General features: G+C 33.0%; 2 pseudogenes; both read left to right on the forward strand.

Annotated features, from left to right (window-relative positions):
* The first annotated feature begins 18972 nt into the window (after positions 1-18972).
* On the forward strand, positions 18973-28501 carry LOC121391684 (annotated as a pseudogene).
* Positions 28502-60087: 31586 nt separating this feature from the next.
* On the forward strand, positions 60088-69074 carry LOC121391685 (annotated as a pseudogene).
* The last annotated feature ends 3015 nt before the right edge of the window (positions 69075-72089 follow it).

Consider the following 72089-nt stretch of genomic DNA (forward strand, 5'->3'; position numbering starts at 1 on the left):
TTTACTCTATTGCTTTTGTTTTCATATATATGATACTGTTATTACTTGTGATCTGAATGTGGTCTTTTACAATATAATAGATTGTACGTATGATGAAATATAGTATAAATTCTAAGTGTATTTAAATCCAATGTGTTCTTTTATTTAATCTATTGCGTTTCTTTTCATGTATATGATACTGTTATTATTTGTGATCTGAATGTGTCATTTACAATATAATAGTCGGTAAGTGTGATGACATAAAAATAGTATAAGATCTAAGTGTATTTAAATCCAACGTGTTCCTTTTTGTTTCCTCTATTGCTTTTCTTTTCGTATCTTTGATGCTGTTATTACTTTGTACATGTGATCTGAACATGTCCTTTACAAATATAATAGTCGGTAATTGTCATGAAATATAGTATAAATTCTAAGTGTATTTAAATCCAATATGTTCCTTTTTGTTTACTCTATTGCCTTTCTTATAATATATATGATAATGTCATTTCTTGTAATCTGAATGTGTACTTTACAATATAATAGTTTGTAAGTATGATGAAATATAGTATAAATTGTAAGCCTATTTAAATCTGATTTAGTTTACTCTAATGCTTTTTTTTTTCATATATATGATACTATTATTACTTGTGATCTGAACGTGTCTTTACAATATAATATTCGGTAAGTGTGATGAAATATAGTATAAATTCTAAGTGTATTTAAATCCAATGTGTTCCTTTTTACTTACACTATTGCTTTTTTTTCCATATATATGATACTGTTATTACTTGTGATCTGAATGTGTCCTTTACAATATAATAGACGGTAAGTGTGATGAAATATAATATAAATTCTAAGTGTACTTCAATCCAATATCTTTCATTTTATTTACTCTATTGTTTTTCTTTTTTTCTGGTGTTATGATGCTGTTATAACTTGCGATCTGAATATGTCCTTTACAATAATTTATAATAGTGTGGTAAGTGTGATCTAACATTTCTACACAAGTTTGTCATTATGGTAAGAAAGTATTTGTTGTATTTGGTCTGTTTGAATTATGAATAAATATTAAATTTTGTTGGAAGCTTTGTCTTAGCTCATTCTCTATACTACTAAGAATATATTATTAGTAACATTTGTTATTACTACACATTACTGTTAATTGTTAAAATTCTATTATAATAGTTTGTCTATAAAAGTGTCTATTATGACGCAATGATTATGTTTTGTATTGCAAAGAGTTATTTGTATTAGTAACATTATTTCTAAGAATTGTTGAGAGTTGCTTTTTATCTTAGTTTTGCAAAGTTACTAGCATAGTGATGCAATACATTATAACATTGATAACATATATATCATATACAACTGTTTTGATATGTTGTGTTGGTTCAGATTAATGGTTTATTATAATATATTTAGGTGGGATCTACTCCAGTCATGTTAGCACCAAACAAAAATATATAACAAGTGTCCTTTTTAAGTTATTGTCATATCTGTATTTCAATATGACTCACTCAGTTTGTTACTCACAAGTAAATAAGAGATGGTACTTTTTTAAAAGACTATCCTTTAAATTATGGAAATAGCAATAAGTATGCCAAGTATAGAGCTGACCAATATACCAGTACTGTTATCATATCAACACTTAATTATTCAATATCATGCAATGTATTGTAATTTTTAAATACTGCCTCATTTAAGTTTTAATACAAATGGGCCTCTATAAATGACAGGAAGGATATTTAGTTATTGTATTGTTTGATAATAGTTCAGCTGGAGTAGAAGATTTTTTAGATTTGTATTAAATCAAACATGAAAACCATTAAACATTCTTAAAAGTATTACAATTTAAAAAGGAAAGGCACTTTGTTACACCTGATATATTTTTAAAATAAAGATTTAATACCAAGACAGATAATTATAGTTATGACTCAGCTTTTAATACCAATGAAATAACAAACAAAAGAAGAAGTTTGAACAATATAATAACAACACTTAAGAAACTAACACTAACACAACAGAAATGTATCACTTCAATGAAAGGGATGAAAGAATCAATTAATAATTACTATTAACAACGACCAACCTTCTACTATCTACAACATCATAAAGAAACCTAGAAGGAACCTGTTCCTATGAGGCACAGATCTTTTCACTAAATTTAGAGGTTCTATAATCAGTTCAAGTCACTCTGTACCATTGCTCCTTCATTATTGTACCAACAATGTACAAAATTATGAAGTTATTTGACAGTGAAAATGAATACCTCACTTTTTTCATTTATTCTACAGAGGTACTTTACTTACGTTTCATTAGCTACTGCATGGAAAAAAACAATGAAGAATGAAATATGGTAGTCCATAAATGAAATCTTCGAGACTTAACCTGTACTTATATTATAGTCTCTTCTGATATAAATGTAGCTTCATTTTTATATATGAATTCCAATTCAAATCAGTTCTTTTCACTCTTGATACATTTCACATATTTGCATATCAACTCACATTCAGCAAAACCGCCTCTTAGGGTGTTTAATACACAACGTTTGTAATGTACATTTGAGAGCATGTGAGATAATGTGAGACAATTTAAATAGATGAATCATATTAATTTTAATGTATATTGAGTTTTCAGTAATATAATGCATCTTGCAATTCCATAACGAATATTTTTTGCCTCATATCATCAACTATGAATATACTCATGCTCTATCCAAAGTAAAAAAAAATCATTAGTGTGCTTCAAATTTTTGGGTAATTTATTAAATGAAATGCTCAATAGTTTTATTCTATTATAAGTTTATGCAGTTAATTCAAAGAGTATGAAACATCAATGGGTAGCTTAAAAACTGTCTAGTTACACATCTTCCTTGTTTGGTAAAGTCATGATAGCCAAACTGCCTCAGTTACTTGGTTTTATTACATTATAAATACTGAAAAAAGTGACAATAATGATTTAAGGTGACAGGATACTGAATTATGTTATTGTTGTATTATCAAAGTACATACTAAGGCTAATTTTCAAACACCAAGAAGCTAATGATGTATATCAAAGTATAATGCTTATTAAGATTCACTAGCTGTTGAAACTACAAGAATGTGCTTTGTACAGTTAGCAAGATTCATTTTCACCAAAAAGTTTAATGGTTGAGTTTTTTTTCACACAAAGATTTCCATGATGAAATAGATTGAAATCAGAAAACATCAAAAGAAATTAATGGAAGCTTTTTGCAAGTTCGTCTATACTGTGCAGGGATTTCGCCTTCCCGGTAATTATTAATAATCGCTATTAATAAAAAATTATTAATTATTATGATGCATGTAGTCTCTTTGGTTTGTGTACGTCATCTTTTTGGTAACGATGTGTCTTTAGCGAGATTATTTGTACTTTGACTCGATAACACTCGATCCCAGAACTCTGGATCATCTGAGAGAGAGAGAGAGAACATTAATAGTGTCATAGTGATTGAAGTACATGACCAGGACTCTCCTTTTTGGAAGGGACTAACTACTGCTAACTTTGCTCACAAATGAAATATTTATAGAGCAAGAAACAATGATGAAGTGATGTATATAACAAATCTTGTACTAAGTTCAACACACAAAGGACAAACATTGTCACATTGTTCACACATTGTAGTTATGATGTAAGTATCAATTCTACAAACCCATAGAAACTCCTTACCATCAGTGATAAGGTCAAGATATCGGCAACAGGTTTCTTCATCTTCAGCTACTCCCTCTTGGTTAACACGACAAGTTTCACTTTCTGTTTTTGTTGATGCTTTTGCTGCCATTCTAGTTTTTTTAGCTTTTGCTTAGCTAAACGTAACTTTCTATTATCCTCTGCAGAGTTATTCCATCCATCTTTACTCATTGGAGTAGCTACATACACATTTGGACTTGTTTCCTTTCCAGTTGGAGTTCCTTTATCAGCACTGGTTAATGAGGTAGCCCCTTCACTAGACGACCTTATTGAATTAGGTGTTTTGTGATATACAGGAGTTTGCGGTTTTCTTGTTTCAAAGATTGAATAACTTTAGTGTTACTTGATGTGCTATTAAGAGATGTAGAACGGTTGGCAATGAAGTCTTAGCATCCACATCTGAACTGCTCTGCCCACTATCCAAACAATTGTTTGCTTTCTTTTAATAAACTGTTCATTACTCTCTTTCTTTTTTGCTGGCAATATCCTTCAGCTTTTAAAGCATCGATTAAAGGGGTACAACCCACACATGAGTCTGGGTGGTGTCTCCATTTGCTGGGACTCTGATGTAGTGGCATGCATGAAGTTGGAAGGATGAGATGGAGAAGATTATGAAGACGATTGTAACGATATTCAAGTAAAGAAGGATGAAGTTCTCCCATGCACGTTTTAAGTTTTGTTGTTGTTGTATTTCCTTAGATTGCTGTTCCAAAAATGAAACCATCAATAACTGATGCTAATTTGTTGATTATGTTATTACCTGTCTAGGTTGTTTTTGAACTACTTTCAGGAAGTTTTTATCAGCAAGACAATTCCCTAGCAAGTTACCAAAGCTCCTGATAATAAAAAAAACAATATACAACAATATATAGCATCTGTGGTATAACTGAACATAAGCTCAACATATGTGTTTGCTGTTAACCTGACTAACCGTCAATAACAATTTGTATAGTAATAAATATCATTAATACACAATACACTGCTAATTGTAACATTCATGTATCATAGATTACCTTAGAGCTCTCTTCATACCATCAGTCACTGCCTCTTTCCTAGCTTTCTCAAGTGACAAACCTTTTGATTTCATTCCTTCACTAATACCATATCCAACTGTCTTCATGGAAGGCACCATTTTTAAGTTGGACTTTGACAAATGCACTGACTCCAACATAGTACTTATCACCAACTTGATCAACAAAGTCTGAGGAGGCAAATGTGTCATTAATGTAAAACATTATCTGTCTGGGAGAAACCTCCCAGCTTCTAAATATCAATGATAAGCACATCATGTAAATATGAACAACTTATAACTGTAGAATACATCCCCATATCTATTCTATGGGCAATATGGTGGACACATAATATAATGTAACATTGCTGTGACTAATGCCAGACATACTCACCGATATTTTGTTGAGTAACTGAATGAGACCAACCATTAAATCCGAATGTTTCGTTAGCTAAACTAATTAATTGGTGTCCCTCAATATATGCCAACTGTAATGGAACTAGTCACCATTACACAAGAAAATATTCATACTTTTTTGTCCTCCGGTCCAGGTCTCTGACTAATATACTCTGGTCCCAGACTTTGATCTAATGCATATCGAATTGCCTCTTCTTCTTCTACTGAATAGGAGCTCTAAGTGTAATGGTGACATGAAAAGATATGTAGAGGAATCATTAGAGATATCAGAGCAAATTATGTAAAGACTGTGTGTAGAACTGGATTTGGTTTTTACTGTCACGTACTTGTCCGAAGGCAACTCCAACTGAGGGGGCTGCATATCGCTTCTGTTTTAGATTTCCCGCAATTTTCTAGTAGGAGGGATTTTATGTTTGAAACGAGTTCCAGTGATTTCCTGAGAACCCGTTGATCAGATTGCACCGTATTACCACTTATTGGTTGTGTTTAAATAGATGGTACAGAGCAAACAGCTGTATAAAATCATCGAACAGGTATTTCACATTTTAGTAAAATATTGTAATCAATGTCTGTTTGATAGGCCGTACTCAACTTCGTGAGTCTTAGATGATCTAGTCTCACAGAGGAAAGATAGGTGAGTTTATTAAGTTCACACAATATTGTCAAATCAGTCATTTAAAATGTTACAATTAGAGAACTGTCAAATGTAGAAATAGATGAAGATGTAGAGGAGGCAGCAAGAGATCTGTGAGTTTACTTTGATATATTGTTATTGCATGAAATGGACAGAGAACTGATATAATAAGGGAACACCATACCTTCAATGTAAAATCAATATCAATATTTTGGTTCCAAGGTTTAGTATTAATTTCCCAATGAAGTCCGAACCCATGACTGGTTCTTGTCTAGTGTAACAAAGTTGTTATTTCATTTGGTTTAAGTATATCAAGGATTTGGGGGTTTAATCAGTATTGATTTGTCAATACACAAAATTATTTCATTTAGTTCAATTTTAACAGACTGTTTATAATGTAGGATAAGAGTATTCATCTCCAAGGAAACGGACTTATAAACAACGTAGGAAAAGAAAAACGAGCACAACGAGACAGCATATCAGACAGTAAGGAATTAAATATATCATCAAACTAGTAATTGTCTTCCGGTAGCTTTTAGTTGATGAAGAAAAAGAGTCAAGGTGAAAACAAAAGCTATAACAATTATTATCATGACATGTTTAGTTCTAGTGAGAGTCATTACTATATATGGTCGTCATTTAAAATTTGTCTCGTCTGGGTAACACTCCATCACTTTACTCAGTATGCCGTGAATGGGTTGTAAACGATCCACTTGGACAGGGTCACTGTTCATTCTTTGTCCTTCAATACCCATCCTATGGTATGTTGTTATGAACAACAATAAGGATTTATTATTATCACATAGGTGACTGTACCAGACTTAAATGTATACAGGTATACATGATCATTATAGCACGATATTGTACGCTTGTTCTTTCTCTTACTAGTCTACCATTTCCTGAGGTATCAGACACATATCATACACAGATGATAGGCCATTAGTGGATACTGATAATATGGACCATTGTTTAGTAAGTGGAGTATTTTATGATGTTTTGTCATTATTGTGCTAGGATGTTGGTTTGACTAATGATGAAATGGACCCACTTAAAAGAGACTATCTTCAGAAATGGAAAGATGTTCGAATAAAGTATGACTTACTACCTGTTAGATTACTATTTGTCAATTTGATTCAGGTGGAAGAGATTGTCTAAAAAATCTCAACAACGTCACTCAGAAAGTTATAAATATTACAAGAATTGTGTCAAAGATAAAAATAATCTCATCAGCAGATTTTGAGCATAAAAAACAATTGAATTCTATTTAATTAGTAATTATTAACGTAACATTGGGTAGAGAACAGCAGTAGAATGAGGTGCAATACCAACTATGTACATGTAGTCATTTCCAACAAGTATAGGTGGCTGAATAATGGAAACATCTTTCCTACCAGTATAACTCTTAATAAGTGAACCATCTTGACTGGAGAGAGCTAGGATACTTGTCTGATTAATAGTTACATAGTAAACAGTGCCATCTGGATGAATAGACACAGGAAGATGTGAAGGTAAGTCTGATAACCATATACAGCTGAACGCCACCGTAGTTTGCCATCAGGTGTCACTGAGAACACCTGATTACCACAACTACAAAGAATACAAATAAAAACAACATCAATTTTATAATAATATGTTACCTATAGTATCCATTTCCAGAAGAATCTGCTGAGGGTTGTCATCACTTGAGAGGCATTAGTACAGTAGCCTTCTCCATTGTAGAGTATTTTCCCAGTCTCTGCTTCCAGTATTATGATTTGTTTTGCCATGAGCAATATCAGGAAACAAACCAGTGCAACCATAAATGATGCCTGTGGGAGATATTGCAAAGCTTCCATCCTCATTAAATCCCAATGTCTGTTGCCATAACTCCATTCCAGTGACTGGATCAAGAGCAATTAAGATTCCATTATTCACTCCTGGGACAGGAGGGAAAAGAAGGACTTCTTTGTTTTGTCCACATTGAACTAGATAGAGTAGCAGTTTAAGAGGAATAGGCCAATCTAAATCAGAGGGCTAGAGATTTGGACCAAATTGTGAACCTCTTTGAGACTTAATGCAACAAGTGCTTTGCCAGTAGCAAATGAAAAGTGACTCATGAGTCTCAGAAAGCACGAGTGGGATGAGAAAAAGCATGCATGCTATCAGTTTGCCAGATGACATGATCTGCAGTGGGATCCAAGCTGAAAGACGCGAGAGCAATTTCGACCCTCTTGCTGTTGTGTAGAACCATCTGCAAACACTATCACCATTTTGAGTTTCTCAGAGTACAAAGTGTTACTCGTTCTCTAGGTAGTATTCTGCATCTGTCTGTTGCACATCATATTCCCTTAAGACAAACACCTTCAGGAGGGAGAGACAGCTATCACTCGTGATTCCAGTGGGTAGAAAACAAATCCCCTCCTCAGTTGTACAAGGATTTCGTGGGTGACCTATATCTTGTGAGGCTCTTTGTGCAATGTACCACCATCCTTGATTGATAAACGCCTTTAAAAGGAACAAAACTGGTAGAACCATCGTCTCCATATTGTTTGTTCCAAGAGGCTTGTGTAAAATGAATAGAAGACAATGTAAGAAGAGCAACACCAGGACTGTAGCCATCTCTAACAAACAAAGATGGAGGATCTCATTTACACGAGGGTGGAGCTCGTTTTCGCTTCTTATTATGAATAAATGACATACAAATAATACTAGAATGTACATAGAGTTCAGTTACTATATAGGTCACACAACTGTTATAACTTATTTCTAGGATCATTGTGAACAAAACGAGGCCATAGAACGACACTGCCACGGAATAGGTTCCAGTAGGCTCGTAAATACTTCCAGCAGTCTTTCAAGAAGAGAACTGTGGGTTTAGGGAAGCAGCTTGTAGTGGTGTCCCATTATCGCCATCAGATTTTTGATAAGTTGGAAAGAGTATGTGTAAGATCGTGTCATATAGGAAGCTAGTGGGCCTTTCAAAATTGCTACATCACCACTTACAATAGCAACAGGTAACGTTTTTGCAGTCTCTTCAACCGACAACAACAACACAACTTCATAGGCCAGACTACTCACTACATGATATATAAGACTAGGTATTATTCCTGCATAAAATCCTCGTATGCCATCACTATTGTAGATCTCCTTAATTGCAGTAATCAAAATCCATTGTACATAGTTTCTTGTCCTAACATGTTGCGCCATTGTTCGAACGGTGACCACATGAAATGGATGTATTAAAACTTCTACAAGACAATTGGTGACAGACAATGTTATAAACCCTTTTGTAGCTCGGACCAATGTAGCTCGTGTTGTGGTCAAGTTGTCAACATTATCAGGAGTTTCATCTCCTGGTACCTCTTTTAAGCGGAAGAAGAGAGTTGACAACGAACTGACTAATGGTCTGACTAAATCATTTGCACTTCTCCTGCAACATCTTCTATAATAGCTGGTCCAACTCCACGATACAAGCTCCTCCAGCCTCTCTCATTAGCAATACACTACGACAATAGCCTAAAAACCCTGGATAATAATAAAAATACTGACGAACCAAAAAGCTGTATTTTCTAGTAGGTGGAGCTGGCCTCATAGCCAAACTGTATGAGAGTTGTGACAAGTTTGAGCGGGTGTACTACTGGAGCACGTATTACAGCAAACAGCATATGGTCGAGAAAAGATCTCTCTTTAGTATGCCTAGAACTTAAGGACAAATTATAACACAATATTGACATTATAGAATATTACAAACTTACTCAAAAGAATTTCCTAAGGCTGCATTGATCATATTTGACGCATTTCCCAATTGTCTTTCCAACTGTTCTTCATTCCCTTCATTGGCTGCCATTTGTAACAGTGAGTTTTATAAAAGCAAACACGTGTTTGAGACCACAAAACGTCCCACCGCCCAGTAAGCATTTTCCATAATTATTCTGTATTGATATTGACAGTGTTTGTACAAGCTTCCCTCTCTTGCATGTGCAAAACATCTGCTTCTGGACTTGACTCCTGCAAATGATGAGCTAAGTCTAGGCATGTACTGAGATTGGGGGCATTTAGTAAAAATCATTTTGCTCATTTTAGGATATAGATTATTGTCCACACCCAGTTCCATAAGACCATATAGAGATTTTTAGAATAATGACTACAATAGTCATTTTGGCCAGCCTTAAACCCAAAAACAACACCACAGAAAGTGTATAAACGTCGCAGTTGATAAGAACAAGTTTATATTGCTCCTGATGTAAAGATGTCAGTGATATTGTTAATGTCTTTTGTCTGTTTGTCTACTCTTACTATGGCTCAGTTTCCAGTTACTGATGGAGTTTAATGATTATTTTGCAGTTTCTCACACAATGGCCCATTTCTCCTCGTACCCATCAAAAAAGTATGACACTAATCATGAAATACCGGTCCATTTGATGTCTCTGTTACAGTCAATATTTTTGTTATCGCACTAAACATGAGAATGATATCAGGCTTCACACTCTGTGATCCAGTTTTTGTACGTCGAAGAAATCTCAGCATCTTAGATCGCTCTGACACACATATCCTGTACTTTCTCAACACTCCTGGTCGCCTACGTGGAGCTAATCATGTCAAACAGGTATGAAATAGTTATAACTGAATTGTCTTGAAGCTCTTTGTCACAGGTTGATGTGTAGATGGCACATTCGATGTCCAGCTGGACAACTCATGTACTATGATATTCCTGAACATAAATTACAAGATCCAGTAATAAGTCCGTTCTTTCCGTGATCCCATTTGTCTGGATTATCTAGTATATCAAGAGATTTTGGTGATCAGATCACATGTGGCACCTTAAATCCTCAAGGCGACTTGGAACCTTCTCGTCTACTGTTGAATTCCGAAGCAACAAGTCCATTAGAAGACCAGGTTTCCGGATGCATGCAGTTTGTTTTGATCCCAAGAGTCAAGATGTTGATGGATGTACAACTACTAACTCAAAGAGAGATGCCACGGAAAATGATATATTTGTCCAAAGGTATATAAAACTTAGACATTAATTTCCTGTATATGTATAGTTTGGGTAGGCAGTGTGGATAATATTTGTATAAATGATTTCACTGTTTGTAGGTTGAGTGTACTCAACACTGCCTTATATTGATGGTATATTTGTTGTAGGTATCTCATCAAAGAATTGAAGAAGTTTATAGCTACTATGCCATAGGGATATAAACGCAGTCAACCTAAAAGTCGCTTTGAACAGAGAACATTGGACGTGAAGCTGTTGGTGGTTTACAGTCGCAAGACAGTCATTGTCTTCAAATATGACTATGTTTTTTTTCACTTTCAACGACATTACATCATTTCATACATACAATGAGTTTGAGGGTGTCACTAGTTTTTATGATATTGGTAACAATACTAAACAATTTCGTGGTTTTGGTTAGTACATAGTATAATAACATTTTACGAATTTTGTTTACAATGTAGGAGTATTAACTATAGTGGATGAGACAGGATACTATGTCATATTTGGTGTTGATCCTAGGTAAGTTAACCCAACCCCTTGATAATCTGTATCTATTCTTTATTCAGTTTCTTCCTAATACTCAAGAGCGTAAGATGATTAGTACTTTGTTAAATGCTCAAGAGGCAGTAATAGCCATTGATGATGATCCAATACCAGAGGAACAAAGAAAACAAGGTACAATAGTGACATAATAACAACAATTGTCAGTTGATTATAATAACTAGACCCAACTCGTAATCATGGAAAAAAAAGATGTAATGAACGCATTGTATAATATTATATCATTAATTAAATTAATATAGCTACTGATCAAAATAACATTGGAAAAAGACCAGGTGAGATGTTATGTGTTGAGTGAGGTCATTTTATATTTTTTTTTTCCTATAGTATGCTGGACAGACTAACAATATATCTCCTGGTGGCAATAGCCACCAGCTCAGTCTGTCAATAATTCATGTAATGCTATATTGAAGGCAGTTATCACAAGCTCTTTTAAAAATGCTGGAGTGTAAAGTGATTACTGTTATTATGATACTTGTATATTTTAGTGATATTATTGAAAACAACAAAAATTATTTACCAGGGTCACTTATCACTCTTGCTATTTTTTCTTGCTTAAATGGAAATGGTTTCAATAAAAATATTCCTTAACCATTACTAAATATAGAGTGTATTTGTTTGTTCTAACGTGTTGAGAGTAATCTCTTCTTCTTCTCTATGTCATTCCTCGGCTCTTTGTGCTTTGGGGAGCAGCTGTTCCAGGAGGTGTCGTTAAAACTGTGACAGTTTTGCGACTTCACGTTGGTGGAGCTATATATAATAATAGATATATAATTATTATACAATGAGTACTTACTCCCTTTATAGCTCTTTGTCGAAGTTCTTCTTGCGTCAAAGTTGTCCTTCCATCTTCATTGCTATCAATGCTGTATTCAGAGCTAATGAAAACAAAACATTAAAAGTAGTGGAAATTTAATGAGTTTACGTTGTAGAAGGTAAAACTAGAGAGGGTGATTAAGACCAGGTAGAGAACTACGTGTCATCAATAATTGTGCAATGGCATCAGGATCATCAGATTCCTAAAGAGACAGTACAAACTTAATGATATATTGCTCTAATCTATTGTTACTTTAGCTTGTAGGAAGGTTTGAAGTTGTAGTAATTCATTAGTTCTCTGTTCAATGAGACCAAGATATTGTAGTAAGGTTGACTCAGTGACACCCGCATGACCACCCAATAGCTCAGTGATAGCAGTACTATCACAAACCAATCTTTGAGAAAACAGATTCAATACCTAGCATATATGAAGGATATAATATGTATATTGTCATATGATCACATGACAATCACCTGATTTCAATTGTTCCAATACACGAGAAGACAAACTGTATGTGCTTCAGATTATTTTGTATCCTTTTGCGCGTCATTCAACTCCATTTCCAGACCACGAAATGGATTGTCTTTGCTGTTCAAGTGATACACCTTCCCGTTGAAACTGGTTTATCTCCTCATTTAAACCAGTAATAGTTTCTTGTATTAACTCCATACTACCACTGAGCTCATTGACGTAGTTGAAGAGGGCAAAGTTCTCATCTTCCACTGGGGAAACAGGAATTATTAAAAACACAAAAGTGTCAACATAATATTTTTCATGTCATTTCAATAGAATGTCATTTTTCAGACACTACTGAGTGACTATTGAGTCTGACACATGTCAATAGACAAACACTTACCTTCAATGAACCGACTGACAAGATGATCAATATCTGTAATACCAGTAGCTTCCTTGATGCTCTGGAAAGCTTCTTCATAAGACTGCCAGAGGAGGTGACAAAACACTCACTACACACCCAAAACATACTTAACTCACCATAACAGTACGTTCTCTTTCTTCTGTTTTCTCAGCAACTACAATGGAAAAGATTTAAAGCATGTTTTTTAGAATGCCATACTTTTGCGTCTCCTTGTAGCTTCTATTTCACGATGAGCTTCAGCTCTCTCTTGGTCTTTGCATGACATGAAATTTTCTCAATCTTTGATCATGATCAATAACTCGAATCAGTTCCTAAAACAATAGTAATAGAGTTAAACATAACATAAACACTGATCAAAAACAAGTTAATAATATCAAACTGTACCTTTAATTCCATTTGATATTGAGAGAATTCTTTATCTGCTTTGTCTTTAAGAGCTAACAATTTTACTTGAGCATCTTCTCTACATATTGAGAGAATAATACAGAATGATAGTATGTTATATTATACCTCGAGGAATAGGCAGCAGTAGATTTCTCAATTACTTCACTATCTCCCTTTTAAAACCAATAAGCTCCTGTATTTTTGATTGTTAATTAAACAATAATATCATAATGACATAATTACTCTTTGTAATTTTTTTCTGTAATCCTTCAAAAACCCTTTTCTCCTGTCTGAGATGATCAATTAGATTGCGTAGCTGGGTATTGGTTGCTAAGCAGTGTTGAACCTCACAAGAGCCTATAGACATATCAAACTGTTCGTTAATTTCATTTCTAGCTAGACTGCTACAACAACTACTACTAAACCTTGTCCAATCTGTTTTCCATGACTCGAAGTTTTTTGAACAGCAATATGTTGTGCCTGGCTCATATGAACACTAGAATAGAAACATAAATTATTGTCATATTATCATGTAACCATGGAGACTGGACTCTTATTTTGGTGCTTACCCTCCCATATTTTGTCTTTGTTTATTTATGGATTCTTCTAATGATTTAGTTTTACCATCCAATTCTCTTATGAGCTTTTGTTCTTCTGTGATCTGTTCATAGTAGCAAGCTGTGAAGAGAGAGAGAGAGAGAGAGGAGAGAGAGAGAGAGAGAGAGAGAGAGAGAGAGAGAGAGAGAGAGAGAGAGAGAGAGAGAGAGAGAGAGAGAGAGAGAGAGAGAGGGGAAAGAGTTGACAAGCAGAGAACTGCAAAAGTATCTCTTACTGTACTTATCAAGGAGTTCTTTAAAATGAGTGGAGACATACATATCCTATTAAGACAGTACTAGTAGTTTGAAATTTATTTGTTTGTGTTACCTTTAGCTCATTTTGAGTGCTAGAAGCTAAGGACAAATTTTTCTTTAAATCTTCATTCTCTTGATTCAAGGCTTGTATCATAGCACTAGGAAATAAAAATTGACTCCAATACAAATTATTTACAATTATAGTAATTGTCATAATTTGTCAAGTTTGTTTCCAGCTGTGACTACAACACTGTTAAAATGAGCTATGACTTGTTGAGTATTGGTGAATTCAAAGTATATATATATATATATATATATTATATATAGATAGATAGATAGATAGATATAGATATAGATATAGATATATATAGATATATAGATAGATATATATATATATAGATATATATACATTAACTTTAGTCTCATTCCTGAGTTTAATAGCAAGGTCCAGGAACGAGACCAAATAATGTTCTATTCTCATTCAAAATACTTACACTTGTTTCCTCAAGACATTGTGTGCCTGATCAGCATAAGACTTCTTGTTTCCTTCACTAACTCTTAGCTTTCTTTGTAACACTGCTAAGTCTTCTCGAGCTAAGTCATAATAAATAGAGTTCCTTGTTTCATGGCTTACTGACTTACCCATTGCATCGAGTTCGGCCTCACTACCTCCAGATGAAGGTCTTTGTTGCTGTATTCGTAGCATTTTTAAAGACTTTTTTCTAGTTCTTCCACTAACAGTTGTCAATTGGTAGTTAGGTTGCTAGGTAACGGATCACGTGATTTACGTGCCACCACCCGGCCGGGTTGTCCGCAAATTCAGATACAGATTTTATTATAAAAGCATTACAATATAATTGTTAGTGATATAATGGTTGACCAATTTATGAACAGACTATGGCACCCACAGCACCAAGTGTCTCCTTTTCATAAGGAGAAAGATGATGAAGAAGAGATGGGAAACAAGGTTGTTGAGATAGCTCAGTTAAATAGTGCACAAGATGAGACTATAACAGAAAATAAATTGTAAATCATTAATACCAGGGACATCCTCTCACATGTAAGTCAACTTTAAGGAGAGCTTCATCCTTCAAATCAGGATCATCTGTTTCATCATCCTCAAAATTTACTTGGTTTCCTAGTAACATTTCTAAAGTATTAACTGTATCATCAGAATCAGATAACCAAGGTTCATCCACCTGGGAGAAGACATTATAATGTTATACTACAACCTTAATTAACCTCATCATCTTCTACATTATCTTCCATAATATTCTCAATTTGAGTACGTAATTCTTCTATTAATACCTTCAACAATTTCACTGTAATGGAGTCTGTGTCCATCTCTGTCCTGAGGAAGCTTTCTTACTTCGTGTTACAATACCTGACACATCAAAAACAGAATAGTTACTTATAAAATTGGAAACCTCAATTACCATCACTAATGCAGAGACTTCCTCTTCAACTACAATGATATTATTTAATCTTTGATCTCCAGTATTGACACAGTGCGAAAGAAGCAGACAGAGGGCCATTGTACTCACTCGTTGTTCATAAGTACCAAAGAAAAAGGACTACAAGATAATAAATAAACACATTGTTTACTATCCTAATACTTACATGTCTAACACACCACTCAGTAACAACATATTCTAGTGCTGGTCGACCAGATGGATCAGGAACTTGAGAGAGAAAGGACAGAAGTCCTTCTAATTGTTTGATTGGATGCTAAGTGAGCAAAGACAACAAGAAGAGACTGCATGACACTGGATGTCTGAGCCTAAAGAATGAATTCATATCATGTGGAGTAATTAATCTCTTTTGTTTTGTTAGAACAATTCATTTGTCATTTCTTTACTGTCACTCAATTACTATTATTATACTCACTTGTTGCATTTTGCTTAGAACTGAGCGTAACAACAGCTCAAGGTAATTCCTAGTGCACTACCTACCTACAACAATGTTATATAACTTAATTTGCTGTGATGTGTTTACCTTCTTAACAAAAACAATAATGAGCTTGTAAACAAATGCAGCTGAATATTCTGGTCTAGCAGGATCTAATAAATGCATCATAACTTCAGCAACATATTGTAGTCCAGACCGTCCTGATTCATCCACCCTAATGAGTGTGAGTGTGAGTGTGTGTGTGTGGTGTGAGAGAGAGAGAGAGAGGGAGTGTGAGAGAGTAAACTCGTTAGTCAAGGCACCTACCATTCCATAAGCTGGTTAGCTGCCACAGATAAGTATGCTCTCACACATTCTCCACCACTCTGAGGGGATAATTCAAAAATAATTATATTTAATCAACATTTAATTACTTGCAAGATTGCAGGATCTTCAGATGTTAATATCTTATGAACGACAACCTTGAACAATTCATTCATGAACAAAGGTGGAAGAGGAGGGGTACACCCTCTAATAATGATCATTCTAATATATCTAGAGTAGACTGTTAAAAAGATTACAAGTAAACCAATGTATTAACTGATAGTCTTACCGACACCATCCCTAGTGGTATCTGTGACTCTGTAGCTGATAACAATTCAACAGCAGTAGGTAAAAAGGCGACTATGGAGGAGAGGATGACAACCTCTATTATTTTTGATAAACATACAAACAAGTCCTCAAGACAAGCACTGATAGAAGGATCTAGAAGAATGAATGACCTTCAGTGATCCAGCTGTTAGTCTCTGTAGCATCTGTCCATCCATCTGCCTGTATATCTATTCATCTATCCATTGATATATTTATCCGTCCATATTACCATGAGAAAACTTGAGGAACAATGCCAAACTTAGCGGTATCAATCTCTCAACATGAGCAGCTGTAGTAACTTCATCAATCTTATAGATCTCTTGATACAATAGTTCACAAAACCACTTTCACTAACCTGACAAACTTGTTGTAATGAGTCTACAATAACAAACAGTAGATCTTCTGGAGAATCAGATGCCATATTACAAAGTTCAGATATAAAATAAGAAATATAAGGAATAAAAGAGGTCGGTGGTCAGTGTGATTCAACTCGTAGCAAAAAACTAGAAAAGACAGTTCAAAATCAAACGGAGTGATTTTTTAATAAACTAACTAGTTACTAGCTTTAGCTGCCATGACTCTTACCACTCCATGTTGAGTAGATTGTAAACCTGATACTGTAGCTTGTAAGCATCTAAAGAAAGACACATACAACAATGAAAACACAATTGTAAATAGAGAATGGATGTACTTTTGAGAGTCTCTGTATCAAGCTGAGCACTCATTTTACCAGCAAGCCATAAACATCTTCCAGTGAGGAATGGAGATGATACTGAAAGTATGTATAGAGACAATAAATCAATGAAATAGAGACGAGTTACCAGAAGAGGTCAGATCAGGGAGGAGAATATTATTGGCAAACAATTGACTATTGAATTGTACTAACTGTTGTTTTCTACTCTCAATAATTATTGCACCAATTATTAGTAGACATGCTTCATGAGTCTACAATAAAAATATTGAAAAGATATTAAGTGTTCCACGTGGTCCCTCACCCTCCACCAGTCAGTATGGCTTTCTGTGTTGAATGAGTTAAATGTCTATCCACAGCAGTGTGGACAGCTTTATAAACAGCATCTTCAAGTGATTTCTCCTCTGAAAATTGCTATATAATCCAGATATAATGAACATCCATCAATAGAGGATGATGATAGTAGATAATAATCAACAGATAATGAACAGCCATCAGATAACTAACCATCAAAAGGTCATAAGCTGCAAGTCTGACAGAAAAAAGCCAGCTCACTTTCATCATCTTCCATAAACCGACACACATCATTTTCCCATACAAGTACCTATTATAACAATATAATATATCTGTTATGTACAATAAACTGTACTTGTTCTGAGGTGATCTGTGTTAGAGTAAGTAAGTGATAAAATTAGTTCAGGGAGAATGGGAGGAAAATAACTGAGGTTGACAACCATAGTCCAAGGATTGGCAATAAATTTGAAGATAGCAAATAATACTAAAGGAAAATAATATTATGCAAAAAAAAATAAGACATTTATGTACCAGAATCAAAGTTTGATGGTTTCTCCATCACTGTCATACACATCTACTAAAGTACATAACTAGTAAAATGTTGATTATAATTGATGATAATATTCTATCCATTTGAACATAACTAGTAAAAAATGTTATGGAATTATAATATTAATCTATCAGTAATCTATCAGTAATCTATCATTGATCATGTTCAACTAAGTGGTGGATACAGGTCAGTACTAGAAAACCAATATATTCCAAACTGGAGTAACAATGGTCATAAAATGAGGTCTGAGAAGAGCAGGAAAACCATTCAATGAGACTTCCAAGTACAGTAATGATCTCTTTACGTAAGCCTGGATCATTGTTAACATCATCATGACTAGTAAGCATTTGAACAAAATGTTCAATGTATGAAGGTAGAAGAGGAAAGAGAAGATTATATACAGCTTCCTGTAGTATTGGTAAAATAAAACAGGTATTATAAATATATGAGTAAGGGAATGAGAGGATCAGACTCACAGGGACAAGATCAGACAGGGCATGAATCAGCCGAGATAAAATTCTAAAAATATTCACAGCTCTGCTCCTAGTACGAACACTATACAACTAAATATTGGTATCACTAGTACATTGTGTAATGTCATTTTAGAGATACCTGTGGAGTACCTATGACTCTTTATAATTGAGGTAAAATAACAGGGCCAACTTGTGGGATCTGAGTATCAGATACTTCATGACAAAAACTCAGCAAGAACACGCATGGTACCATGGACCAGATCAGGTGATCCTGTACCTAGTCCTACCATTAACTGGTCAAACAGGTTTGGCCAGTTATCAGGCCAGTCATGTTGAGCAATAGCAGAAAACAGCATATGCCTAAGCACAACAAACAAAATGTCACACCTATAAATCCAGTCTGGAATGAGACTACACTACCACTGCATTTCTGATTTTACTCAAAGAGTCCCCTAATCCTCGTAACAAGATGTTTCTGATAGCTGCCTTAGCTTCTTCTCCAGGTATTGGGTCACAATATTCACCAGTATCAGACCAATGATTCTTGACATATTGTTTCAATATGACAGATGCTAGCTATAAATATATAAAGTTCATTGAAAGATTGGTAGACACTTTAAACAAGTATAACTAAACCTTCATTTTATGTATAAAAACTAGTCCAATGATATATAGTTAGGTGTGATACAGCCATGGAGGTTGAGTTTGGTCATATCATGTCAATATATACAATAGCACATGAAATATCGAAGGACAGAGCATTCTAACTTGTGCATATTGAGAGTATTACATGCTTACATTCAAATACTCTTCCTGTTACTGAACTACTGTGTATTGAAGATATGCAAAAATGCATCGTACTTGCTATGGACTAAATATTAAAAGTCCTTTTCCTGCATTTATTTATTGCTAACCTCATAACTATGTTCCTATAATGCAATATCATAACATTAATTGGGATAGAGTGATGCAGACTTAATTACGCAGTACAATTAACTACCTTTGATCAAACAACCTGTATGATACTATGATACATGTTGGTAAGCTTCCTTGATAGTTTAATACTCACTTGTCTGTATGGTACAGGTCCCTCAGTTTCTAGTGTGATTTCTGCCAATACTAAGCCAAAATCTAGTTAGAGATGAAATACAAATTGGTGGGCGTGTACAACTAGTAAAGTCATCATTGACCTTCAGTGACTTCTAATGCTTTTAGCTCTTCTTCAGCATCTTTTCTCTGTTGCTGGTCTCCACTGAGAATGGCAGAAAAACAACTTATCACAACTGTCTGCAAAGCCTCCTTTTCTTGACGTGCAGCCATGTGAAACCACGCCTTTTAACATTCTTATTAGAGCTCAACACATTTTCAAACCAATCCTCGTGCATTGTTTCATTTCATGATTTTTATTATTTTTACGAGAGAAATGGTACAGAAATTATACATAGATTCCAAACCCATAAAAAGTAAAACAAGACACCAAAACCAGTAAAGACAGAAGCCCACAATGACACCAATAGCTCCTTCATCAAACTTCTAGAAAACTTTGTGGATGTCACTTCATATCTTAATTGGTATTGAAAGTTAAGGAACATAATATATATTGCACAGATTATGTTTGGTAATTGGTTTATCATTGGATACACAAAGAACCAAGCCATGAAGAACAATCCAATTCCCATATAGAATTACTGCTAAATGAGGATAGACTGCTGGATTAACTGGACTGACATACCTGTTGAACTCACTAAGATCCTGGAGAAAATAGATGGGTATTAATTAGAATAAATTATCTATCACTTTTGCATTGTACTTTTATCATGAACATCAATTATTTTCTATTTTTAATAGTATAGTACATAACACTTACCATGAATATTCTTTCTGAATGAAAGAGAGAATAAATTACAAAGGTTGAAACTACGGAGGCGTGGTCTTAGCTTAATGGGTGTGTCTGCGCATGCTCGGTATACTGATAAGCTCTACAACCATAGAGGTAGAAAATGGTGAGTATTTAACTTTTCTGTGGCCCTTTTTAATAGTCCAAAGTAGAAAGTATTGTTTTAGATAAACCTTCTTTGGAAATGTGTTGTATGATTTATTAGATCTATAACATCTGTCCTTATTGCAATATTCATATTACAATGAATTCTATTGTAGGCAGCCACTCTTAAACCATATCTTAATGCTGTTCGGTCTACTCTAACAGCAGCATTATGTGTGGAGAAAACTTTGAGTCTCAAGTAGTGGAAAGACATAATAAACCAGAAGTTGAAGTTAGGTAAATTGATAATACCAAATATGGTCATAACAAATATAACCAAATGGAGACCGGTAATAGTTCAAATCTAGTGATAATAGTGTACTAATTATAGTGTGTGAGTTAATTACTAAAGTAAGGTGATTTTTGAGTATAGAGTTTGATATGTAATGATTTTAAAATTTAGTCACAATCACATGTGATCAACTGAAGGTCATTGAATTAATCTTCTCTGTTCTCTTATAGGAGCAGTAAAAGAATTGTTATTGACTCCTGTTGTAGTCAGTAGGAATGAAAAAGAGAAAGTACTTATTGAAGGATCTGTCAATTCCATTCGAGTTTCAATTGCCATCAAAACAGGTTACTCGTAACATCTAACATCTTTGTATGTTCTGAACAAGCTTAACCAATGTAGATACTGTTTTAATATTTAATATGTCCACCTCTTTCTCATGAACATATTGATTTAACTATTTAATATAATGCTATAAACAGTCTATATAAAACATAGTTTAGTTCTTGTGGCTACAAACAATGTTATTTCATGTTGCAAGCTATTTAATAAATGCTATTTCTCTTAGGCTGATGAAATTGAAAAGATTTTGTGTAAAAAGTTTATGCGATTTATGATGATGAGGGCAGAACATTTCTTTTATACTCGAAGAAAACCCAATTGAGGTCAGTCCATTAAATTTCTCAATACACAAATTTTCTCTTTTAAATAAAGAATAATGTGTAATGATATAACTAACTCTAATGAACTAAATTGTTCCTCTACTGTCTTCTCTAACATGTTATGTTATGATATTGTCATGTGTACATCATATGACAGTGTTTGTTAAATAGTTTCAGTGTAAATACTTTCATCTGTTTATAAATAACTCTATTATATTATATGTATTTATATTAATTGTTGTTTGTGTCCTTTATTACACTAGGGGATATGATATTAGCTTTCTCATCACTAATTTCCATACTGAGCAAATGTACAAACATAAGCTTGTTGACTTTGTTATACAGTAATAGAATAACATTGTTAATATTGTTCATTTGAATGCCACACTTTAGTTTATGGAAGAAATTGATAAAGAGATTAGTGAGATGAAAATATCACTCAATGCTCGGGCTCGTATTGTTGCAGAAGAATTTCTTAAAAATGTAATTACAAAAGCTATCATATTACTTTTTTACTTTTGTCTCTCTCTTCAGTTCTAACTATCAGGTCTGACTGTTAGCTGTTATTAGTTCTCTTTACTCAGTTGTACTTGTATGTTTGTATTTAGTAACTTTAATTTCTTAATTATTAATACACAGTAGTAGTCTGTGTTGTCAATAATTATTGTTTCTTATAAATTTAGTGGCAATTTTTATATTATTGCTAAACAATATACCGTAAAACCCTATCACGGTTAAATAGAGGACGCACGTGTTACAAATGGCTGCAAAACTGGTCTTGGTATTCTATTGTCTTTGCTAGTAGTAAATACAGTTAGCAGAAGAACCTAATGGTAAATTACTGATAACAAGGGCTTCAAGAGTGTTAGATGTCACGTCTCAGGTCGTAAAACAGTCTGTCAGTTTTGACAGTTCAGAATGAAGGAGACTCCCCCGCCAAAGTCACTCTTGTATACTGTAGACTCATCTATTTTTCAACGCCTGGCATACATTCAAGCATAGTAGTATTTACATCATCTTTTAGACAATGTAGTGTATGCTTCCCTCTATAGATACCCAGCAAAGGCAATGAAAATTCTAAGAGACTCTCAGTAGAAACTACCCGTATTGATTCACATTAGTGATATTGCTGCCTATACAATCTCTTTAGCCACACCTCTTGGACCTAAAGAGACAATAAAAATTAAAATAGACACATTCTTCACTCACTTATTGAGCCATATCCTAAAGAGATTACACAATTTGACAAGCAATTGGTCCAGTGACAGGCAATGTGTACATTTTTATGCCTATCGATGCAAGACTCAAAGTACTAATGTTAAAACTCCCTCATCAAATATTGAATCTTACACTCGTGTATCTCCTGTATCAACTGATGGCTCTAAAATTAACTATGGACCATACAGTGATATAGTCCCTTACATTATGCTAGAATGACCCTTTCATTATGAGAATAATGGCCCATTTTTGACAGTGACATCACTAGAACGCGTCATACAGATATCTCATTGGGGAGTTATTCAGTTGAAGAACATCTTCGTGTTCGTCATAGTGGTATGCTATGAATAAGGTACAATTATATTTCAATGTTCTTTCTCATTAGGTGCTTTATTGAAAGGACCTTTCTCTCGTTTGATTACCAACGTAATCCCAACAGTGGCCAAGTGCTATTAAGAGTTTATACTACTTTTCTACCAGCAGCTGCTCAAGATGTCTATTATCGAGATGAGATTGGTAACATTTCTACCTCTCATTTACGCAGTGATGAAGATTATACAGAGTTGATTTACGGCCAAGGAAGTTAATACTAGTGTTGTTTTAGTGTAACTATAACTAATTTAAAACCCTTTTAGTTTAGCCTGTTTGACTTTTAGTTAACTAACTATAACTAACTAAATCTTTTTCATCTGGACAATTAACTAACTAAAACTAACTAAAAGTTTTTTGAAACCAAGAAAACTAACTAAACTAACCTAAAATTAATGTAATAAATGGCAAAAACTAACTATAACTACTTTTATAGAGATCCGAACTAAAAACAACAGATACCTGTACTCATAAAAAAATGTCATACTTGCACAAAGATAAACCACTAGTAAGTGATACGTTAACTTGTTATAAGTTAGCTGTTAATGAAAGATAGCACAATTCAATACAAATCACATGTATACCTTTCACTTTGGCGTGTACAATAAGCTATCACAATGCACAATTACAACCATGTGCTGGGTATACATCAGTAGACACTAAAAAGACAGAAGTTGAAAACTTCTGTTATGTCTGCTATGTCAAAACTGGATGACCAAAAGCAAAACCCAGTTTGGGAATACTTTTGATGATGATGAAGCACCAAACAATAATGTTTGTAAGATTGAGACCTCAAACAATGCTGAATGTGAGAATAAAATAAAAGGAAAAAATCCAACTAATTTAAAACAATACCTGAGCAAAGGAAGTTATTGGAAAGAAAAGAGTCTTAAGGATATATAAAGCTACAGGTATGGGTAAAACGATGCCAGGCAACTAAGCCTTGCTTTGATGCTGCATCAAAATCTTACATCAAATAATTCAGGAAAACAACCGAGAAGTTAGCTACATTTATTGGGTAGTGCAAATGTTGCAACAATTCTTCGTGGAAAACGAGTAATTTCGTGATAACAAGATTCTCTTCCAAGCTGGGTATGCATCAAGTGATAGAAGAAACCGATTAGCAGATACAACTTAAAGAATAAAATACTTTTAAGAAAAATGAACATATCTTTAGTCTAAGAATGCATTAAATTTTAACTATCTTTCTCAACTATAACTAACTAAAATTATTATAAAGCAGAGAAAGAACTAAAATTATTCCGCTGGCAGAGAACTAACTATACCTGACTAAATTATTCATTGGTAGAAAAAATAACTATAACTAACTAAAATATATAAGCTAAAACTAAAACAACACTAGTTAATACCCTTTGTTTTTGTAAAGGAAAGTCTTGTAAGTAGGTGATCTCATGAACATGTTATTTGACTTAATTCTTATAGCACTGAATGACCACACTCACTTTTCTTTGTAATTCCTGTTGCACCTTTTATCATCTTTTACAAGTAATAGTTGAAATGACAATCCTTTTTGTATAAAAAGATATGTCACATTTTAATACCAAAAGATGTTTTTTATTGTCATTTGGAATGCAATGAATGTTGGTGTACATCTTGTTGTTTTCCTATAGAAGATTGATTTTGGTATCCTGGACTGCTTTACTCTTAAAGATGGTATGCCTAAAGTTACAAATTAATCACAAAATTTTGTCAACCCTTTGTTTGTTAAATTCTTTTCTTTGATTTTTTAAAGAGTTATCTGATGAAAGGCTTAACAGTCCAGTATTTCTAGTTTTCTCGTGCTAATGCCCCCTCTTCATCATTTTTAAGAGTAGTTTTAAGTTTTAGTTTTATAACTAACAATGTCTAATCCTTTAAGTTGCTATTAATGTCGTGGTAAATAGCAAATTGTAGTGAGTACTGCTAAACTTGAATGTGCTAAAAATTTACTTTGGAATAAAAATTTAAGGAAGGTGGTTTGGGCATGGAAGAAGATTGCTAAAAATTATAACGCTTTAATTAAAATATTTTGAATCACTAAATTCATTATTTAGTAGTAACCTTGAATTGGATTCCTTTTAGTCTATATTTTGGATGTTTGATGTAAGACAAGGAATCATACTAATCATAAAGAAGCAATACAAGGAAGGATGTAGTGTAATCATTACTTCGCTATAACAAACCCTATATAGTTTGGGAGGCCTCACAAATAAAATGTGGTGAAAGATCAAAAAAAATGAAGCATTACTATAAACTTGCCCAAAACATCCAGGTCTCTTTTATATGTGGGTGATTTGTAGTTTCATTATCTCTAATATTAATTGTCCCTTTTGACTTCATGACTAATCTTTGTTAGCATTTTGTTATTGTTCACTATGACATTTGCGTTTTGACTGCTTCGTTTAGTTTAAAATCTATAATATTAATTAACTCTAACTTATAAGAACACTCTACTATTAACTCAAAGAGGACAGATGTTTTTTAGCATACCAGCTGTATGTATAAGTTAGTTTGTCTGTATTTTGCTTAATGTGGATGAAACAGTTTGTAAAAATGTTTATGGCCTATATCCATACTGCTTCATCTATATTACTAGTAAACTTGTTAATTTCATTCCGACAACATAAATCAGTCTCCTCTGACCTTTAGTGTAAATGCCATTTTTGATTTATTTTCATAAATTAGTAGGACACGTAACGTGCTAAGAGTAACTTGCAACATATAAACCACATCTTACATTGTATCCTTTCCTGTTTCTATTTTAACATTGTCATTCTTACATTGTTCCCTTTATTATACTTACAATTTATAGGATGACAACTTGAATGTTTCAATTCTAAAATTACATCATTGTTACTTCATCATTAATACAAATTGTTTTACATTATTTATCATTATAAGTACATTATAAATATCTATTTTAGATAGATATCACTAATTATCATAAACAAAAATTAGTTGGTGTAGTCAGGTATGTACTCAATGAACTTGCCATATATTTACAGGGTTTTTGGTTCCCCCCCCACTCTTTGGTGGTGGCAGACCTATTATTATATTGGTTACAATGTACCTACAGAGAGTAACTTATATCATCGTGGAAGTGAGTATTGTTCTAGTATGAGATTTGTGGATCACGTCTTTGATGATAAAAGTAATTGATGAAGCAACAGTAAAAAGTATTTTACCTAAAGATGCAGGTAGGTATATGCAGACAAATAGTTGGAGCGATTCTTAATTTTTATTTGTTTTAGTGGAATTTGAATTAAGTCACCTTACAAGTTTGTGATGAAAGTCGAAGTGTTTATCTACTTACCTCGATACAGTTGGACGACCAGTTATTACTGCTAGAGGATACAACTTGGTTGAACAACATATCTTGGATTTTTGAAGTACATACCAAATTTTTTTGAAATAACTTCTATATCATCATATTACTTTTCATTATCATTTTGAAACATATCTTCTACTTCAAGAACCTTTCCTATTAGTTGGTGCTTTGTTTTTCATTTTTTCTTCTCATCATTGGATTAGTTTTGAGTTGACTTCTCCATCACTAAGGTGACTCTATGATCGATTGTACTTGTAGTTTAGTAGATACTTTGTGCTAGGAGCCACAACTCTTAGCCGACAACAAGGCATCTGTTCTTTAAAGAGAATAGTCATATAGTTATATGATAGTCGTTACTCACATAATGAACAGATTCGATTATTCTAGCACGCTGTTGATGAGTTTTTAAAAAAAGCACGTCAGCAAGATTTCACCTTTCAGTTAGATGGTCTAGGAAATTAAATAGCCTATAGATTTTGGCTATCAAGATGGCAGTATCATTGAGATTCTACTTCTTAATTTAGAATTGGGGGCTGGAGACTTCAAATCTTCGTTCTACTGACCTGTTAGACCCGTTACGCTTTCACTTGGTAAAAGTTATGATAGTCATCAAGACACAACTCAGAACTATAGATAATGACGCAGCTGTCAAGTACATGCATATACTATTTTTTATTTTTGTTTGAAGACATGTCCTTTTCAGGTGGTCAGTGTACAAAAGAAAAGAGTGAGATTTATGACAGCTCCTATCTCGTCTTCGAACTCTTGCTGATCAGGTTTTAAGAATCAATTTTTTTTCACATAGAATATTTTCTTTATAAAAGGCTTTAATATTATAATGATGTTATATTTTAGGTTGTTGCTGGACGTACGTCTCAACAGAATTATGCTAAGGGAAGAAGAAAAATAGGCAGAAGAAATTACACACAACTCTCGTGCTGATGTGGAAGCTACACAACACAACCTTTGAAGCCAATACATACCTCCTGTTAGAGTAGTAATTTAGTTAATAGGGTTTTCCTTCATTGTTATTTGATAATTTGATTATAATTTTCCTTGAAACGAGCAGTGGTCTGATTCCTGACATAGTTAGAATGGGTTGATTTTATAGCTGTTTAATAATATAAATATTATGCGTCGATAAGTGACTGTACCTTAGAAGGTATCAATAGATATTTCAATGGATTTAAACGCTGATCCAGTAGGTAAAGTGTGGACAATACTAATTATACTATATACTTAAAAACTATTACTGCTGTATATAGTTTATTTGCGATTTGTTGTTGTTTTTATAGTTGATATTTCAGTCATGTTTCGGAGAGACATTGTTACAGCTAGCTGGCTACTTAACTCATGTACAAGCTGAGAAATTAGCTATCAGGCTAGGAATAGATCAAGGAACAATATCAAACTCTACGTCGGATTTATGTAGAAGATGCTCAAATGTTTGCATATAATCTGCATACAGAAATGGTGGAATGCTTTGTGAGCTGGAAGAAGAAGAGGCTAAAAGATAGTATTAGGCCAATGTTTAAGAAATAGTCAACTGGGAGGCTTAGCAAGAACAGTATTAGGCATACAAGATGATGACATAGGTAATAAAGATGAGATATCACTGAATAATGCTACATTTTTTATATTAGTCCCTGACTGAACACTATATTATGACAATAGTGGAGTGTCTAAACCATGCTCAAGTGGAACGACTTGCCATTGGCTTGGGTGTAAAGTCAAATTATGCTAGATTGTTTACCGTAAGTATGTATCCTGATGATCCACAATGTGTTTGGTTTTCGTGTTGTTCTCTCAGTGGAGGAGATAGCTCGTGACTTGACACCAGAAACAACAAAAGGAACAGTGGAGCTAGCACCCACAGCATTTTGTCATATGTCTCCTTAGATCAAAGTTAGCACTAATTGCTACATGTTTTTAAGATTTTTGCATAGTGTTAGTTCCTACATGTGACGACCACCTAAAATCTCCAAAACTCCCCTATGAAAATGATATACTACAATTATTACCTTCTTTTCAAATTTGGTCATGTGAATAAAGAGTAAAACAGACATGTCCCTATGATGTCACTCATTATGAAAGTTGATTCATAATTTTGTACATAGGCAGGTTTCCCTACGTTTTCTCATAACTATTATAAACAATCTGATGTTATAAACCGGACAATTTATAATTTCAATAATTATTGCTTGATATCAGTTTTCTACTAAATGTTCATTATAGAATTATGTCTCAAGGTTTAGGAAATAGGACAACACTCTAATAATGCACAATTTTTTGATTGATGATGTTGAAACAGATTTCCCCACCTTCTCCGTAAGAAAATTATTCCAGAACTAGACAAAGAGATACAAGTTTGACCACCTCCAAAACTAATCACTAAAGGTATACCTAAAACATATATAATAGCAATGTCTATAAAGACTATTGTGGATATTAATTCTCTCAATTTCTTCCTTAATATTGTCATTTTATTTTTTTTAGCATGTTTATAAAACACTCCATATGACAAATGGTTTGTGATGGATTTTTCCATATTTTCCTATTAGCTATTCTTTCTGTGTGATGGTTTAGTAATGATGATATATCTCTCCATCATTAAAAGAACTTTACATATTTCGTTCAGCCAGGTGACACTGTTATCATTCCTACACAGACATGGATCACATCCTAACATTACTTATCAGTAGCGATTCACTGTGTTTGGTAAAGCTATGGCTAATCGAGTGTTCTACCGCTACAACCTCACTACCAATGAGGAGAGTTACCCATCGTGGATTCAATTACATGATAGCTGGTTCATCTTTTCATTTTCAAGCTATCGCATTTAAGTGATTCAGAATCATTCTTTTCTCTGGATTTTCTCTGATTATGAAGCTTATAACTCAGCCCAAAAAGAAGTTTCAAGGCTTGGATGTGGGAAAGCCTGGCAAAAGGAACTTGGGCTATGCTTTGATAATAAAAATCACAGCAACATCACTTATTCGCAGTAACAAATAGTGGGTACTATTTCTATTATTGCAATCTGATTTTGGTTGTTCACATTTAAAAGTCATTGGAGATGTATCAAGGTCCTCCTATAGTTTTTCTCATCTTAGTTTATCTCATTCTTATATTCATCTGAACAGCAAAAACCAGCTCAACTAGTTATAAGAAACCAGTATGACTACTCCAATAAAGATATATGTGTACTAGCATATATATCTACAGACATGTAGATTGTCATGTCCCACAGAAGATGAAAGTTGGTATAAATATAAATAACCAAAACGTCGTTATGGTCTTTTGATATTACCTGGTGTATTTAGTGGTCTTTTATAATATGTTTTACTAAATTTATGTTTTACCTGTGTATATAGATTGTGTAAATCTAGGCGTCTTGTGCCTGAAGGGAAGTGGACAAAAAAATCAAGACCCCCCCAAAAAAAAAACAAAGTGACAAGCCAACTGATATTTAAATGAAAGATCTGTTTTTCAGTGATTTTTTTTTCTGATATACTACACTGTTAGATGATTTTAGACGATTTTCAATGATGCATCAATTTTGTTATTGTTATTCTTGAAACATTTTTGCATTCACCTTTATAATTAATAATACATTTTTTAAATTTATGTATGTTTGTGTTAGATTGGGTGTAATGATATTGAATACTCTCAATGAAGCTATAAAAAAATTGAGGATTATTTGTAAGGTTACAGTTAGTCTGGCTTTTACTATAACTGTGAATCATCATATGAAACTGTATACAATGAAGATACAATGTAGCAAGTCATTGTCGTAAGTTGTTGTATAGTAGAGTTGAATTGACAATGATTTAGTCCAAACCAATCTTAGACTGCCTGGTGAAAAATGGGAACTTTGCGGAATCTCACATTTACAGAGCACAGTATGGTCTACACTATATGAATGAATGGAGGATCAGTTTCATATTATATATTATCACATTTATCGAATGAATTCTGTCATTGGATTAGGTCAAAGCAAGGGTACTTGATTGCACTACCTCAATTAATACATGTAATTCCTATTTCTTAAGACATGCTACTCATGCAACCATAACTTATTCCTATCATTATCAGCCATAATTATTGATGTAAAATATTTCATTAAATGTGACTAAGTGTATTGACATATACATGTACCTGAAACCAGTGCCTATATGTTGTAGTGGTAGCAAATCACATTAATTCGTTGATTATTAAGTGACTGTCTTTGTATTGCTTGAACTGATGATAATATATGATAGAAAACTAAACTTGGTCAATCAGTAAGCAGTTTGTTTATTCTTGTTTAGTTCCTTTTCAAACTTCTTGGTAACCTGAATTTGGAGTAAGTAAACAAAGTGATTTTAAAACTATCCATTATATAATGTATGGTAAATATGATTGATTGATTTATAACATTTATTTTTTACAGAAACAATGTGTGATGAATACTTTCATTATGTTTGCCCAATGAAGAACATCTGATTTCAACAATATTGAGCATGATAGCTCATGGAAAGAGTGCTGAGTGCTTATTGTAAAGCAAAAGTATGATATTAAACTGATGGATCAGTACCTCAAAGGAAAATAAAAAGTGTCATAATCTTTTTTGTATCATCTAAAATAATTCCTATTATTTGGGGGGGGGTTTAATGGGATGCTTGTCCTTTCCTTTCTTATTATGCTTTTAATCAAATACAGATGTATCACTACATGACAAAGAACTTACAATACAACATTAAGGAATTAGACACATATTTCTATTGTACGAAATTGTTGTTTATTTATACACATTTTATTATTTATTTACATGTTGTTTCTATAACTAATTTTATACCACTGCAAGAAAATTTTATGAAAGGTTCTACAGTAACCATACATATGCTCCTTCCAGTAAATTTTCTGGAGATATGCTGTCTAGGAACTCCTTTTGGTATGTCGTTCATGAGATCTCTCTAGAAGATCAACAGCATTGCATTGATGGTTGTGCAAGTAGCTGTATGATTCCGTTACAATTGCTTCATTGGCTGTTGCTAATGAAGCTGTATTGATTTGATATTTGATGGCTGTTGTTGTACATTATTGTTTTTTTTTTGTTTTGTTTATGATCCTTAGTGTTGTTGCCCAGACAAAAACCAAAGTCCTTTTCCAGATTGTTATTCTTCCATAAATATCTGTTTTGGCCAGAGTACATTTTAGCATCACTATAGAAAGAAGAGATAAGATATTCAAATCATGTTGGATGACAGATACTAAATGTAAAGATTACCAAAGAAAATATGTCAGTGCAAAAGGATGGTCATCAATTATTAGTAATCTAATTTATGGTATATATAGGGTTGGTAAGACAAGCTGAATTATAAAATAATTTTAGTTGTAAATAAAAAAACATAAAGAAAATGAAATACAGTAAAATAATTTTTTTTAAAGGGAATTTTGTTTTGACTCAATGGAAAATTTTCTGATTTGCAGTTGTTGTTTTTTTTATTCCTCTTGGAAATACTTTATAAGTATCATAAAAAGCTGGGTACATAAAACCTATTGTCATGTTATATGTGAAATCAAGGTGGGGTTATTTGAAGTACAGAAAAACATTTGTATGGGTACTGTAATGTGACTTGGGAATTCGTAAGACTAAGGAAAAACTTACCTCTCTTGTAAGAGGCACTATCTCTACTTGTTAAGGACTACACTAGAATGTTTTTGCAAAAAAATAAAAATAATATAATTTCATTCATCACTCTTTGAAAAAATGAGTAGGTGATTTTTTGTACTTACCCTTGGCTATTGATTTTTGTTTTATGTGTGTAGTCAAAATGTTATCACTCTTAATCTATTACCAAATTAATTTAGAGGATCTCTCCAGTGAATTTAATTGTTATGGGTATAATAACAACATTTTTTTTTTTTTTTATTTATTTGAAAAAAAAAATAAATTGGTTTATTATTGTAAGATATTTGGCCATTATTTTGTGAGATTGTTCGTTGTTTTTATTTTAATATTGTTTTAACAATTATGTTTTTTGAAAATACAATTATTCCCCATAACAAGTTTTTTAATATTTTGGTTGTTTTTAATGATGGTGAAATTTTTTAAAATTTTTGAAATTACATACCACTTAAAAATCTTGATTAAGATTTAGTTTTTAAGAGACTAACGGTAAGTACTCCATCCGTTTTTTAAAATCCAATAAAAAAATTCCTTCATTGTTACATTTCTAGTGGTCCTTCAGAAACATTGTTGAAATGATTTTTAACATTCATATCCATGTTTATTGGTGAATAATATAATTATGTATTTAAAAAGTTGTTTGTATAACATGCCATGGTGCAATTAACAAATGTAACCATATCAACCTGCGTATTACATAATTAAAAATTGAATAATATGGTTTTCCCACATGTGTATTAGCCCTATAATTAGCAGTGCTGGTCTGTGCACAGATATTAAAGTAGCTCTGAGAAGACAAGCTAATGTATATGGAACTCACAAATTGGAATTGTTTTTTTTTGGAAGAGTCCTTTGAACAAAAATGCGGATGAAAAAGAGCTATAACACGAAATGATCCATTTGGGGAAGAATGTGACACATATTCGGTAGAATAAATGTTTGTAATACTCATAATTTCAATGACGTTTATGGTAGTCTAATAAATAAATATCTTAATATAAGAAGTGAAATTTGATTTGGGTATCTATAACACCAGTTGGATTAATACTGGTAATAAAAAAAATTAATTATTAGTTGATCTCACCTCCTCTATTCTTTCCACTCCAACACTGCCAAAATATACATTAATCTTCAAAAATAAATAGAGGAGCAATATTGGCAGTGTAGATGCTATTTTCCATTTTTTTAAAACCATGGAATTTTGATAAAAGTTTGCATTTTTTTCACTTTTTATTTCTAAGGAAATAAATATGATATTTTTCAATTTTATTGTATATTAAAAATATACCTATTCAAATTTACAGTTTACATTTTATAGTTTTAATTTTGTTCTAAAAATGGGATATGTTATTTTATGAAAAGAATAAAAACCATTACATTAGAACCTGAACCTTAATGTTTTAGTTTAGTGTATCAAGTATATATGTTATGAATTAATAAATCAGAATAATACTGTAAAAAGATACTATAGCATTCATTTAAATTATACTTTGCATTTTTTAAAACATACAGTATAATGTCTTGTTTCAAATTTTTGATTTATTTAAGTTGTGTAAATTTATTTCAAAATTAGTCATCATTTAATTTTACTTGAACTATAACAATAATCATGTAAGTAAATATTGAATAATAATTACACATATCTATAGAATTATTTTTATGAAAAATCAATATTTATTATTAATTGAATTCAGTATCCTAACTCTGTGTGAACTAATGGCAATCTTTCTCATTTTAATTGCTTTGGACTAATACGTCCTCTACGTTAGCCTCAACTTTTAAATCATATCCGTTTAATATGCTGCCAAATACAACTGTTATGGTCAACCAATCCAGCACTTAAAACCTCATCTCCTTATAATTGTGTGATCGTTCAGAAATGCATTTACCAATATTAGTTATCAAAATTAATTCTGAGATACGAAGATCAATGTAATAATGACCTACTTTCTGGCAAAAAGGTTTTGAGCTGGTCGCCATCATTTACCAAACTTTGTATGACAGACACTAATAGCTTGCACTAAATAACCACTTTTTACCTTGTTAATAAACACACCATCCAACCACTCAGATATCAATAACTTAAATACTAACTTTGATTTTAATGTATTTAGTAAGTAATAGGTTATGTAGCTACATAAGCGTATTCTATTATAAATGAAAAAATAATTATGCTTTAAAATTTTTAATAAATAAAAATGCAATAAACGAAAATATTAACTAAAATTTATGGGGTTAACTATTTTTTTATAATACCAATGCCATTGTAAATAGTTATTTTGTATTATTGTCTAATTATTCTAATCAGTAAGAATACCATTTTAGCTTAATTTGTTAGTGCGTCAAATATTAAGTAACTGAAATAAGAGTACTAGTAGTAATATTCTCTACAGTTTAAGTTACATGTGATAATATTACTGTAAAACCCTATAAGCCACATTTTGATTGTTTTTATAATAACGATTTCTCTTTGTTCAAATTATTTATTCTCCTGAATGATTCGGGAGTTTAATTTACAATAATATTGAACCACATATTAACAAACGCAATGCTGTGAAAGTGTCAATTATAAGAATGATGGGATGTGAAATGATTCCGCTGGACATTTGCAAATTTTCTTGACATACCCAATACTCTACATGATGACAACAATCAAATAGTTCATTTAAATCCAACATGTTATTATCTGTAATAACTTGAATTCTGTGAACGGACTTTAGCTCTTGAGAGCACTGACTCTATTATAGGAAACTAGCAATAGAAATCTATGTGGAGCATAGATATTTCACTTATACACTCTATAATGTTAGTTATTACTTCGCCACTTTTTTTGCTATTGAAATAGTATGTGTTCGTCAAAAGTATCACTTAATCTACACCAAAAATTACTGAGAGAGATCTCTCAGTGAATGAAATATAGTTGTCTACAATACCAACACTATATATACGCTAAATGTATTAATAAGATACAAGCCTTTCGTATTTTGCAGAAGAAATATTTATATTATAATAAAATATATCATTTTTAAAAAATATAATTATTCAAAAAGAAGAGTGTACATAATACAATTGGAATAATTATATAATTAAAATATCTACTAACCACACCACTTTATCTTTGATTACTAGTTCCTATAACCTACAGTAAAGTACTCTCAATCAAGAACTAAAATCCAATCCAGACTGTCATGTCATTTAAACTTGTAACCTAGCCATTGACTGTCTTCAAAACATTTGAATATTGTTACACTCTCCACATATAGCATGTTGCATTTATAATCATCAAATATTTTTATTGTGTATAATTGCCATATGCAATAACAACAACAATGGCAATCTCCAAACCTGTTATTACATATGATGAATAATATGTTTCATCTCCCACTATCAAGCCCTATATATAGTGTGCTGTGTCTACAGAGATCATTAATAGTTCTGAGAAGACAAGCTAATGTAATATGGGACTTCACATTGAAAGAAGAGTCCTTTGAAACAAAAAATGCGGATTGAAATTAATAGCTATAAACAACGAATGATCCATTTGGGAAGAAGAGATGCGACCATATAAGACAGGTAGATAAATGTTTGTACTATTCATAATTTAATGACCTTTATAAGGTACTGAAAGAAAGAAGGATCTTAAGTATGGAAGTGAATTTGTGTTGGAGTATCTATAACACCAGTCGGATCTATACTAGCAACAACTATTGAGCCAACGCTCACCTCCTCTCTATTATTTTCACTCTCAACACTGCAAAATATACATTAATCTTCATCCAGATTCTCCTCTGGCTAGAGAACAATATTGGCAGCAATAGATGCTATTAACCAGAAATTTAAGGACGCATGGAACTGAATTGTGAGATGACTATCACTGTTGACTTTCTAAAGGCAAATAAATTGATGAATTAAACCTTGTACGATTATCATAACAGATCCAAATTTACTTTTACATTTTTTATAGGACTAATTTTGTGCTACTCTATGGGATCACTATAATATGAAATGAAATATAATGACTACATTATGAACTGTAACCTGTAATGTTTAGTTTACAATCAAGTATATATTATTTATACTAGTCCAATCAATAATACTGTAGACTAGTAGCTCATTTATACTTTGCATTTTACATAACCTCGAGTAGATGTTATTGTTTACTGATTTTATTTAGATTTGGTGTATATTCAATAAATTGGTCAGCATTACTTATCTATAAATAATGTATTAGTATGAATATTATTAGACCATATAATAATGGAATTATTTCACCCGAATGTCCAATGTTTAGTAATTTTATGGGTCAGTATCTAACTCTGATGGTAACTGAATTGAGCCATCTTTCCTCAATTTCCCACCATTTCTTGTGGAACTATAATTCCTCTAAATAGCCTCAACTTTAAATCATTACTCAACTTAGCCATACAAAAAACACTGCTCCAACAGTACAACTGAATGTATTGGTAAACCAGATCCGGCAACTTAAACCCATCTCCTTGCCCATGTTGATCTGTTCAGACATGAATGCAATAACCCACAGCATCTTAGTCATCAAAACCTCATGATAAGAAATGCTGAGAATACTAAGATCAATGATAATGACCTAACTACTTTGGCAAAGAAGGTATAGAGCTGTTGCAAATCATTTAAACATATGACAGACACTAATAGGGCTATGGGCACTAAATACCAATTGTTATTCCACACAAACTGCATATAAATAAACTTAATACTACTTTGATTTTTAGTGTATTATAAAGTTTGATGGTTTGTGTAGCTACATAAGCAGTAGTATATTAGTAATGAAACAATATTATGCTTTCCTTTTCGACTAAAATAAGTTTTGCAATTACAAACCTATATAACTAAATATGTGGTTTAAATCAACCAATCAATTTTTACATTGTATTATTGTCTAGATTATTCATAATCTAAGTAGATTACCTTGTAAGCTTTACATGTAGTGCTTCAGATCATTATAGTACTGAAATATGGCAGTAACTAGTAGTAAGTCTATACAGTTTAGAGTTACATGTGATAATTGATAAAACTGTAACCCTATAGCCAATTTGATAGGGTTTTTATTATACTATTTTTTTGTTTATATTATATTCACTGATTATATCCTGCAAAAGTTATTTACACACACACAATCTAACAACAATGAATATATTGAAGAGTGTAGTATTCATTATTATAATAAGGATGATGTTAAATATTGTGTACATATAATACACATTTAGCAAATTTTGCTTAATGAAACTTTTTGACAACTCAAAAAAATTTAATTTGTGATGTAATAATATATATTTTTAAATTTTAGAAAATATATAAAACTAGGAACACTACCCTTCTACTACATTACTGTATACATAGCTCACTACTACAGACTCTAATAGAGGCTCCTCGCCACAATCAAAACTAGGTCTTCTGTTTTATAAAGCCCTAGCAGATTCATCCATATATTATGATCTCCACATTGAGGATTTTAGGAATTGAAGAGTTTATTCATTGTATCGTTATCGACTCGTGAACAGTCTGTCATCATCATGTCTGTGCAAGGAGTGGTGTAGTAATGTGGTTTCTCGCCCATATTGAACTTTTGGCCTTTCATTGAAGATTCACGAAAAATACAGATTGAAGTTTAATAGCTTACACTAATAGAGATAATACATTCTGGAGAAGAAATGCTGACTAATATAGGAAAGGTCATAGATATCAAATATACTACTGTAATACTATTAAATTGTACACAGGCATTGGAGAGAAAAAATTTTTAGAAATGGATGTAAAGTTTTATTGGAGTATCTATTTCATCAAGTTGGATCTATAGTGAAAACAAAGACTATGACCCTCTTTCTCCAACACCTGGATTTTCCAATTTTCTACTCCTCAACACTGCCAAAATAAGCATTACTCTTCCCACGAGAAACTTGAGTCTAGAAATGCAGTATTAACAGCTGTAAAAGCTATTAATGAAAAGCTCATGAAACACGAAACTGAAATGTGTGTTGAATAATCAAGAGATGCAAAGATTATAATTTTGATAGTAAAATTTATAATGAATTAATGACTTAGTAATTACATTTAAAGTTTTCTGACTATGAAGCTACAGTTCCACACTCACGATGATACCACTCCCACAATCATTGGAACATTGACACAAAACAAGCGTGTCATACATCTGTGTCAAATTAAATATTGTAATAAATGGGAGTAGCTTACTACTGATTATATTGTATACACAGCTTATGGGGTTTACTATATATGCTAATGATGATACCACTCCCCTACAAACTACGCAGAATTGTTTTGATACAAATGACATAGCCCATAAGTATTTGCAAATATCTATCATTTTTTCCTTTTAGAACGGGAGTTTATGGTAATCTATGGAGTTTTCAAAATACTATGAATTAAATGACGATGCTCTAAACAATGACCTCTAATACAAAAATGTTGTAATTAATGGCTTGTACTTGAAATTAAACATGTATATACATGTTTGAATTTAATCAAGTATTAAATTTATAAAAGTGGCTATAATTATTTTATCATGTATAGTAATGTTTAGTGATCACACATAATAAGTATTCTTGCCATAAAAAGCAAAATACCACTGATGAAAACTATAAAATATGAATCTGTGGCCATTGATGGTTCCATTCACTTGTATAACAAGAAATTTACTATATTTTTTTTGCATCAGTGCTGGCTAGAGCAGAAATGTAAAGATATAATTCTATAATTTCGGAAGTGGGCTGTCATTTTTTAAATCGATCTATATGTCACTGGTAAATACAACATCACAATACACATAAAAAGCATTTTACTTCCTTCAAAAATTTATTGAAGCCTATATATAGTACTGATCTTATTAAAGCAGCCCTGAGAAGAAGCAGAAGCAAAAATAAAATGGGCTTGAAATATTCCTTACTGAATTGTCATCGTCATTCACTGCTTAATGAAGGATGTGATGATAGCAGTGGGAAGAGAGTCCTATCCACCTTGGACAGATACTACACGAAAAAATGTGGATTTGAAGTAATAGCTATATGCAACGAAATCAACCATTTTTGGAAGAGATGCTGACACATATAAGACATCAAGTAGATAAATGGTTAAATACTTATGATTAATGACTTATAAGGTACTGATCCAGAGACAAATTTTAAGTATGGAAGTGAGTTTGATTGGAGTATCTAAACACCAGTGGATCTATACTGGTACAACTGTTGCCTCACCTTCATATATTATTTCGACTCTCAACCTGCCAAAATATGCATTACTCTTCATGATAGTCCCTGAAGCTAGACAGGCAGTATTTGCCGCAGTTGATGCTATTAATGAGAAATTCAAATGAACATGGAACTGAATTGTGAGTGACTTCACTGTTGATTGGCTTTTTTTATTCTAAAGGAAATATACTGAGGAATTAAATATTGTATCTTACTAGCAACAGTATTCAAATTACATTTTATAGGACTGCGTTGATGGTACTCTATGGGATTCAAATGTGTATGAAAACAGCACTGTTACATTATCCCAGTGAGAAAACAAAAATCTTTAGGTAGTGAAGTTTGGAGCAACAAGTTGTTTTTTTGATCATGACATGGAATCCCAGAAATCAAAAAGAAAATTATTTTTTAATATTAACTTAATACTAAATAATAATATGATGTCATTCATAAATTACATTATTATATTAGAGAAGTAATTTTAAAATTAAACTACAATGTCCTCTGATTTCAATTTTGTCCAATTTAGAATTCAGTTGATATAATGTTAATGGTCTGCACATATACAGTACATTAGTACACTGTCTCATGAATAATAAAAACACAAGATATTTATATAACAAAGAGTACCAATTTATATAATTATAATATGACTATATATGAACTGGATACTTTGTAGCTATTATCTATCTACACTTTATAATGTAATAGATATACTGAAAAAAAGTACATTGTATGTGCCTATAATAAGACTAGACTCTGCATACTTTTCCACTGTATTGTGGAGTACATCTACACTAGGTATACTATCAGACTATCAGGTGTCATAGTTAAGTTACCCTAACAAGATCATTACGGTAGTTTTGTTAACATTAAGGAGCATATGAAAGTTACAAGAGGTGGTGTGTACTTTATATATATATTATATCTTTCCATATATATTCATAATCTAGTAAAGTGTCACATTGATCAACTTTGTTTGTCTAACATAAGAACTGAAATTATGATACCCTAGACATAAAGGATTTATGACAATGATAATACACACACTATATCTAGTGAAAACAGTAACTTTTAAAGAAATGAACTTATTTAAAATATGACATTTTGTTTTATTTGATAATGGTATCCAACACAAGATATGGTATGACATGGTGTCATGAGAACTATGTTTGGTGATCTATAAAGTGCTAGTAACAAATGCGATACTTTGAGGTGAATTTAATAATACTATATACAGCTGCAACTATTTTGGTTGTTGTTGTATTCAAATTCATGTGGTATGCGTATGTGCATGTTTATATAGATGTGCAGGAACACACTGTAAAAATTAATATGTCATTTTTAACAACTAATTTGTACCTTAAATGGATGGATTACTGTGGAATATACAATTCTTGTGTATTGCTCACTACATAACTTGTTGGCATGTTGTACTTTTACATACCAACAAAGTATACAATGAGTAATTAATGTAAATTATACATTCCATAGTAATTCACCCATGTAAATAATTGTTTAATTGATGTATTATTTTTTATAATGTAGGATGAAACTACTACATATAGAGTACTACTGCATAGATTAGATTACTAGAGCATAAATCACTAGAGCAGAGATTACTAGAACAGCCCTGACAAAAAACAAGCAATATGAAACCCTGTAGCTAGTATACTGTGTTAGAGCAGCCCTGACAAGACATAATGGGAGTAAAGAATTCCTCACTGAATCATCATCGACACGGTGAAAGTAGAAGTATTGATTTCCCTTGTACCTTCATATAAAGTATGGATAAAAGTTGAACAAAAAAATGTGGATTGAAGTTCATAGCTATGAAGAGCGAAATGATCAATTTTGGCAGAGATGCTGACACATATAGGGGAGGTATATATCATAATCAATTTCTACAATATTATAACTTTATATTATATAGGTACTGAAGGTGAAAAAATTCAAATGGAAGTGAGTTTGATTGGAATATCTATAACACCAGTTGGATCTATACTGGTACTAAAAAATACTGACTCATCTTCATATAATATTTCCACTGGCAACACTGCTAAAATATGCATTACTCTAGATGAGAACAATCTGTGGCTAGGCGTGCATTTTTTTTTTGCAGTAGATGCTATTAACCAAAATTCATGATCATGAAACTGAACTGTGAGTTAATTAGAGTTAGTGCTGAAAAACTGAGATTTGTATATGACTATAATGTATAATAATATTAATATTTACAATATCTATTATTTATCTATATTATTATTCTTTTTAGGACTGAGTTTATGGTTCTCTATGGAGTTGATGCGTATGAAAAAAAATGAATCAAAGATATGTAATGTAATCCAAGAGCTTTAAGAAGTAATAAGTACAGTGGGATTGACTGGTTATACAGCTGCAACTAATGCCAACTATATTGTTGTTGTATTCAAATTCATGTAGTATGTGTGTGTGTTTATATAGATGTGCATTTCATATAAACAAAAGTAGAAGTTATAAAGGAGGAAACTATAAAAATTACACTACATATAGAGTACTACTACTGCATAGACAGAGATCACTAGACCATTGATCACTAGAACAGAGATTACCAGAACTGCCCTGACAAAAAACAAGCAAATATATAATGGTCATTCTTTATTAAATCATCGTGGACTCAGAACAACATGGATGTATTAATGAAGATTTCTTTCCATCTTGGGATTTAATCGATTGAAAAATGTGGATTGAACTTAATAGCTATACAAAACAAATGATCAATTTTGGCGAGAGATGCTGACACATATAGGAGAGGTATATATTTTAAATATTATTGTTGAGTAATGAAGTGAATTTATTGGAATATCTAATAACATGCACAGTTGGATTTATACTATATATTATATTATAGTAAAAATACTGGCTCACCTTCACCTATTATTTTCACTCTCAACACTGCCATAATAAGCATTACTCTTCATGTATCTTCCACTAATTCTGAAATTCTCAAGAAACCCAACACTTTGCTCTAAAAATGTGCTCTCATAAATGGGACAATGATTACTCATCTCTTCTCTCAACTTTTAACCTTCCGACCCTCTCAATTCGTCGCTCTATTTCCAAATTATGTCTTCTCTATAAAATCACTAACAACCTCCTTTATTTTCCTTCTGATATTTTCATTCGCAAACCTCTGCCAAGTTATGCTTCTCGTCACTTTGATCCTCTCACCTTTACTATCCCTTTTCTCACTCATCTGCTTCACAAAACTCATTTGTTCCTTCTGTTCTCTCTCTATGGAATCCACTTCCTTCTCATGTGAAATCTAGCTCATCTCTAATCACTTTTAAATCTTAAGTAAATATGCTTCTTTACTAACCATCAACTGACCATCACTTATCACACTAAAACTTATCATATACTAGTATCAATCACTTATTTATCTCTGTGTTATTATGATACTGTATCCTGTACTTTAATACCTTAATTCTGTTTTATTTATTATTGCTCTATTCTGTTTGTGCCCTTTAAACTAGCAGTAGCTATTTGGCATTCTTTTTGTCAATAAAAGAAATGAGACTCCTGAATCTAGACAGGCAGTATATGCAGCAGTAGATGCTATTAATGAGAAATTCATGAAACTGAATTGTGAGTTAAATTATGTTTAAAATATACACGGAGATATTTTTTCATTTTAAGGACTGAGTTCATGGTACTCTATGGGATTAGAGTGTATAAAAAATGATTTTTAAACAGAATGAAAATTTCTAAAAGTATAAGTGTTGGAGTTTTTGAGTTAATAGTTCATTTTAATATCAAATAATATTTTAACAATTTACCAAATTTTATTCTGCCAAACACCGTTTTAGAGCAATTACTATAATTATATTTCATCCTTGCCAAATTAATCTTATATATATAGTTTTTTATATTGCAAAGAACAATTAACTTACACACCCACTTCCTAACAATTTAGCCACAAAAATGCTTTTAAACGAGGATGTTGGGTAGCCCTGCCCAGGGCAAATTAATTAAACATTGCTGCTTTAGAACATCTTCACAACAGCACTTGTTAGTGGGTTTGGTATCCGTTCGCCTACTAAATCATCAAAAGCACTGTTTTTTTTTATATATGCCTATCACCTAGTATAGTGCTAACTGTGCTACAAACAGAGTACAGTCATAGTAGACTAGCAATGGTACAGATATAAAAGCTTTAATCATTCTGATGGTGGGTAAATAAAGAGATGAGTAAGTCATAGCATCAAATTTGTTTGATGTGTGAGATTAATAGATATGAAGTTTGTTACAACTAAGAGAGGAGCCAGAGCTTTAGTATATGGTGGGCACAAGTATGTAATGAATTGATGAGGGAAAAGTCAACAATGCATTACACTAGACAACACAATTGTCCAGTATGTTCGTATAGCTTGACAATGCATAAAGCAAATGTCCCACAAATATATGGCATTAACAACTTTGTCTATTACTTTGAGGACACATAGTTGATTGGTAACTACACTTTATGACATTGAATGTTTACGAAAATGACAGATTTAGGACGGTTGTCATTCCCGATTCAAATGTGTTGCTGGGAAAACACATTCCGGTGTTTTGAATTTGTTGAAGTTATACAGAGCAAAACAAACCAGAACAGAAGTGGATGTACAACAGCTGGCATCTGGTGCACATGCACCAAGAACATAAGAGCCATCAACAGAGATTGTAAAATTACAGAGTTGAAGACTCGTTTTCATAAAAATGTCATCAACTTACATCTCTAGAATGTCAGCATAACAATTTAATTAATTATAATAAGGCCTTTAATTAATCATTACCTTTACACATTTAATTATTAATTTTTATAATAATTTTTATTAGAAGGCGAAACGGTACTTTTAATTATTTAGTGTAGGCGAAGGGGAGTACACAAACAGGGACATCACCTGTTAGGACGGTATTCACGTATTTGAATCAGTACCTATTACGTGATAAAAGGACGTCATATTCATTTACTATAAGCAGATTTGGAATAAGCAGGTAAGTAATTTTATATATACTAATCACTAGTACACAATAATATGTCATTTAAGGATTAGATATAGCTGCTTATGAGATGATGTCAACTTTCCCTTTGCCTAAGATATTATCACTATAGAAGGGAATGAGTTGGGATCTCATCAAATACAATTTTTAATATAGACCCATCATTTCTGTCCAAGTTCACCATCATCACTTTTTGTAAAATAATTGTATTTACATAATAATACATAGATAAGTGATTGAGCATTAGTTAATCCATTGTATTGGTTTTTATGATGTGTGTGTTATGGTGTCTGGGGGTCATGCCTGAGAATGGACAAAATCTCTACCACCTGGTTGGTTCTTCTCTTGATGGTTGATAATTATAATTATACACAAGCATGCACACATGTTATATATAATATATATGGAACATAAATAGTACATGATACATACCATGCCAAATAAATCATACCGTAAGGGTACAAATTTTCGAGGGTGATTATAATTTTCTGACATTTTTTAAATTTTGCTTTATTATTTAAATTTCGTGGGTATATAATTTCGTGTTTTAGTGGGTGCGATAAAGTATTAATAATAATGGGTGTGGTATATCGACCGTGTTGTGAACACAAGGGCCGTGATTTTCGCGAAATATGGAAAAACCTATTCCTATGAATCCATGGTGAGAGGGTACCATATATATACAAGAAACCTTCTGGTAGGCAGCTGACAGAGAAGTACTTCAGACAGTTAAAAGAGTAAAGAAGTGACCGTACTGAATCCCTTTGCGTGATATACGGGGGTGGAAAAAGTTAAATTTCGTGATAAAACACAACCCACGATTACAGCGAAATTCTAAATCCCCACGAAAATTTATACCCTTACGGTAGGTACTTTAACTGGAGCATCCTCACTTGATCAATAGTTGACATTACTGAAATATTTATTATCACTTGACTGTATTCCTTTAATATTGAACCCTAGTATGTTACTATATAGAGCATGCCTGATAAGACAACATGGGAAATAAGAATTCCTCACTGAATCATCATCGACACCGTGAAGTAGTGTTGATTCCCATTGTAGTTTTATGTATGAAATGTGGAAAAAATATTAACACAAATTTTGCGGATATGAAGTTAATAGCTATAAAGAGCGAATGATCAATTTGGCGAGAGATGCTACCATATATGGGGAGGTGATATGTCATAAACAATTTCTACAATATTATAATTTTAATAGGTACTGAAGCATAACAATAATTTCAATGGAAGTGCATGGTGATTGGAATATCTATAACACCAGTTTAAATCTATTTGATAACAAACTGCCTCATCTTCATATATTATTTCAGTGTTTTCTAGAAAAACTATGCCAAAATATGCATTACTCTAGATGTAAACAATCCTGTGGCTAGGTATTGCAGTATTTTTGTGGTAGATGCTATTAACCACAAATTCAAAGTAAACGAAACTGACTTGAGTTAATGGGAGTTAGTGTTGAAAAAATTGAGTTTTGTATATGACTATCAATGTATAATAATATTAATATTTACATATCTATTATTTATATGCATTGTTTTATTCTTTTAGCCCGAGTTTATGTTTCTCTATGGACATTGTAATTAGTTGTATATAAAGAATGAATCTAAGATATTTGATGTAATGACAGAGCTCTAAGAACCTAACAAGTATGGTGGAATTAACTGGTCATTGATTAATCATTAGAACCATTAATTAAAAATGATTATACTTCTAAATATCAATGAAGTCTGAAATGATCCAGCAGTGTTTTACATAGAAACAAAAACTATTACATAATATATGTATAAAGATAATACACTTGAGTTATCTAACATCATTTGTTAGAGGTGTACGCCTACTCTATTATATTATACATTACGTCAAGTCCAGATGTTCCATCTAAGATAGGACAGATATTACATTATAGTAAAGAAGTAGTATAACTAAGACAATAATTAGGTAAGTCTTTGAAGTAGCTCTTGACATTAGTTGTATAACCGTTATTTATATATCCTACATGTATAGTTATCAATACAGTTTCATGTTATACTTATAATTTCATATCAATACATTCATACTTTTTCATTTAACATTGACCTGTATGCCAATAGTATCTGTTAAGTATGCATGTCTAGGTTTGGTCATGTTAGATATCTTATATGGCTATGTATCACAACAATATATGTAAACAATGATAAAGAAAGCAAAGTTTAGTCAAATTGACCTGCTATTACCTACTGTACTTATCTTTACTATCATACAAGTTATGATCGATTACCGTTAAACCTTTTTTATTTGCACCCCATACTACAAATTTTGTAATGTGGACACAATTGTACTATATAAGTCGTTCAATTTTCTTCTGTGGAGGTTGAGCTGAGTCATTATGAAACTACCTCGGCCATCTCAGTGATATAATGGGCAATAGATGAGTGAATGGCTTAGAGAAATTTAGCAAAATATCATGTACTATTCTGTCAAAAGGTATATATGCCCTTTTGCAAATATATATATATTCATCACTGTAAATTGATGATTAATCTAACCAATACAACTTAGGATTAACATCTACTCCTTTCATTACTATATGTATTATGTAATTGAGGGTTATGTATTACATAAGTAGTAGTATATTAGTATTGAAAACAATATTATGCTTCCTTTTTGACTAAAATAACTTTGCAATTACAACCTTATATATATATAAATATGTGGTTAAATCAACCATATCAATTTTTACATTGTATTATTGTCTAGATTATGCACAATCTAAGTAGAGTAGCTTGCATTGTAGTGCTTCAGATCATTATAGTACTGATATATGGCAGTACCAAGTACATACTATGTAGTATCTATATGCATGTGACAGTGCTAATGATATGGTAACTGTAACCTATAGCCCAAAATCGATGTGTTCTTATGTACTGTTTTTCTTTATTTATATTATATTCCTGCAAAAGTATTTACACACACAAAATCTACCAAACATATGAATACATTCAGATTGTGGTATTCATTATAAGATGAATGTTACCAAGAATATATAAAAATAACAAACTAATTCATACTTTGCAGAGAATGATAATATATAGATGATGAAAATGAGCCACTATTGATTTTGTTACCAATATGGATCCAATGGTGTTATAGATACTCCAATCAAATTCACTTCCATATTTGGAATTCATCTATAGCTATATGGATTATGGACCTGCTAAAGTATACATCTTTAGAAAGACAAAATTCATATGAGGACTGCATTAATTACATACTTCCAAAAATATCATATCTCTGTATTTTTAGTCTCAAACAGACATAAATGTAATCTATTTTCATACTGTATAAATTGTGTGTGCGTGTTGTGTATATGATATGATACACATTTAGCAAATTTGCTTGAATGAAATTTTGACAACTCAGAAAAATTAATTTGTGATTTATATTTTTAATAATTATATATTTTAATTTTAGAAAATGTATAGCTAATTTAGGAACTAGGGACATTACCTTCTACTACATTACTGTGGCTCACTATTACCAACTCTAATTAGAGGCTCACTCGCCGCAATCAAAACTAGGTATTCTGTATATTCCTCCAATTATGAGCTCCACATTGAGGATTTTAGGATTGAAGAGTTATTCATTGTATCGTTATCAACTCGTGAACAGTCTGTCTCATCATGTCCGTGCAAGAGTTGTAGTAATGTGGTTTCATATTTTTGGCCTTACGTTGAAGATTCACGAAAAATACAGATTGAAGTTAATAGCTACACTAAAAGAGATAATACGTTCTGGACAGAAATGCTGACTGATATAGGAGAGGTATAGATATCAAATAAATATTGAAATACTATTAAATTTTACACAGGCATTGAAGAGAGAAAGAATTTTAGAAATGAATGTAAGTTTGATTGGAGTATCTATTTCATCAGTTGGATCTATACTGGTAACAAAGATTATCAGTGCTCTTTCTTCAACACCTGGTTTTCCTATTTCTACTCTCAACACTGCCAAATAAGTATTACTCTTCATGAGAATCCTGAGTCTAGAAAGGCAGTATTAACAGCTGTAAAAGCTATTAATGAAAAGCTCAATGAACACAAAACTGAATTGTGAGTTGAGTTGATTAATAATCAACAATCAACACATACAAGATTATATTTTGATAGCAAACATTTATTACTTTTATAATTACATTTCTGAGTTTCTAAGCTACAGTCACACCCACTCAATCAAAGCATGACAGTTTGTCAAAAATTAATGGGAGTGGTTTACTAACTGACTGTGCATCATGTGTTTAAGTGTTTAGGATTTAGGTTTTGGGAAGGATCTAGTAACAGTATAAAAGTATAACATAATACTGATGATACCACTCCCACAATCATTGGAACACTGACACAAAACAGCGTGTCATACATCTGTGTCAAAAGTTAATATTGTAATAATAGGAGTAGCTTACTACTGATTATATATTGTATACACAGCTTATAGGGTTTACTATATAGCTAATGATGATACCACTCCCACAACAACATTCTTTTGATGCAAATGACATACCAGAAATGTCTGCAAATAATCTTTTTTTTTTCTTTTTAGAACGGAGTTTATGGTAATCTATGGAGTTCAAATTTATGAACTGAATGACAATGCTAAAGCAGTAACCTCTAAATAAATATGTTGTAATTAATGGCTTGTACTTGAAATTAAACATGTATATACATGTTTGATTTAATCAAGTATTAAATTTATAAAAGTGGCTATAATTATTTTATCATGTATAGTAAATGTTTAGGTTCACACATAATAAGGTATTCCTGCCATAAAAAACAAACTGATTATTGAGATTGATGAAACTATAAAATATGAACCTGCAGCCATTGATGGATTCCATTCACTAGTACAACAAGAAATTACTATATTTTTGTATCAGTGCTGGCTAGAGCAGAGTGTAAAGGTATAATTCTAGTTTGACACAGATTAATTTTACTTTCATTTTGATTTTGACTTCTTTTTTTAAGGAGAGGTTGGGTTTAGGATTTAAGCTTTTGGGATTAGGATTGCCACCATGCAGTGTCAATAGTTGCGACATTAATATTTACATAAATGCCATCTGCAATAACAACAACCATGATAACTTAAAATGTCATACATGTACTTTCAACATAAAGCCTTAATATATAGGGTATACAATATATAAGTAGGTTTAAAAATATACTGTTGTCACTGGTAAACACAACATCACAATAACATATGAAAACATTTGCATTTCCTTCAAAAATTTATTGAAGCCTTATATATAGTACTGATCTTATTAAAGCAGCCCTGAGAAGAAAGAAGCAAAAATAAAATGGGCTTGAAATATTCCTTTACTGAATTGTCGTCGTCATTCACTGCTTAATGAAGATGATGTGATGATAGCAGGAGAAGAGTCCTATCCACCTTGGACAGATACTACACGAAAAATGTGGATTGAAGTTAATAGCTATATGCAACGAAATCAACCATTTTGGGAAGAGATGCTGACACATATAAGACAGGTAGATAAATGGTTATAATACTTATAATTTAATGACTTTATAAGGTACTGATCCAGAGACAAATTTTAAGTATGGAAGTGAGTTTGATTGGAGTATCTATAACACCAGTTGGATCTATACTGGTAACAACTGTTGCCTCACCTTCATATATTATTTCGACTCTCAACACTGCCAAAATATGCATTACTCTTCATGATAGTCTGAAGCTAGACAGGCAGTATTTGCAGCAGTTGATGCTATTAATGAGAAATTCAATGAACATGGAACTGAATTGTGAGTGACTTCAATGTTGATTGGCTTTTTTATTCTAAAGGAAATAATATGATGAATTAAACATTGTATATTACTAGCTAACAGTATTCAAATTTACATTTTATAGGACTGCGTTTATGGTACTCTATGGGATTCAAATGTATGAAAACAGCACTGTTACATTATCCAGTGAAAACAAAAATCTTTAGGTAGTGAAGTTGGAGCAACAAGTTGTTTTTTTTGATCATGACACTGAGATCCCAGAAATCAAAAGAAAATTATTTTTAATATTTACTAATACAATAAAGTAATATGATGTCATTCAATAATTAAATTACATATTATATTAGAGAAGTAATTTTAAAATTAAAGTACAATGTCCTATGATTTCAATTTTGTCCAATTTAGAATTCAGTTGATATAATGTTAATGTTCTGATCATATACAGTACTAGTTAGTAGCATTGTCTCATGAATAATAAAAACACTGGACAAGATATTTGTATAACAAAGAATACAAGTTTATATAATTATAATATGAATATATATGAACTGGATACTTTGTAGCTATTATCTATATACTTTATAGTGTAATAGATATACTGAAAAAGTACATTGTATGTGCCTATAATTAAGACTAGACTCTGCATACTTTTCCACTGTACTGTAGTACATCTACACTAGGTATACTATCAGACTATCAGGTGTCATAGTTAAGTTACCCTAACAAGATCATTACTGTAGTTTTGTTAACACATCATGTTACAAGAGTGGGTGTGTACTTTTTTATCTTTCCCATATATTCATAATCTAATAAGAGTGTCACATCAAACTTTGTTTGTCTGACATAAGAACTGAAAATATGATACCCTAGACATAAAGGATTCATGACAATGATAATACACACACTATATCTAGTGAAAACAGTAACTTTTAAAGAAATGAACTTATTTAAAATATGACATTTGTTTTTATTTGATAATGGTATCCACACAAGATATGGTATGACATGGTGTCATGAGAAATATGTTTGGTGATCTATAAAGTGCTAGTAACAATGCCATATTTGAGGTGAATTTAATAATACTATATACAGCTGCAACTATATTGGTTGTTGTTGTATTCAAATTCATGTGGTATGTGTGTGTGTTTATATAGATGCATGTGCAGGAACAGGATGAAACTACTACATATATAGTAATACTGCATAGATTTAGATTACTAGAGCATAAATCACTAGAGCAGAGATTACTAGAACAGCCCTGACAAAAAGCAAGCAATATTGAAACCCTGTAGTATACTGTGTAGAGCAGCCCTGACAAGACATAATGGGAGTAAAGAATTCCTCATTGAATCATCATCGACACGGTGAAAGTAGAAGTATTAATATACTTGCAATTGTACCTTCATGATCACATAAGATTTGGAATAAAGTTGAGCAAAAAATGTGGATTGAAGTTCATAGCTATGAAGAGTGAAATGATCAATTTTGGCAAGAGATGCTGAAACATATAGGAAAGGTATATATCATAAACAATTTCTACAATATTATAACTTTATATTATATAGGTACTGAAGGGTGAAAAAATTGAAATGGAAGCGAATTTGATTGGAATATCTATACCACCAGTTGGATCTATACTGGTACTAAAAAATACTGCCTCACTTTTAGATACTTCCACTGGCAACACTGCCAAAATATGCATTACTCTAGATGAGAAAAATCCTGTGGCTAAGCCTGCAGTATTTTTTGAGGTAGATGCTATTAACCAAAAATTCAATGATCCTGAAACTGAACTGTGAGTTAATTAGAGTTAGTGCTGAAAAACTGAGATTTGTATATGACTATCAATGTATAATAATATTAATATTTATATAATATCTATTATTATATCTATTATTATTCTTTTAGGACTGAGTTTATGGCTCTCTATGGAGTTGATATGTTTGAAAAAAATTAATCGAAATATGTAATGTAATCAAAAAGCTCTAAGAAGTAATAAGTACAGTGGAATTGACTGGTTGTTTAAGTTGATAATTGGAAACCATTAATTAAAAATAATTATAATTCTAAATATCAATAGTCTGAAATGATACACAGTGCTTCTAGATAGAAACAAAACTATTACATAATATATTATAACAGTTAAATACACTCTATTTATATTATAACTTTTCAAGTCCAGATGTTCCATAAGGATTAGGATGGTATATTACATTATAGTAAAGAAGTAGTATAGCTACATCAATTAATAACTTTGAAGTAGAATGACATTAGATGTATAACATTGTAGCTGCACATATAGTTTCAATACAATTTCATGTGTACTCCTAATTTCATACGGATTCTTTTTTTTGCCCTTTATTGAGTCAATGCCAAAAGTACTATTACTATGTTATACATGTCATTAGGTTTGGTCATAGTATATTAGTGTTATGTCAACAAACTATAGCACTGATCTTGTTAGCACAAGTGTATACTTTGCTACTATGACACCTACTATAGGTTATGCATACTATCATAAATTGATCACCTTATGAACCTTGTTGTACATTTGCAAAATAAGTGCAATAAATTTCACAATTGCACTGATTGAAGTTTTAATTTTCTTCTATGGAGATCTCCTAAAGTCATTATGCTACTACCTCGGCCACTTCAGTGTCTGTATACTCTAATATCTGAAACTTAGACTCCAGTAGCAGCATTACGGATGGATTTATATTTTAAATGTAATGTGGGAGGAGTATTCACGCCTACTACTCAGATGGTGGATTTCCGAGGCACTACGTATATTGATAAAGACCACGATCCAAGATACCTTAGGATTAACGTCTGCTCCTTTCATAGAAGAGAGATGATGGATTCTGGGATCATATGCTTAAGACAATAATTAAGGTATTGTTTGTCTCACGCAGCCAGCCCTTGGCTACAGGTTATTGGTTGTCATAACCGTTATTTATATATAGCCTACTGGTAGTTCGGTGAATTGGCACTAGGTCACATTAGACCATTCACTGCATCACACGCACAGACATATATATATAATTATACAACTGAGTTACAGCTAGGCACGTAGGCAGTACATATTGGAGCACTATTTATTACTAACCAGTTGTATTCTCCTTTAGGAAATGAACAGACAAGAGTTACATTCATTTTATGTTAATTTAAAGGGTGGATATTCAGAAGACAAGGACTCTTCCTGTACTCACTGTAGTACTTCTCGTAATGGGTTCATAAATCCTCATTTAATACCAGATAGCCTAAAAATAAGTATTAATCTTGTTACAATGTGGATTAATCATCATCAAAATCAGGACAGTCAGAAAGCTGTAAAAACAGCTGAAGATGTGATTACAAACTGTTTTAATGGAGACAATGATGTGTAAGTAACTACTCTATAGGCTTTCTCTCATTATGTAATTGCCTTACATTTTAGGATAGAGTATTTGACAATATACGAAACGAAATTGTGTTCAAGTCGACCAAAACTTTAACAAAAGGAAAATGTTATATAAGATTTTGAAATAACAATAATTCTTAAGCCATGAATTTCCCTCTTAATATATACTGAGCATGCGCACTAAGTTTAACAAGAAATCACCTGACATCACCTGACCAATAACCAGTTTGGGGGTTCAGTTCGACGGACACACCGGAAGTTGCTTGGTGAAATTTTTCATGACTCCACAGCCTGGCCAGCAAATTATTACCAACGCCTAGTGGAAAGTGAGTGCCCCTCTGTGTGTTTGTGCCCTTTGTATGACTATCAGTACATGTGGCTATTTATAGACCGGGAAACCGTGCTTTCCGTGGCATTTCCAGTGAGCGCGTCACTCAAGCTTCTATATCACCTATTCTGTTTGTCTATATGATTGCCTCAGGGACCCATTCTGTGTGGTTTTAAGTATTTGAAGTGATATAGTCATTTACGAGATTTATTCTATGGTTCAGGGTAGCTTTTAGACGTTGCGAGGCTGTTGTTTCGCCCTTTTTTGCAGCTGTTTTACGCTAGCGAGTTGACCTTTTCTCTACGAAATCTGCAGCGTCTGTAGCCGTTGTCACTCGAGCCTTCGCCACAGATGTTATTTTCGCAGTGTCGAGCTGTTTCAGACCGACTTGCTGCGGAATATTTTTCGCGTATAATTGCCGACGCCGTATGTATAGCAACATGTACTGTTAGTCGATGAGTGTAGAACACAGTGCGGGCAAGTGATACAACATACAAGCTCTGTGATACAAGGCTGTATGCATAATATAGTATACCACTAGATGTATCTTATTAAAGTACTAAACAATACATAATGCAAAATAGTAGACTTATAATATATTATTATTGTCTGTAGAAAATGTTAGCGACTTTGCCAATTTTTATAAAGCAAGCTTTAATCTTTACAATGACCAATTGAGAATGGACGTTGACTATTCCAAGTGCCCATAATTAGGCAATGTTTTATTTTTTAACTTTCTTTTTAATAATGAACTGTGTTATTTGTACATACATGTGTACTTGTAATAAAGTGATCATGTTGAAGTACAGTACACCATGTACACTGAACAGCTAAGACAAGAATCTCATGAATTACTACAAGTGATTTGGTGTTGTGTTTACAGCAATGTCATGTTGACCAAATAAGGACAAAATAACATTCACACTACCAGGTGGCTGGATACCATATAACAGAAACACAGAAATGAATAATATTGTGTTAATTGATGCTTAATTCAGGGATATACTACTGTTAATATAATAAGCTTTATAATCACCAAGACAAACTATAACACATTTGTCTCTTTTTTAACATAATAGAGCAGGTGCAATGAATGGCTGCGCCACGTAACTTGTCTCTCTGTTCATACTCATCTACCGCTCAACAGTCTCTTCAAACTCCTGATACAAGTTCTATCTTATTTCCTTCCTCTCCTTTTACTCCCGGGGACAATGATACCACTCAGAGGTAGGTACATTGTATAATTGTGAATGGATAGACCAATTTTCTATCAGTTTCACAAATGAAGTATCATCTGTTAATAGTCTGGAGGAACTTCTCTCAATTTCTGGAATCACCAATGACTTAACTCAAGCAAATGGTAATGTCTTTAATATTAACATTTTAGAATTGGCATGGTTTGTACACAGTCCATTGAAAAGACCTTCAATAGATGGGGAGTCGTCTATCCCAAAACGAATGAAGTTTGATGAACCTCTTATAAATGCATCTGCTGGACAGATGCATCCACAAGATCACATACCAAGTATCTTACCACATTCTTCTTTGGTATCTTTTATTCCATCACCAACAACATCTCACCAACCAATCAATTCAATGACACCTGCTATCTCAGGAGGAGGGGGCGTGGTGTTACCATTACCAAGTTCCCATCTGAAGTTAACAAATTCATCTCTTAGTACTGTTCCTATTCCGACAAGTAGTTCGCAACCAAATAATGCATTAGCAGACTTACTACCATCTATTGAAAGGATAAACACTGCTGCTTTACCTGGCAGTGTTTCTTTAGCCTCTACCAACCACATTAATACCAATTCTAAGGTTACCAGGGGAACAGTTTCCATGACAACAATACCTTCAACTAGTACAGCATCTGGGTTATTATCTCAAGCTAATAATGGATCAGTGGCACTGTTGGTTCAGTTATACAAGAATTATCAGTCAACTGGAGATACTCAAGGCATGCAGAAAGTACACCAACAACTCGTAACATTACAATCTCACTTAACTAGTAAAGCATTAACCACTTTAGCAAGTTCTGTTGGCAACCTATCAAGCTCACTGATTCATGGTAATAATGTCCCATCTACATCTTTAAGTAGTAGTACCAATATACAGCTACCAGCTGCTGGCTTGAACAATACAAATATGCTTTTATCAACTGCTGGATTGAATGGTTCCAGTATGCAGCTACCAAGGACTGGATTGAGTAGTACCAATATGCAATTATCAACTACTGGATTGAACAGTACTAATATACAGCTACCAACTACTGGATTGAGAAGCACCAATATGCAATTATCAACTACTGGATTGAACAGTACCAATATACAGCTACCAACTACTGGATTGAACAGTACTAATATACAGCTACCAACTACTGGATTGAACAGTACTAATATACAGCTACCAACTACTGGATTGAACAGTACTAATATACAGCTACCAACTACTGGATTGAGAAGCACCAATATGCAATTATCAACTACTGGATTGAACAGTACCAATATACAGCTACCAACTACTGGATTGAATAGTACCAATATACAGCTACCAACTACTGGATTGAACAGTACAAGTGTACAGCTACCAACTACTGGATTGAACAGTACTAATATACAGCTACCAACTACTGGATTGAACAGTACTAATATACAGCTACCAACTACTGGATTGAACAGTACTAATATACAGCTACCAACTACTGGATTGAGAAGCACCAATATGCAATTATCAACTACTGGATTGAACAGTACCAATATACAGCTACCAACTATTGGATGGAACAATACCAATATACAGCTACCAACTACTGGATTGAACAGTACCAATATACAGCTACCAACTATTGGATGGAACAATACCAATATACAGCTACCAACTACTGGATTGAACAGTACCAGTGTACAGCTACCATCTACTGGATTGAACAGTACCAATGTACAGCTACCAACTACTGGATTGAACAGTACCAATATACAGTTACCAACTACTGGATTGAACAGTACCAATATACATCCGCCAACCACTGGGTTGAACAGTACCAATATACAATCCACCAACCACTGGATTGAACAATACCAATATACAACTACCAACTACTGGATGGAACAGTACCAATATACATCTACCAACTACTGGATTGAACAGTACCAATATACAGCTACCAACTACTGGATTGAACAGTACCAATATACAGCTACCAACCACTGGATTGAACAGTACTAATATACAGCTACCAACTGCTGGATTGAACAGTACCAATATACAGCTACCAACCACTGGATTGAACAGTACCAATATACAGCTACCAACCACTGGATTGAACAGTACCAATATACAGCTACCAACCACTGGATTGAACAGTACCAATATACAGCTACCAACTACTGGATTGAGTAGTACTAATGTGCAATTACTGACCAGGGGATTAAGTACTGGACTGAATACAAAGCTTCCAAATGCTGGACTGAGTGGTCAACCTTCAGCTACAAGCTTAAACAAGTCTCTAAATAATATTAGTAATCATCAATCTGCAGCAACTTTGAACAGTACAAATATACAACTGCCATCTACTGGCTTGAGTAAACAGGTTCCTGCTATGTCTTTAAATACAATTACAGCTAGCAGTAATGTACAACCTCCAAATGCAAGTTTGAGCAGTTCAAATATCCAAAGGACAAGTATAAATAGTATTACTAACCCATTAGTCACTAATCATACTAGTCTGATAACACCATTGAAGTCTACTAATGATTCAAGTCAACCATCACATTTACCTCCAAGCCTACATCTTTTAATCAACATAATGTACCGAAGGTTGTTCCCTCCCTTCCACTGACTACTGCTAGTTCAGCTTCACCATCTATTGTGACACATTCTCTGGCTCCTCCCTCTACAACTACCTCTGGTTTAAACCAACTGTCAGGACTGCAGGTCTGCATTGTGCCCTATTATTAAATGCTTAATAAGTTTATTCATCTAGGTAACTGCACAGACCCAAGCCAATGTCCTTCGGGCAGTGTACAGTTACAGACTTCAACAGATACAGGACTTTTTAGCGTCTATGCCCACTGGTCAACGTCCAACATCAACTCAAGAATTAAGAGATTTACTAACAAAACACAATATATTATCTAAGGTAAATCCATAATGAATTGCTCCATAAAATTAATGATAATCGTGTCAATTTAGGCTCTGCCAGCTGATTTTATAGCTAATTTAACTCAACAATCAACTCAACAATCTTTGCCAACATCTTCAGCACAATCATCAACTGTTACAACCACTAGTACTAATGTTGCACTGGAAACAAATTGTGCTGTGACTACTAGTTCACCCATCTCCATAACAACTAGTGGAGCACAGCCTCCAAAATTACCTTCTTCCTCAACTGGATCCAGCTCATCTCCTGCTCCTTCTGGCCCTCTGCCAGGAGTCACTTTAGAGACTTTAAAAACTTTGTGTCGACTCCCTGAAGCTGATCTAATTCGTATTCCAATGCCTTCCATGTTATTGACTGTAGTACAATACCTGAGAGCAAACAAATGGACAGGCAATAGTGCAGATCTACCATCTCTGATACAACATGCACAAGATGCTATAGCTAAAGGAACATTCAATAATACTGTAAGTATATGTGATAATAAATACTATTGGGATAATTCCTGTCATAGACTAGTCCAAACCATGCTATATCTACTGTACCATCATCCTCAGCACAACAGCAGTTAAATAGACTGTCTTTAAATACCCAGAAACCAAACACAGCAAGGTACTTAGTTATTTTTTGATCGTTTTTTATCAATTATTTACTTCAGTCCTTTGTCCAATACATGGCTAGTGTTTGGTATTAAAATGACATCGTCTACAACTACCAATATCACACCAAACACCCAAATATTCTACTGTCAATACACCTTTGATAAGAACAATACCACAACAGGTAGTAAACTGATCTAGTCATTGTATGCATATATATTCCTATTATTATTATTAGACATTTACAACCTCTACTCTGTCTCGTCCTGTGACTCGATTTCAAAGCAAAACTCAACAAGAGCAGGCAGAGAGAGAAAGACTTGTTGCTTTGCAAAAAGTACAAAAAATAAATGATTTTTTAAAGATTGATTTCTTTTGCTATAGGTACTACAATCCTCAGAGGAAGCTCGAATAGCTTTTAGATTTCAAGCCCATATTGATAAACTTCATCAACAAACTTGTTTCTCGGGAACTTCACCGACCTTTTGCCAACTGGCAGGACTTGATCTTACGTCTATTACCTTACCACGTATATCGTGAACCAGAGCTCCCTGCAGGAGCCATGGAAAAAGGTACATTCATATATAATGCTAGTACCACTGTGGCCTGTTTACTTGTAGCTGATGCTGTGTATGAGGGCATTGCTGGTGTCCTGTTGTCTCGTTCTCAAGGACTAATGAACCAATATCAACAGGTATTGCTAAGAGATGAAGAGGTATATATTGTGTTGTAGTATCTATATTGACCTGAACTATTGTTGTAGAGAGGTTCTGACGAAGGTATGAATTTAGTATTGCAACGACTTTGGCTTGAGGGAGAACAAGAAAGGAAAGAAGAAGAAGAAAGGCAAAGAAAAGAAGCAGAACAAATTGCAGCAGGTTACCCCCCCCCCCCAATAATTATAGACTATTTACTCTTACGTTCATTTTAGAACTTAGTGCTGTCGGTGGGATGACTAATGACTCTATTCTGGACACAGACCCATTCTTCTTAGACTCAGACTCATACATGGATGATCCTTTCTTAACAAACTTTTGGGATGAGGCCAGTGACGAACTAGGTGATAATGATTTCAGTCTAGGCATCACATGATCACTCACGTCGCTTTTTAAATTCTTATTTAATGAATTTTATAAACTATTTATTCTGTCAAATCTTTCCTTGAAATTTCTTCATCTTTCCCATTGTGACATATTGTGTGTGAATAATAAAAGTCAATGCAAAACTAAAGGGTGTGGTTTTTAAATAAGTCTCCGCCCATATGTCGTGGCATGGCGGTTAGTCTTCTTAACGAGGAGTTGAGGACAACAGTGTCTACTTGTAAAGTATTAGTAGTTGGTGCTGGAGGAATAGGTTGTGAAACTCATTAAAAACTTAGTCTTGACTGGCTTTAAGAATTTAGTCATTGTAAGCAGTAGTACATAATTTGGTTCAAAAATTTGCATACCTTTAATTCACAGGTCGATCTTGATACTATAGATGTTAGCAATTTGAATCGTCAGTTTCTTTTTCAGAAGCAACATGTCGGACGTCCTAAAGTTGAGGTTTGATTTAATTCAAATTATATACATGAGATAAATCATTACAACTCAAACAGGTTGCCCGAGAGAGTGCTCTTATTTTTAACCCAATGTCTCCATCACTGCCATTCATGATTCTATTTTAAAGTAAGGTGACATCATTATCATGTGATACATCAACACATACCATAGTCCCGAGTATAATGTATCATTTTATAAGCAGTTTGCACTTGTAATGAATGCATTGGATAATAAAAGCAAGTTATTTTTATTGTAATTATATGTAATATCTTCTGATGTATTAAATAGAAGCTCGTAACCATGTCAACCGTTTATGTTTAGCAGCTGATATTACACTAATAGAGAGTGGGAGTGCTGGCTATTTAGGACAAGTAACAGTAATTAAAAAAGTAAATGATAATTTGAACTTACCAATGATTTGTTCTTTTACATGGCTGCACACTTCTATTTAGGGTGTGAGTGAATGTTATGAATGTCAACCTAACCGGCTCCCAAGACCTTTCCTGGATGTACTATACGTAATACACCTTCTGAACCAATTCATTGCATTGTATGGGCTAAACATTTATATAGGTATCATTGTGTGTGTATGTAAGATTGGTCTCTTTTTTTATTGTTGACAGTTTTACTTTAATCCATGGATTATTTTAGACTTTTAGTTTATGGATTATATTGTGTGTTTCTTTAGTCAGTTGTTTGGTGAGCCTGATGCTGATAACGATGTATCTCCTGATACAGAACTAATACCAGAAGAAGAACGTAATGGTAATGTACTAGTTAATTTTGATATGAGTGATGCCCCTGTTATTAGGAGAGAAGATGGAAATAGAGGATGAGGTGAAGCAAAGAATGTCAACTAGATTGTGGGGCTGAATGAATGAATATAACTCAACAAAATTGTTCCATAAAGTAAGTATTATTACATTTACCTGTTATACTGGTCTCATAATCTGGATTTTCTAGTTATTTTACACTGATATTCAATATCTCCTAACAATGGAAAAATTATGGCAAACAAGACGACCACCAACTCCTTTATCATTAGATTCATTACCAGAAACCAGTCAGCATATAATAAATACAGTTTACTAGGAGTTAACTATTCTTACAGGTGAAGACAAGAGCATCGCCTTTACCTGACCAAAAAATTTGGAGTGTTAGAGAATGCTATGAAGCCTTTGTAAAATTGGTATGATATATTTTACTATAATACACCCACCATGCTTTCAGTCAATATTATGGGAAAGTTAAGAATAGCTCTTAATAATATTTCTTTAGCCTTCCATCTTTGAGAGAGCGACATCTTAAAGAAGGGAGATGGTTTGGGACAAAGACTCAAATCAAGACTTAGATTTGGTGGTAGCTGCTGCTAATCTTCGAGCACATGTGTTTGGTATATCGCTAAAGAGTAAATTTGATATCAAATGTAAGAAGTGTATCAATGACTTCACCATAATATGTAGTGTTATCTTGTTAGCAATGGCTGGTAATATAATTCCTGCTATTGCTACTACAAATGCTGTCATTGCTGGTCTCATTGTAATGGAGGCTCTTAAAATATTAGGGGGAGAGTTTAACAAGTGTAAAACGGTGAGGCAGAATGTGCTACAAATAGTTTATTGTTTTTTTCAGACCTATCTTCCTAAACGACCCAATCCTCGTAAAAGACTGTTAGTAACATGTCCGTTGTTGCAACCTAATCCTAAATGTTATGTCTGTTCACCTTGTCCTGAAGCTACTATTAAATTGAATGCCAATACTGTTACCATGGCAACTCTACGAGACAAGGTGATGATAATGTCATGAATCATGCATGAATGTTTTAATAGATTCTTATCAATCATTTTGGGATGATTGCTCCTGATGTGGAACTTGATGGGAAGGGTAAGTCACATGATATTTAAATGATTAGTATTAACAATAATTATAGGGACCAATCCTTTTATCAAGTGAGGAAGGAGAAACAGATGGTAGGTACATGCCCCTTCATTAGAAATTTATCAACTATTTTGTAGACAATCTTCCAAAGTCGTTAGCTGAGTTTCATGTTAATGATGGAACAAGATTAAAAGTAGATGATTTTTTGCAAAATTATCAACTGTTTCTCAACTTAGTACACAGGTAATTGTAATAATGAGAGGGGTTCTCTCTTTCCCTCATGTCCTGTGTGCATGTACATTATTTCTTTAGTGAACAAGCTTTGAAGATGAAAAGGAGTTTTGAGATTTTAAGTGAAGATAAATTAGGTAACAAAGATTATTTTCATTTTGTATAACTGTTACCTTGTGTTAATAGATGAAGTCAAAGACAAAGTGGGTGTGGCCACAAAACGAAAGGCCATAGACAGTCCAGAAGTTACTACCACAAAGAGACTGAGAACAGATAATACAGACTCTTAAATCATTATTTCTAGTATATATAATCATGTAGTTAGTGGTGTTGTTCTATTGCCAGACAGCAATGCTACCACTAGCTCCGACTGAATATAAAGTATCTGCATTATGTCCATAGCAAACTGCCTCAGTACTTCCAGCATCTTTACAATCTAAATTTGATACCTTTCCTGAGGATTGCTCAACTAAACACACTGTACCAGATCCAGAACTGCAGGCCAATACTGACCCTACACAATGCATATAAGCAATGTCATGTTTTAATTTCTTATCACTATAATCATTGTACCTGCTGGATCAATAGCCAAACCATTAACAGGATAAGGTCCTAAATCCCAGTGAGAAACACAAGCATTTCCTTTTAAATCCCACTTGATCACGATTCCAAAACAGTCAGCTGAATATAATTCAGTCCCCTAATAGTGTATATCAAGGTATAATGTAATGTAAACACAGACCTGGTAATTAGCCATGACATCATTGCAGGCATTTTGGTGGTCATAATAGGTTTGTAGACACAAACCCTTAAAGAAATATTAATAGATTGTTGTAAAAGGAATACACTTACAGTTCTAGCATCCCATAGTGATACAGTTTTATCTGCTGAACATGTAGCAACAGTATTAGAATAGGGCAAGAACTGGACTGCATTGATGGAATCAGCATGTCCTCTTAGAGTGAGTACACACTGTCCACTAGAACCACATAATAATATTACATATAGAATAGTTTTTGTTTTACCTTTCAATGTCCCATAGTTTACAGCAATGATCCATTCCAGCAGATGCTAGTATTTGACCTGACCAATGCCAACTACATCCCCATACTAAAATACACTCATAACAATGTCTATGGCTGGCTAGTAGTTACCTGGTTGTCTGTGATCGGGTAAAGTGAGAGTGGATGTTAACTGGACAGATTCCATATTTTTCACTGTTCCATCTCCACTGGTTGAAGCTAATACATCACCACTGTTAAATGGATTGGTTAATAACATAAACAGAACACAAATTATTAGTATTAACCTTGGATGAAATTGAATGGATGAAAGCCAATCTTCATGACCTTCACCAGTCATTAGGTGCTCACCACTGGGTATTGCCACACTTTCCAAGTATGATCATCACTACCAGTGACTAAAATGTTCTTTGTGGGGTGTAGAGCTAAACTAGAGAGAGAAAGAGAAAGGTAACGGAAAGAGAAGGACAATGTAGTTACCATGATATGGAGAAATCATGTGCATCTATTGTGCCAGTCATTGAAGCCCACCAACTCTTGTCAAGTGAGCACACAAAGGCATGTCATTGTATGACAATAAGGATTAGCTGGTTCAGCAGGAAGAGACTACAAACAAATCATACATGTGAAAATGAGACACTAGTCTTGTTATTGTAGTAAGAGCAATTTTGTTTAGTTTTTTATTAGGAAATTAATTCAGTTATAGCTTATAATGCAAACAACACCTTGAGTGTCTTGTTGTCGTTTGGTTGTACAGAGGAGATTGATGGTTTTGTCAGTGGTATTGATTGGAGGAAGGGGCTGAGATCGAACTGGTTTAGATGACAATTCATTTGGAGGATAAGTGGAAGGACGTAGAGAGTGCAGTGTAGACTGAAGACATTCTACCTATTGTGACGATAACTAGTGTATTTGTCTAACAACTATTTAGTACTTCAGCTATTGCTTTTATCTCTTTCTAGACTTGTCAGCAATTTTCTCTCTAGTAGCAGCCTATAGTTATAAAAACAGCTAATCACTATTGTTTACATTTCTGTTTACTTCATATTTTTTATGGAGATCTTTCAACATAGGATCATAAGAAGTAAAATGACTCTTCATTCTATAACACAAGACAATAATTATTTATAGACAGCAAGTAGGATGTACCTCTTCATATCTGTCATAAGTTTCTCCTTCTCTTGTAGTGTTCTTCGATGATGCATACGATGATAGTCCCGCTCTTTTCTAAGATGGACATATTTTTCTTTAGCTAACCTATATTATAAGAGAAAAGTAGATATGGTTGTTTTCTGGTCATTCACTTTGCAGCCTCTTTGTATCCATGCAATTGAGTCTCCAAGTCTTCCAGCTTTTCTTGAAGAATACGATTTCTAACAGAGAGACATCTTTGATTCTATGATATTATATTTGTATATCTTACTGTGTATATATATCTGAAACAGTGTGCTTGTATTGGTCACCAAGTTGGCCACTGAGAGATAGTTCATACCTTTATTAATAAAGGGAACATATCAAAAAGTCAATAAAGATAATGAACTGACCATTCACTTTGAAAACTATGGGCTGTTTGCTTGAGTCCCATTGATACAAGAAAGTTCCTCACAAAATCTTCAATTACTTCGCCACCATTTTTTTAATTGGTTGTGGCTATGAGGCTTTTGAATTATTATGAGGATAGTCCTACCTACCTTGACTTTAATTGTCGGTTCTTCTCCTGGTGGTGGTGCATGCAATGGTTGAATTGATGACATCAGTTCTATCTGTTGGTGGACTGTTTCATAATCTTCATCATCTTGGAGAGCAATAGTTAATTAACTATATATTATGAAAACTAACCTGAAAAAAGTAGAGTTTCATCTTCTGGTATCTGACAAGTGAAAATACAAAGGATTATAATAGACTGTAGTTACTAATTATAATTTCAACCAAGTTCTTAATCTTATGGTTTTACAAGACTAGAATGAACTTACATTTACTTCTTTAAAATCATACTCATTTTCTGTGTCTAGTTCAACAACACCCTCTAGAAGAAATAGTCATTTTGCCATCTTTTTAGCTAGTTACTCTCACTTACCTTTGAGATAAAACACTTCTCTGTTACTAGAATCCATTTTATTAGTAGTTACTATAGAAACTACTTAGTTACCGCACCTATTGCGGTAAGTTCAAAGGGATTATGAATATTTTTAGCTTATCTTTGCATAATTGTCGGTACATCTTACATGCGACTTTGATGTTTGACCTGATTACGTAATGTTTATTCTTCCTGTCCGGTTCAGGTCCAGTCACTATATAATCTAATGCCCAGTGCTAAAAAAACTTTTTCCGTTAGTAGCAGACTTCGTCTTTACAAGCTAAGTCCGTCTTAAATTTCCTATAAACTAGAATAGATCATATCCACTTACTTACTAACTGCAGATATCATCCCGTAACGGTAAGTGTATGCGTCTTACAGCGTAGTACATGTTTAGCGCCAATGCGAGGCTTGGATCGTCCTAGCAAACTATGGATCCAAGCTAAGGATCTTATCAATTAGTTCATTCCATGGTACCGCACCAAGCAGAGACCTGGGACTAAGTAACTAAACCAAAACCTTTAACAAATGTAAAAAAATCTTACATCCTAAGGATTACAATACATAGGAAAACTGATTTAAAGTTATTAACAAAGGAATAAAATATTAGTGCATGCCGTTTACAGACAGTTGCGCGAAAAGGGTGGGGCAACCCAAATTATCATTTTTGTTTACTCTTATTCTATTAATTATACAGACATTTTAAGGCAGTTAATATAATATCGTGTCAATTGTTATGTCTCGAGCACGTCCACCCAGCTTTATCTCCTCAAGCCATTGCTACTCTTATCAAAGACATTTTTCCATTTGATGACATTGAAGAAGATTCCATCAAAGAACTAGTGAGCTACATGATCGGAATTATTATTTTCGTGGTAATAGAAAGCCATCCTATCTCGAGTGTTCATTCTCTCCATCAATTTTTAAAACAAAAAGTTTTCAAATTGTCACCCAATGAATATGTTATCAAGATAATGAATCAGACCATATCTTCCACCAGAGAAGTTATTAACGGACTGACATCAATGAAGAAGTTTTTATATTCTCGTGGCCTAAATGTTCCATATCCTATCACATCACTGCAAGGACCAGAATTAGTTGTGCTAACTAAATCACAAGTATTGGCTTATCAAACTGAAACAAAAAAACGATTATCATGTTGTAACAGTGACCCTACAAATCATAAATAACAAAGATGCAGCGATTTTACTAGATAGTGAAACCAGTATACCATTGATGAGGACATTGTCATTCGTACACTTATGGAAGAATCTGTTTTAGATGAACCTTCTGAATTAGACACAATACAGTATTGTGTTCGTGTTTTGACATTTCTTCAGGAGAAATACTCCATGAGATGCCCCAAACACCAAGTGTCCTTTTTAAAGTTGGAGAATATTTAGGACACTTGCATTCTGAACTACAGGTAAGCATCATTATATTATCATGAATCAGCTTACCTATTATAACTGGTATTGAAAAAACAGTTCTGCCTTCACTGTTATCCTGTTTTTGAAATACAGTATTTCCTTGAGTAAGAGTAACATCTATTAGTATTTTCAAGCCTGTTGTGTTATCATACAACTGATTCTACACCTTTTCAGTACAGTTAAGTTTCCAAACTCGATATTAGAGTTGGTATATGGTACCTTTAGCTTTGACAGGAACACTAAGCCTAAAAGAGAAGAGTGCTTTTGTTGAAAACAAGAAGTTAGCATCAGATGTTTTTATTTATCTTGCAGTTTACTCTTAAATTGGCCTATTTGTTTTAATGTTAAACTAGAAATAAAAATAAACATTTATTTAAGGTGGCAAAGGAAACACTTTTCAAAGGGACTCTTACTAAAGAAAATAACATGTTTATAAGTTACTAGATGCCATACATAAGTATGAATGTAATGAATGCATTAGGTCTTTGGTACCAGTGACCAACAAAGCATTACTGGTAATCATGTGATTACTGAGACAAGGATGAATACTGACTGATATCAATATTCATGTGCTGACTTGGTTCATAAACTACCCACCCAGATGTGTTGTTATGAACTATGTTAGTAATGTAAATTTACTTTAAACTTGTTTATGTAACATTCACTTTTATGATAAAGCACACATCCTGACATATATAAAATTTTGTTTTTCTCTAGAATTTCTCGTATACTGGACTTGAAAATAGACAACATGTCAACTGGGATTTGAAATATCTACAAACAAGAGAGAAGTACATTGATATAGCTATTACTGATCCCAATAAATATCAAAATGTTACGACAATTCTAAATTACTTTGAGCACTATGTTATACCTCAACAACATTTACTTCAACAATGCATCATACATGGTGACACCAATGATTGGAACATTATTATCACTGAAACAATGGAGAGTTAGAAGTCAATGGTTTTTGTTGATTTCACGACTGTGCTCTATCTCCTGTTATCTTTGATCTCGGTATTGCAATGGTGTATCCCATGTTAAGTAAACCTCGTCCACTGGAGGTTGTTGTCCCTATGCTATCAGGATATCTTCAATCTTTCCCACTCTCTGATGCTGAGTTAAACTTACTTTATTATGTTGGTGTTAGGAAGACTATCACAAACCTGCATTAATGGTAATTCTATAATGTCCTACCATTAGCACTTGATAGTGACCAGGATGTGGTGTGGTGTGTGTGTGTGTGTGTGTGTGTGTGTGTGGTTGTGTGTGTGTGTGTGTGTGTGTGTGTGTGTGTGTGTGTGTGTGTGTGTGTGTGTGTGTGTGTGTGTGTGTGTGTGTGTGTGTGTGTGTGTGTGATCTTTGTCACCATTTAGAATATGTTTTTTCATCACTTTCAATTGTTGTTTACAACACTAGAATAAGCTGATGTCTGTAGACATAATATAGCTATGACATAGCCCAAATGACTATAGGATACTTTGCTCTCAGGGCTGGGTAATGTCTATTTGTAAAGATACCATTCATTCAGACCTTGGTATTTGCTTTGTTTTCATTGTTATCAAAGACTATTCTGTCATAACTGTACTTTGGACTTATGTGCAATAAAAATTGTAGTAATTATGTAATGTGTACTTTCATTTTAAGCTATAACTACTACTTAATTGTTGTAAATTAACCCATGCCAGCCCAGTCGTGTATGACATGTCTGTGTCCATTCTGATATATTGGACTCATTTAAAGCAATAACACAGACTAAAATATATTGATATAGGAAAATCTTTTGCTCCAAGACCCATGCACAAGGCTGGACTGGGGGTGACATAATAATTATTTTGTATGTACTAGCATCACAACAGTGTGTCCAACATTTGTTTACTTAATCAAGCCTATCTTTTTATCTTGTTAATAATTATAGGAGAGTACAATTACCTTCAAGAGCCTTACGACTATCTTCTGGTTGCTGCTAGACCAGCCTGGGCTTTAATGGAAGAATTACTCACGAAAGGAAAAGAGGAATGTGACCGTGTTTGGAGTCAGGCTAAAGGGAAGACCCTAAATGATTACATCGTATAACATTTAAATTTTTGTGTATATATATTATATATAACTGGCTTGCATAAATTTTTTTGTGCTTATAAACTGAATGACATGTTACCCAAAATTACCAATGCTAATGGTGAATTGTTAATAATAATTCATTACACTCTTATAACTCAGAACTAAATGTAAAAATGGCTGTGCATCCTTGTTATCATCATCCAAAAGTTTGTACTTGTATGAAGGATGAATGCCAAAAAGGATATCTGTTAGAAAGTAGATAATGTATATGTTTTGTTTGAGTATGTGCCTGTGTCTAAGAATGAATGTCACTTGTATAATGAGCTTTTCTTTATGACATTTGTGCTATTATTAAAGACTATTTGTCAAAAACTTGTAGTACATGAGTGCTACTGTTTAAAAGTTAATTGACATTAAGCTATTGACAAAGGTTGACATATGTGTAGTACTAAGTACTACTATTGACATATTGTATGTAGTACTGAGTACTGTTAATGATATCTTGTTTGTATTTAGTACTAAGTAATGTTATTGACATATTGTATGTAGTACTGAGTACTGTTAATGATATCTTGTTGTATTTAGTACTAAGTAATGTTATTGACATATTGTATGTAGTACTGAGTATTGTTAATGACATTGTAACAGACCGAGTAAGTTTAGTGCAAAAGATTTTCTTTAAGACAAGGAACACAGTCAACTATATCTGATACGCTTTATAAGACAGTCTTAAATAGTAAGAAACAACAAAAGACTATGCCAGTGGACAAGTAACAATGGTAGGGACAAAATGAAACAAAAATTCACACAAAAGAAAAGGAACCTCGATCTGTGTCCTTCTTGGTGTAACTTCTAGGGTCCTTCTTGGTGTAACTTCTATGATGATGTAACTTGTACTATGATGATGACCATCACTATGTGTCATAAGGTTTGGTTTAGGGTGTAGGTGATGGATTTAGATGATGTCATCATATATGATGACATCACTAGGTGTCATTTAATGATGATGTCATCAGAGTGAAGGTTACACCAGAAACCACCCAACTTCTATGAACTCAATGAGCTGGTTATTAGCACCAATTAACAAATTTAGGTTATAATTTACACTAATTAACAAATCTAAATATCATAAGCACAAAATAAAACAACCATGGACCTTCACAGACACCTTGTATGTAGTACTGAGTACTGTTAATGATATATTGTATGTAGTACTGAGTACTGTCAAGATTATAGTTGATGTGGTTATGTAGTACTGAGTACTGTCAATGATATTGTATGTAGTACTGAGTACTGTTAATGGACATATTGTATGTAGTACTGAGTACTGTTAATGACACTGTATCTAGTACTGAGTACTGGGTTAATGACACTGTATCTAGTACTGAGTACTGTTAATTATGAATTGTATGTAGTACTGAGTTAATGTTATAATGACATATTGTATGTAGTACTGAGTACTGCTATTGATATCATGTTGTATGTAGTATATAAAATTGACTTCATGTTGTAGTAACAAGGATATATTGTATACTATTAGGTATATTAATGAGTAGTCTTTTCTTGTCATCACACAATATGGTACACTCAACACTGAAACATGTGAAAATCAGTCTTTAATTTTAATCTGTTTGTAGTATACTATTACAGGATATTCATAAAATACTGTGATTTAACTTGGTAAGTTGTTAATGTTATCTAATTCATATAAGACAAAAGAGTACAAACCATCTAGAGCCAACTGACTACATTCTAGTTACTGCTAGAGCATCCCTGGGATTTAATAACCATATTATGTACTTCTTATGTATTTAATAATAATTATAGTAAACTTTAAAATTCTTGGTCAATTTTACCAAAGATTATCAACAGGGGAGAAGAATTGTCTCAGCATTGTACATTTTGAACAGAAAAAGTGATCAGAGATATTTAAATATGAGTTAATTTGTGATACTAATACAAAACTATCATAAGTGCAAACAAGTGACTATGGAATAGTTGTGAAAGCTCTATTTTCAATAAGAATGCACAATTAAGAAATCATTCATCTTTTACTTGAACAGCAACAGCTTCTAATGCAATTTGATATTTCTCTAAATATGGCTCCAAATCATCTTCGGTAACATATAACAGCCACTACCTTTTTTCTACCAGCAGCCTTGACCATTCGATTGAATTAATAGCCTAAAATACGCAAAGTGAACATAGTATTCTATTAGCGTATATTCTCTATACCTCATCTTGAGTTATGAGAGTGTATGCTACACCATCAGCCCCCGCTCTTGCTGTTCTCCCCACACGATGAAGATAGAAGATCGAAAATGACTGGGAGCATCATAGTTGATAATACATTCAACTCTTGGAATATCCATACCTCTAGCCATTCCATCAGAACATACCAAAGCCTAGCATTTAAGTAAGTACTGTAATTGTATTAGCTATATATCATTACTTACTTTTTATCATCCCCTGCTTTAAATTTCTTTAAAATGTTTGCTCTACTCCTTGAGAGGATGTGTGTGAGATTTCAGCAATTGGTTCATTGTACTGTTGTAATAGAAGAACTAAACGATGAGTGGACTCTTTAGAATGAGTGAAACAAAGTATTCGCTGGTGTGATCAATGTGACAAGGAGATGAACAAGAACAAGAGGTTTGTGATCTGAAGTGCATTCAATTTAATATTCTTTAAAGAGTCAAGGGAAGAATTGACTCTGTCTCCTAAATTTTCACTAATTACAGGAGACTGAAACAGAATACAGCTTTGGTGAGTGTTGTAGCTGTAGCAATGATAGGTGTGTTCTAGCAAACATAGGGTCAAGAGAGAGAGTAGCAGAGAAGAGGAGCTTCTGTAAAGGTTGTTGTGGTTTAAGAATATTTTGTGTGCACAGTGTTGATGTGATCTAGAAGGACCACATTCCACTGGTATATCTTGTGAATTACTCAATAATGGTTTCCAAAGTGTGGGAAAAAGCAATGGTAATGAAGAAGTTGATATTAAAGTTGTAAAAAGGAGAATGAACTTCATTTA

The sequence above is a fragment of the Gigantopelta aegis genome, unplaced genomic scaffold, assembly GCF_016097555.1.
Source record: "Gigantopelta aegis isolate Gae_Host unplaced genomic scaffold, Gae_host_genome ctg2833_pilon_pilon:::debris, whole genome shotgun sequence".
In the NCBI taxonomy this organism is placed as follows: domain Eukaryota; kingdom Metazoa; phylum Mollusca; class Gastropoda; order Neomphalida; family Peltospiridae; genus Gigantopelta; species Gigantopelta aegis.